The 72089-nt window shown below is 41.8% G+C and overlaps 1 protein-coding gene across 2 annotated transcripts; it reads right to left on the reverse strand.

Annotated features, from left to right (window-relative positions):
• Positions 1-6557: 6557 nt before the first annotated feature.
• On the reverse strand, positions 6558-33810 carry E2F6 (E2F transcription factor 6). Of its 2 annotated transcripts, none has more exons than XM_064295036.1 (7): positions 33407-33810; positions 23710-23764; positions 19915-20131; positions 17527-17683; positions 16112-16225; positions 13431-13578; positions 6558-12930 (listed from the first exon to the last, which is right to left on the reverse strand). In XM_064295036.1, the coding sequence occupies exons 1-7, from the start codon at positions 33533-33535 to the stop codon at positions 12908-12910; spliced, it is 843 nt and encodes a 280-aa protein (XP_064151106.1). In that variant the 5' UTR covers positions 33536-33810; the 3' UTR covers positions 6558-12907. The 2 variants fall into 2 exon arrangements, with proteins under 2 accessions (XP_064151106.1, XP_064151105.1); XM_064295035.1 differs by having other exon boundaries at positions 6559-12933; positions 33407-33809.
• Positions 33811-72089: the final 38279 nt, after the last annotated feature.

Raw genomic sequence — 72089 nt, forward strand, 5'->3', positions numbered from 1 at the left:
TTGGGGCATTTGATCCCACTATGTGGCAGATATTTGCTGGTTGGTCTCCTTTAATGTTATGGTTAAAGGCAGGGAATAGGTCACACTTATATTTGTCTTTCAAATGCCTGTAACAGAGCCTAGTTACAGAAAACTAAAAAAACCTGTCACTGACAAGTCAATTCTGACTCATAGAGACCCCATAGGACCGAGTAGAACTGCCCCATAGGGTTTCCAAGAAGCAGCCAGTAGATTCGAACTGCTGACCTTTTGGTTAGCAGCCAAGTTCTTAACCACTGCACCACCAGGGCTCCTTAGTTACAGAAGGGACTCTGAAATGTTCAGTATTTTACAGACTCTGCAGTTAATCTTTATCTAGCATAAATGTATTACTTAATACCTTTTTCTTACTACTTAATGTATATTAATCCATATGCTTTTCAATTTTTGTCATATTCAGCTTTTTAAAACCCACATAATGGGTTTTAAAATTTTCTATATTATTAAAACTTAAAAAAATAATAAAAAGTTTGAAGACAACTCACATCCATTGAATGTGATTCTTGGATCTGCTTTGAATGAGATGAACACCCTGCAACATGCTTATGATGTCATACACTCCCAACGGAAACTCTGGTGGTGTAGTGGTTAAGTGCTATGGGTGCTAACCAAAAGGTCAGCAGTTCAAATCCACCAGGCACTACTTGGAATCTCTATGAGGCAGTTCTCCTCTGTCCTATAGGATTGCTATGAGTCAGAATTGACTCGATGGCAACAGGTTTGGTGTTTTTTGATTATACTCCCAATATTGATGCAATATCATTTAAATTAAGAATGCCATCAGAAACAGATTTCAGAAGGTCCATAAACAAAAAGTTTTTGTTTTTTTTTTTTAAGTGATGCATCCAAACCAGGCTTTTTCTCTTCTGGGGGCTGGAGGTATAAAACAGAACAAAGTGGTTAGTAAAACTGAAAATTTTGGATTCAAATTAAATTTCTCTTTTTATAAAAAAATGGATTACAGGCAACAATGGGCACTTAAAGGTAATAAGCCCCTTACAGATCTAGTTAAATCTAAAAAATAACTTCCCCCCCATCAGCTTTGCTATGTTCTATAGTTTTCCATTATGCCAGCTATCTTTGCAACACCTATATGTATAACCCTAGAGGAAATGTGCTTTCAAAGTAACTCAGTTACTAATCGGATAGAGGCTGGATTTTTTTTTTTGGTTTGCCTTTCACCCACATAGCACCATAGGTACTTCATTGCTGAAATGCTACAAAAATGCTCCGGAATGCTTCCTAGCCTCAACCACGCAATCACTTCATTTATGAACATAGTGGCTCTATGTTGAAACATGCTCAGTTTAAAGACCAGTGGGCTTGCATTCTTGGCAATGGAACTGCAGTGCAGTATAAACAGTTGAAATTGCCTCATTTGTAGATACCACTCTTGTATCTATCAGAAAAGGAACATTAAAATATTTTCCACTAAAATGAGCAATAGAAAAGTTTTAAGACTGCACCCTGTCAAAGGCAGAAAAATTGCGAGACCGTTGAGTTTCAGGCCTCCGGCTCTCACAGGTTTCACTGTATACAGATCAAGTGATAGTTTAGTAGGCTGCCCATCTATTTCATTCCTAGGAACACCATGATGACTTTACCACCACCAAAGATCTTTGTAGGTCAAACCATTCCGATTTTCACATTGTCTCTGCTGCTGCTTATATCTGAAGTGAAGCAATGCCACTTGACATCTGCCACTCAGGAATTCCATCATTCCCAGTGAGACCAGGGAGCCCATTTCAAAGGCTGCTGCCGCTACCATTAGTCCTGACCTACAGAGGACAGCAAGGTAGGTTCCCATTTGAGAATTTCCACACAAATTGTTCAGTGACATTGGTTACATTTATCACAACGTGTCGACATTCCCTTTACTAATATATATATATTTAGTGGGTTAGAGAAGGGGTGTCATCTGGGCCCTCCTGGGGGAGATAGGAGTGTGTGTGTGCGTGTGTGTGCACGGGGTCATGGCACATGATAAATCTATTCCAACATCCCTATCTCTCTAAGCCTTTGGTTTATTTCGTTTATTACCCCAAGGCAGTGCTCTCATCTAACCCTCACTGAATATAGTTGTAGACCATCTGGTGAGCTGTTTCAGTCAACCAACGAAGCAAACTGTGAGAACCATTGTAAGATGCTTGTGATAGCTCATTAAATCTAGAATCTCTTCTAACTACAGCCTAATTCAAGGTTATTTTCCATCCTCCTTGGTCTAATATCTCTAGAATTACTTTTATACATATCCCCCGGGTTTCTGCTGATATAAATTAGCAAAATCTTGTTATTCCTTTGTGGGTAGAAACCTTCTCCTTCCAGGTCAGACTCTGTCTGTCCTTGGTGCCTGAGCCCTGCTGGGGTCTAACTCTAGGGGCAGATCTATCTAAAGGCCGTGAAGGGTGGGAGGGAGTGGGATAAGAGGAGAAAAGACAGAATTCTCACAAGGCAATGCCTCAAGTAAAGTTATTGCAGGGTCTTTAAGTGAACCAAAAATTATCAAACTGTTGCTGTCGAGTCGATTCCAACTCATCGCCACCCCATAGGACAGAGTAGAACTGCCCTATAGGGTTTCCAAGGAGCAGCTGGTACAGTCCAACTGCCGACCTATGTTAGCAGCCGAGCTCTTAACCACTGCACCACTGAGGGCAAAGGATGCCTAATCACAGACAGGAAAAGAGGAGGCGCTTCTATTAACAAGGTAGGACCAGGAAGGGGTTTAGAGCCAACATCTAAATCAACGCTTTATCCTGGAGGAAGGTATTTCCTAATAATGGGAACTCTACTCCACACATAATCATCCTTGACTCTTCCTCTCCTGCCCACCACTCACACTTAATATCTAATTCATCGGGAACTTCTGTCAGTTCTATCTTTAAAATATATCCAGACTTATCACTTCTCATCATCCGCATTGCTACTGACTGGCCCTGGTCATCACTTCTCTGGTTACTGAAGTGGCCTCCAACCTGGTCTGCCTGCTTCCCTACCCACCTCTGCAGTCTGTTCTGAATCCAGCAGCCACAGGAAACCTTTAAAGCATGCATTAGATGAGGCCGCTTCTCTGCTCCAAACCTTCCAATGGACTACTTTACTCAAGAGTAAAAGCCAAAATCCTCCCCATGGCCTATAAAGCCTCACATGGCCGGACCTCATCCCCTGCTGCTCTCACCCTTGTTCACACCGCTGGAGCCACACTGATCTCCTTGCTGTTTCCGGAACCTGTCAGGCACGTTCCCTCTCGGGCCTCTGCACTGGCTGCTCCTCTGTCAGGAATGCTCTCCCCCAGAAATCAGCGCGCAGTAAGTGTCAAAGTGTCAGGGAGCCCTAACTGGACTGCCCTTTTTAAAATTCCAACTTCCCTCAACTCAACCCCAGTACTCCTTTTTTAGATCTAACAGTAAATTTTTATTTATAGTAAGAAAAGAAATTATAACTTTTAGAAAACTAACAAAAATATTTTTATTAATTAACTGCAAGACATAACTCTATAATATTTTTTCTCTACAATCTTTGGCTGTATACTTTTTTTTTTAAATGATTTTTATTGTGCTTTAAGTGAAAGTTTACAAATCAAGTCAGTCTCTCGGACACAAACCTATATACACCTTGCTACACACTCCCAATTACTCTCCCCCAAATAAGACAGCCTGCTTTCTCCCTTCACTCTCTCTTTTCGTGTCCTTTTCACCAGCTTCTAACCCCCTCCACCCTCAACTCCCCTCCATGCAGGAGATGCCAACATAGTCTCAAGTGTCCACCTGATCCAAGAAGCTCACTCCTCACCAGCATCCCTCTCCAACCCATTGTCCAGTCCAATCCCCGTCTGAAAAGTTGGCTTCGGGAATGGTTCCTGTCCTGGGCCAACAGAAGATCCAGGGGCCATGACCACTGGGGTCCTTCCAGTCTCAGTCAGACCATTAAGTCTGGTCTTATGAGAATTTGGGGTCTGCATCCCACTGCTCTCCTGCTCCTTCAGGGGTTCTCTGCCAACCCCAGTACTCTTAGCCCCTGACTCTGCTGTTTTTCCCGGTAGCTATTATGACATTCTAAGAGGCTGTTTTGTTTACTTTTTTTTAATGTTTATTGTCTTTTTCCCTGCACTAGAATGTAAAATCCATGAGAGCCAGAATTTTTGTCTTTTTGCTTCACTAATGTATCCCAGGAACTCTGGTGGTGTAGTGGTTAAGAGCTCACCTGCTAACCAAAACGTCAGCAGTTCAAATCCACCAGCTGCTCCTTGGAAACTCTATGAGGCAGTCCTACTCTGTCCTATAGGGTCACTAAGAGTCAGAATCAACTCTATGGCAACGGGTTTACTTATTTATTTATTTTTAATGTTTCTCAAATACCTAGAACAGTACCTTACAAATTGTAGGTACTAAATAAGTATTTTTGAAACGAAGGAGTAAACACAGTTCTCAGAGACAAGATACGGAAAGCTGAGTAGAACTCTGGAGCCAGGTTAACTGCTTGCATTCACTTATTAGCTGCATGACCTCACAAATTACTTAATCTCTCTGTGCTTCAGTTTCTTCGTCTATAAGATAGGAATGATAAGCTATTATAGAGTCTTCATGAAGAATAAATAAAATGATGCGTATTAAACACGCAGAACAGTGGCCAGTACGAAGTTAGCACTAAAAAATGTAAGATATGTAATTATTCTCCTCCTCCTACTGTCAATACCACCACCTGCACTATAACAACAGAACCAATTCTTAGTTAACCTGAGCAATGGCAGTCAGCTGAGGACCCCAAAGCCTTATTTTAACCAAGCTATATTTTCCCCTCTCCTAACCTGTGACCCTGGTGGTGTAATGGTTAAGTGCAATGGCTGCTAACCAAAAAGTTGGCAGTTTGAATCCACCAGGCGCTCCTTGGAAACTATGGGGCAGTTCTACTCTGTCCTGTAGGGTCACTATGAGTCAGAATTGACTCAACGGCAATGGGTTTGATTTTTTGTTTTGTTTTGAACCTGCAACCTTTTCAGAGGTACCTAAACAAACAACAAAGCAAACTCATTTTATTCCTTTCCTTTTTCTGTTGTAGCAATCCAAGAACACAGAAGGTGCCGAAAGGTAGGGGGCTGGCCAAGCACGAGAAGAAAGGTAAGTTTCACAGTCTACAAACTGTCCAGCTAGTCCCTGAATAATGGAGGTTGTATCTGGGGCGAGAGAAATCTCTTGAGTTGTAGCCCTGTCGCAGCAGATTTATATAGCCTCATTAATCCCAGCCGCAAATCTGATGTTCAGTTTGGGAGGGTTGGGGGCTTCAGCTATACTGGTACCTGCCCGTGAGGCCACAGAACCCTTCATATCAGATTAGTCCTGGAAGAACCAGGCTATAGCTGAGGTTCTGAGCACTGAAGGTTGGAGTTGCCCATAGGGGCAGAAAATGTCAGACCTGTGGCTTTTGAGATTCCAATAGTTCATGTTCCAGAGGAGGATAGGGGGCCTAGAGAGGTGAACTGACTTGTTCAAGTTCAAATAGCCCCAACGGCAGCGCAAGGACTAGAACCCAGGTCTCCTGTTTTCCCTTTTAGTGATTTCTTTTTCTTAAGCCTAAATTTTATTTTGTTATTGTTGAGAATATACACAGGAAAACATATATCATGTACAATTTAGTGACATTGATTACATCCTTCCAGTTCCATTCTCACCCTCCTTTTCAGGGTTGTTCCTCCCTCATTAACATAAACTCACTCCCTCCCCAGGTTCCTATCTGATCTTTCCAGTTGTTGTCAATTTGATCCCACATAAATAGTTCTTAAAACAACATAATACTCTAGGCAGACATTCTTTACTAGTTCTAAACTATTGTTCAGTTTGAAGATGATTTCAGGAGATATTTTTGGTTTAAAGATTATTTCAGGGCAATAGTTTCAGGGGTTGATCCATCCTTCATGGCTCCAGCAAGTGTGGAGTCCATGAGAATTTGAAAGTCTGTTCTGCATTTTTCCCCTTTTGATCAGGGTTCTTCTACAGAATCTTTGATCAAAATGTTCAGTAATGGTAGCTGGGCACCATCTAGTTCTTCTGGAGTCATGGCAAAGGAGGCAGTTGTTCGTGAAGGCAAGTAGCCACACCTTCCATATCCTCCTCCTATTCCTGACTCTCCTTCCTCTATTGCTCCATGCAGAGACCAATTGTTGGGCCTTGGATGGCTGCTTGCAAGCTTTTAAGACCCCAGGCACCATGCAGCAAACTAGGAGGTAGAATAGAAGCACTAAACATGTTATTAGGCCAATTAACTGGGACGTCCTCATGACCCTAAACCTCCAAACCAAGGAACTAAATATCTTGAGATGTTTGTACATACACAGCCTCAGCAGCTTTTTTTTTTTATTTGTTGTAAGTATATTTATTACACTTTTGCCAATTCACCCTTTTACAGGTGTGCAATTTATTGACAGCAGTTATAATAATCAGCTGTGTGTCACTACTTTTAATTGATGAAACTTTTCCATCATCGTTAACCCCCCTTTTCCCCCTCCCTCCTGCCCCTGGTAACCACTAAAAAACTTCAGTCTCTACATTTCCTTTTTCTTCTCTTTTTATATAAGTGAGGTCTTACAGTATTTGTCGTGTTGTGATTGGCTCATTTCACTCAGCATAATGTCTTCAAGCTCCATCCATACTGTAGCATGTATCGAGATTTCATTTCTCTACTGAGGAATATTCCATTTTTGCTGAATTCTTATCGGCTATAACTTTTTAATTCCCAAGTTGTGCCATTTAGATCTTGTATGTTAAAGTTAGCATAAATTCACTTTATCAACAAGAATGAGATCTGGACACTGTTTTATAAAGTCAATGCCATTTGCCAGCAGTATCTTGCTTAATTAAAAGCAAGTAAATAAATCTGAATAATATCTGTAAATTCTCCACTAGATGGCAATCATTACATAAATTTGTATTAGACTCCCCTTACAATAAACCAGTTATCATTGAGTCCAGCTCATGGCGACTCCATGTGTATCAGCGTAGAACTGTACTCCACAGGGTTTTCAATTGCTGATTTACATAAGGACATCTCCAGGCCTTTCCTTCAAGGTGCCTCTGGGTGGACTTGAACCTTCAACCTTTTGTTTAGCAGGTGAGCATGTTAACTATTTGCACCACCCAGAGACTTCCTCATTCCACTAGTAGTCAACAAATGGATTCACAAGGAGTCAATTTTTATCAAGTGATCAATATTTCAACTTTCTGGTCATAGCAACTGACAGCAATTTAGAGTGTGCCAAAGCTATTTATGACACTGGTTTGGTGTGTGACTATTTTGATTGTATCATTCTTTCACCTATTGACCTATGGCTGAGATTGCTAGTTGTCCCCAAACGTATTGGTTATTCTGTAGTTTAACAAATCAACTCCACAATCTCAACGATTCGACACATATCATATATTGCATGCAAATTGGCAGAGCCTCTCTTCCATGGTCTCCAGGGATTCAGGTTGATGAGGGCTCCAGTATCTTGTAGCTTCACCATCTGAAACCTGTGGCTTTTTTGGTGGCTGAGGCAGGAAGGAGGGGATGGAGAAATGCCATGGTCTTTTCCCCATGCATCACTTCCCATTATAGCCGACTGGCTAGAACTAGTCACATGGTTTCACTAAGGTGCCCACAAGGGGAGAATCAGATATTGGTGAACACTAGGAATGTCTACCCCACCCTGTATCCTTTCCTTCTCCAATAGTAACAGAACTCCTGAATGTTATCTGGGCACATGGCTGCCCCTCCCACCCCAAATTACATTTCCAAGTCCAAGTGGGTAAGATGTGGCCAGTGGATGTCCCAGTGAAGTGTACACCTTGCAGGGCAGAGTGTACCCTTCTTCTCTTTCTTCTTCCTTCTGGCTGGCAAGTATGTAGGCATAATGGCTGGGGTTCTAGAAGCCCTCTTGTATTTTTTGTTGTTGGTGGTGGTGTTGTGGAGAATATACACAGCAAAATATCTCTTGGGGTCAAGACCTACAAACACTTCAGCTCTCAAGAAAATGAGGGATGCCCCAAAGTTCCCAGCCCTTGAGTAGAATAAGCTAGGGTAGCAGTTCTCAAACTCTTTTGTCTCTGGACTTCTTTATACTCTAAAAGTTACTGAGGACCCCAAAGAGCGTTTGTCCATCTACAGACTGTAGCAAGTGATAGTTATAGAACAGGAAATTCAAACAGAAAATTAAAAAATCATTTATTGATTCAGCAATAGTAAGTGCATTATGTATCAACATATTTTTATGAAAAATACTCTATTTTCTAAAACAAAAACAATTACATCAGGAGTGGCATTATTTTACGTTTTTGCAAATCTCTTTAATGTCTGGCCTCATAGAAGACAGATTCTTCTATCTGCTTCTGCATTCATTCTGTTGATACGTTGTTTTGGTTGAAGTACAGGAGAAAAATCTAACCCCACACAATTAAGTAGTTGGAAACAGAAAGTATTTTTAACAGCCTCTCCAGATACTTGAGGATATTCTTCCTTGATACTACACCAAGGCTTTAAAAGAAGTTTCTTAAAATTAATTGCAACCCTTCACCACTAGGCATCTCACAGCCAGCCTCCACACTGACGCTAGTGATGCTTTGGGGGCCTCTGGTCTGGGGGAGTGGACACACCGAGTTGGCCCTCTTCTCTGGCTGCAGGCTACCCCTCTTACTCCCATCCCCCAGCCCACATCATCACTCTCTTCCTCTCTTCTCTTTCCACCCCTCCTTCACATCCTTCCCTCTTTCTTCTTTCACCCTGGCTCCTTCTTCCCTTTCATTTTCTGCTCCTTTCTCTCCCTTCTCTGAGGGGATTTGTCTTCCTCCTCTTAGCCCCCACCTACTGTCCTTTAAAGGCCAGCCAGGCTAAAAGCCCTGAACATCGCTCCAGCCCCCCACCTGACCAGAGTGACAGTGAGGCCCAAGGCCAAGCAGGCTGCCAAATCTGCCTTTAGTGGTCAGAAAAGCTACAGGAGCCAAAGATAGAACCCAGGAGAAGGCACTGCCTTAATTCTCAGCAACACCTGGCATGGCTGAGCCTGGCCACTGTGAGCTGGATAACCCAATAGTTAATAGCAGAATTAAAGCACCAACTCGGAAATACTGTGGTAGAATGAATTGCTTTTAATCACTTAGGTGGTTTTCTTCTTATATTCATTTTTAATTATGATGGATAAGTGGCAGAGTCCTGAGGTTTTGAGACACAGCTTCTTTATCACTCCTGTACAAAAGAGAAACGCTGGCTCCGCCTTAAGGCCCTCCAAGGCTGCAGCAGTACTATTGATCACTTGTGCAATGCCGGGTATCCAACTTGATGCAAATCAATACATGCATCTGCTAAGCTGATACCTGCTACCTAAGAGGGGTCAAAAGAAAGAGACAAAAGGGGTCACCTTGCCTCAAGTTTAAAGCCCCCTTCTTTACAACGGCATACTCAGGGCGCGATGATGTTCATCTTCTGCTGAGATAAGGGACAATTAAGTCAGATGTGCTGTAACTTTTTAACAAAATGCAAAATTGGTACAGAGTAATAATTTTTTTCTTCCAGTGTAAATTCAGCTTAATTTTGTTGGTTGGTTTGTGTTTTGGAAAACCAGTTTTTTGAACACTATCTAAACGTAGGAGATAGAAACATGTTACTTATGATCTCTACTCTCTGACAGCATGGAATGGCAGCTGGGAAAAACAATGGCAAAATAAGAGGAAGATGAGCACCAATGCCCCGTATAGACCCTATTTGGAAATCCTGGTGACGTAGTGGTTAAGAGCTATAGCTGCTAACCAAAAGGTTGGCTGTTTGAATCCACTAGGCATTCCTTGGAAACTCTGTGGGGCAGTTCTACTGTGTCCTGTAGGGTCACTGTGAGTTGGAACTGACTTGATGGCAACAGGTTTTAGATTGTATACCTGATGGGGGTAAAGTGAAGGGAAGGGTATAGGCCAGGCCTGGTTAAGCCAGGTCCAGAATGGAGGTATGATTTCGAAAAACAGGGAAGAGGGCGACAATTCCAGGCAGAAGAATGGTAACAGCAGAGGCACAGAGAAGGCAAAGTACAACATGTGCCTCAGGCATGGGCGAATCTGCTCTGGGCTGACGGCTTGCAAAGCAAGTAGCAAGACAGTTTGGAAAGTTAGGTTGGGGCTAGCCTGGAGGCCTCATATCACAGTTTGGACTTCAGCCTAAAGGAAATATAGAAATATTCAAATTTTCTCAACAGGGCTTTGTGACATGGAAGAAAGTGGTAGTGTATATACAGACAGATAGCACAATGATGTTCAGGATAGGGTGGGGAGGATGAGCCTGGAAGATGGTTCAGGAGGTGCTTACTTTAGCAGTTCTAAAAAGCAGAGACCAAACACCTGAATGTGGAGTGACAAGGGCGGAGAAAGACTTAATTTGTCCAACACATCTACAGGCTACAAAGGACTTTTGCTTACATCATCCCATTTGACTCCCAGAACAATTGTCACATCTCACAAGTAAGAAACTGTGGCTCAGAAATGACACTTTCATCTTTGGAAATGCTTCTTTATTGGTTTCTGGGACACTACGTTCTCCTCTCATTACTCCTTCTTGGGGCTAAAGGTTTTTTTCCTCTGTGTTCCTTGTTAAATAGAGAAGTTCTCTCCTTTTGTCCTGCTCCACCCTCTTATTAGGTGGTCTCATCCACTCTCACGGTTTTAATCATAACATTTTAACTGACGGCCAAATCTACTGTGCAGAGCTCAGATCTCTGCATTGAACGGCTGACCTACTCATACATACCGCTTGCCTAAACTCTCACTCATCAAACATGTCCAAACAATTTTTACCCAAACCTTGCCGTTTCTCCTGTATCCGCTATTTTGTTAAACCATACCACCATGTAGTCAGTCCAACAGTGATCAAATAGTGGTCCCCGTAGCTTCTCTTTGGCTCAGTTCAAATAATTTTTTGCTTGTATAAAACCAAAAAAAAAAAAAAAAATTTTTTTTTTTTGGTATAAAACAAAGAATGGGGGGAAAAAGGCTTGAGGGCAACCACTGAGAGGGAGGAGCAAAATCCGCAGTCCTAGGATGGAGCAATGAGCCAGCAGAGACTGTTGGGAGAGAGGAGGTTGGTGCTGAGCTGTGGGATAAGGCTGGCAAAAGCCGCTGCAGCTCAGAGGTATGTGAGTCCTAAACTCTCGATATATACACATCTTAGCTAATTGAGGAAGCCGTGGTGGTGTAGTGGTTAAGTGCTACGCCTGCTAACCAAAAGGTCAACAGTCTGAATCCACCAGGTGCTCTGTGGAAACCCTATGGGGCAGTTCTACTCTGTCATATAGGGTCGCTATGAGTCGGAATTGACTCGATGGCAATGGGTTTAATGGATAGCTAACTTAATCACATCACAACTTAGAAAAAGCAAGCTTAAGGAAATTCCAAGAACCCAGATTTTATCAGCAGTGTTATTTTTCAGTACTTCGGTTTTTGATTCTTAAGTCTTATTATACAGTCTTGATCTCAAATTGAATCAAATCTTTCTTTGAAAGCATAAAAGGTTTAAAATGTGAATTTGATTGATGCTCACAAGAATCGTGTATGACAGACAAGCCAAGTATATTATCAGTCTAATTTTATAATTCACTCACTCACTCACTGATTTGTTCAAACATTTATTTGGCAGCATTAATGTGCCAGGCATGGTACAAGGTGCTGGAATATAACAAAGAATAAGACAAAGTCACTCAAGGAGCTCACAGTCTAATGGCAAACTACTGAGTTAATTGAGGCACAGAGAGAGGTAAATGATTACCCAGTGAGGTAGAAATGGCTAGGTACTTGGAAATGTGGGGCTGTAGTGGAGACAGGGCAGGGTACAACTTATTATAAGTAAAACCACTGACTGAAGAGCAAGGTTGCAGACTTACAGAAACATATTACAAAATCTGCTTACAAAGAGCTTTAAAATAGGTTCCAATTTTCACCACCGTTGAATTGATATCTCGCAATGAGTTAAGCCATCACCTAACAGCCTATACTTGGTCACTGAGCCTTAGAGTGTGCCATCAGTCTAATGGGATACAATAATCCTGTAGGTAGGTTGATATTAAGAAGTATCAGGCTCCAATTTTGGCACTGGAAACCATATTAAAATACTTTAATTAAATCCATGAATTTTAAATGTATAGCACATTTTTGATACTTCTACATATAGAAGTTTGAAAAAAAAAATCTTCTAACCCTCATTCAGAGGATTCTAATAAGTTATAAACACCACAGAAATTAGAGGCTTTGTCAGTTACTTTCCATATATACATTGTTTTGGCTGTACAATGGTGAAAAGCTTCACTTAGACATTTCTGATAAGTAATCTAACATTATACAGATATATACAAAGACATCACATTCAGATTCATTTGTCTATACTTATCCAATTTACAACATTTAAATGCAAATGTGAACCTGTGTAAGGCAATTTCTTTTGTGATTTATGACACACGATCTTTGAAGGAAAGGGGAGCATCCGCGACGAACCGTACATTTCAGTCCTGATCATCTGTCTCAGTGACACCCTTTGTGATGAAGTTATTTCAGTAGGCAAGGTGTCTGTCTCACGGGCAAAAAGCAGTGCATAATTATAATAAGAGTTATTTTCAAATGCTTAAACCATAATTATCCAGAAATTCAAGCAGTGAACTGCTTAAAGAGATTACTGGCCTTAATGCTACTGATGAGGAAGAAGATCCTACTGGCCGCAGTGCTGCTCCTAACTGGGCACGAGAAGTTCACAGATGATTATTGCTGAGAATCAAATCTGATGCGCCATTCTTCCACACCGGATCTTCCAAAAGAACTTAGTACACGAATTCTCAAATGCTATAGGTAGTCAGTTGCTTACTTCAAGCAGCTCTTCACTGCTGAGGAGGATTTTCTTCTGCTAAAGAGCATACAAGAGAGAAATCCTAAGTGAAAGTCTGAAAGGCAGACGAGTAACAGAACACACAAATCAACCGCTAAAAACAAAAACAAAAAAAGATCCGTGGTTACAAATCCATATTCTCATGGCTAATTAAAACAAAACATCACATGAATAAATGATCTGAAACATGTACTTGAGGGCATCTAACAGAGAATGTGGACAGCCTTCCCAAAACAGAGACCACCACCAGCTGGCACCACCACGGTACTAACTTTAATTCTAAGTTTTAACTGAGACCAAAACTAAATAAAATTTAACTATATTGTTAAATTTTTTAGAAATATTCTTACCTACAGTTAGGAATGACTTTGTAGTATTTAAAAAACATTTGTAATGTTTTTATAAACAGGAAGAGTAAAATCATTTATAAGGCTATAAACACACCCATAAAATCATATATATTTCAAAACCTATTAGCATCTCACATTGTCCAGTAACAACACTGTTATGTTTACCTTTCTCAGGGTGTTCTGGAGGCTTGCTTTTAGAGGAAGAGGTCCCTACGTCTTCAGACACTTTGTTACTTGTATTTTCCTGTTCTACTTCACATAAATAAACATCAATAGGCCCTTTGGTGCTCCTTATGTGTACTGTGATAGAGTCCTAGCAAAAGACACGCAAAACACAAAGATGAATAAGAGAATTTTCATTAGTCGTATTTTTTCACTTACTAGAACTAGAGAAGTTTTGAGAGAACTTTCTGACAATTTAAATTCAGGTATTTTCTTTCTACCATATATTTGAGAAAATCACGTATTTGGCTTTAGTCACATTGATCCACTGGTCAATTCACACAGTTAAAACAGATATTCATCAGATAGTAACATTTTCAGAGTCATAATGTGAAAAGCCTTTCTCTCTTCAAGGACTTAACTCCTTTAAGAGTCCATACTTGAGAGTCGGAAAGTCAGTGTTCTGATGACACTGAACTCCAGAGCATTCTACATTCTCAAATTGTAAGAGGGTGCTTAGACTTCAGACCACCGCAGAGGGCCTGAGCTAACTGAATGGACCATTCCTTGTCCACTTTAAATAACTCTAAGAGGAAGAGATCAAGTTAAAATACACCTCATGTCATTTAAAACACTGAGAAAAATTCAGAGTTAAGATAGTTACATAAAGGACTATTATTAACTAATTATGATTATTCACATCCTTTGCCTTCAGATTACTTCTATTTACTCAGGGTTAATTAAAATACTTTTCCCATGAGATCTCAGCAGGAAATTGGCCGTTCTGCTCTGAGAATTATGTTAAATTCTTAAGGAATGATCCCTGCTATAAATGATCCTCTGCCAGGCACTGCTATAAATGATCCTTTTCTTTTTTAATTGTGAGCTGGTTCAACTGTAGCCTAAAACCTGCTTTTCCTTTCATGCTGTGATGCCGGGGCTAGATACTGCAGACACCACTGCCCCTCACCTCCAGAGACACAGCTAGCAGAGGGTCTTGGAACCCCATTTGCTAGCCTTTCTATAGCTTCCTGGTACCAGAGAAGTAGACTAGAGAACACGTGTGCTCAGCTTCGAGGATGCCAGTTCAGGTCTGGTTGGAATAGCGTACTTTACAAAATAAATCGACGTGTCGCTCAGAACCGGCAGACTGAGGACTTGGCTGAGGACTTTACGTTCCACTAAATCTGGGGTTGACGAGCTTGAGTAAAAGGTTACAGAGTACATTATTTCTGGCTTTGTGGGCCACACTGTCTCTGTCTTAACTATTCAACTTTGCCACTGTAGCATGAAAGCAGCCACAGGCAATATCTAAACAGATGAGCATGCAACTCAGTTCCAGTAAAATTTTGTTTATAACAACAAGTTGGCCAGATTTGACCCAAGGGCCTTGGTTTGCCAAGCCCTGCACTAGATCCAGACTGCTGCCCAGCTCTCTCCCCACGTCTTCTGTAGTCAGACTCCACTGAACAGTGTACTCCCATCTACTCCTCTCGCTTACTTCTCCTAGTGCAGAGAACAGCTGGCCGAGAGGACGCATGTTCACCGACTTTTAAATGGGGCTCAAGCCATGGGGGCCATCGAAGGCTCAGAAAGATTTGGCCATTACAGTCTGAGGAAGCTCAAAGCAGGGGAAAAAATAAAAGCTCATCAATCACTATAAAATGAACTATCATGCCCTCAAATAAGGGTGTGTTGAAAGATTACTGGTTACTTATCTTAAAAATGGAGTTTAAATACCTGTGAAATGACTCATATTAAACATAAGTTTTGCTTAGGAAATGTGGAATATATATAAATCCAAATAAAAAACCAGGAAACATCACCAAGAAGTCACAACTAGGATATGACTGAAATAAAAGAAAGCTGGTATCTAATCAATTTATAATAAACTGTCAAGTAACAACATGGGGTTTCACTTGGACAATGGTCTGCTTGGAATAAAAGGAAAGGTGGACAAAGAAGTATCATTCAATATGAGGCAAGCATAACCCTATAGCAATGAAGGGGACATCACTACAAGCTCCGGTGGGTCTATCAGGCTGCCAGAAGTTGATGACTTGTCCCAAGACTGGCCACATCCCTTCGTTCTGATTCCATCCTTACCAAGCAACCTTCTGATGACAATTATCTTTCAATAGAAACTTTCCTGTAAGGGAAAGAATGTGCTAAGCAGCTGGCAGCTGATAAGAATATTTTCATTTACACAGCAATTTTATTTTAATTTTAAAACTTAGTTTTCTAGGTTATTCATTAGTCTTTTATGAGTTTGGTTAGTCGGTTAATTATCTAGGGCCTTGGCTGATACCAGATCTTACTTTTGGAACCTCAAGTCTTAGGTCAATTCTTGGTGATTCCTCTAAGAGACATTTTAACACAATGGTTAAGAACACAATCTACGAAACCAACCTATCCGAGTTTGAGTCCTGGTTCTACCACTTACTGTGTAATCCTGGCAAAATTAATCTTCTGTGTGTCAGTTTCATCTTTAAGAAGACATAATGACTACTTCATTTGTTATGTTAATCAAAACAGGCTAAAATGTGTGAAGTGCCTTCAACAGTACCAGGTACATAGCCAGTATGTAGATGTAACGGTTAAGTTACTGTGATCGCTTAAAGCACAGCCTAGGCAACTGGCTGGCTCCTGCTTTAAAACACTTGTTTAAATGCTTTGCTACCTACTTCTCTGGGAGCTGGAACATCCAGTCTGGTTTCTGCGGGAGCTTTAACTGCAATAACGATCTGTTCGTGGAAGGCTTGAATGCTATGAATATCTTGATACGTCACGTATGCTAGTGTAGAAATCAGTCAAGGATCTGCAAGCAGAGTGGTCCTTACTTGGGAGTCATTTATCTCTTACAACACATGAACGTAAGTATGATGTTAGAATACCTTTAGTTTCTTTGAGATAAAAACCTCAAAATTAAGGGAGGAAAGCAGTCAGTAAAAAACGATTTCATACACAATTCTTGTATTTCCTAAAAACAATTCTTGACGTTTTATAAATTGTTTTACAATAATTATGTCTCACAGAACTTCTTTAAACTGTATTGTTGTGATTACGATGAGAATTTCTGGAGAAAAGGATTAGGGGAATCTTAGTCCACTGGACTCAAATCCCTACCCTATTCCCTATTCATTGCTCCATCTTGCTATGAGCACCTTTGGGAAAAAAACATTCAGTTTTGATGAGAATCCCCAAAACTGGAAGAGGGGGAAAATCTGTAAAAAGCAGAAACATCTAGAAAACAAGTTTCTCAGGACTATACTGTATTCATGGGATTTCCCTCATGCCAAATTATTTTCCACCTCATTACCTGAATGCTTTTCATCTGATTTCACTGTGTTGCCTCAAATTCTCCTAATTAAGTGATTTACTGGATTTCTCTAGTATTCTCTTCTTTTTTTACTACAAAGACTTTTGAGAAGCTATGGGGATGTTAGCATTTATTTTCTTCTAATAATTATTGCGGGAACAGGAATTTTGACTGACGTACAGCGGTTCAGTAAATGTGAAGAATGGAATGGCTCAGAATTAATGGTACCCTCACAGAGGGTGCCACACGGGGACCAGAGCAGCATAGCCTAGAAGGTCAAGTACCAAAGAAAAGTCTTCCCCATCTTGTCCCACAAAGACACTGAGCTTAACAGCAGTATTGACACTCAGCGACATTAGGCTCCTGTGGACTACAATGGCAGTTTAAGTGCGTTTTGATGGCAATCCATTCTGTTTCAGAAACTTTAGTTCACAAATTAGGAAACACATGAACTTCACACAAGCCAACAAATTTCTTACTGTCTTTATATTAATCAGACTATAAAGACAGAAAAAGAAAGCTCCACTACTTTAATTTTAAACAGAAACATTAACCTTGTTACGTCACTGTACTGTGCAGGTCATCAATGCAGAATTTAACCCAAGTAATCTTCACACGAAGATGCTAAAGGCAATGGTATACTATTTGTGTACACCTGAGGCTATACTACTTTTACTTGGTCTAGTTTTGTATCTTAAATATATAAATTAAAACCCCAAGCTGACACTACTAAACTGTTTTGGAAACAGCAATAAAATATAGAAATAGAGTTAAAGGATATCTTTCATTTTCTTTGTCGTCTGTTAATTCAAACAACTGCTGAGCACAATCCTTGATTAATTCATCCAAAGCATCTTCCATTGCTGATAAGTCAGAAAGTTCCTCCTGCAGCTTCTTTTGCTGGGGTATTGCTCCAAAATCACTAAGATCAGATCCTCTTTAAAAGAAAAACGTTATTTTAAGAACCGCCATAAATAACATCTAAGACATTTAAAAAAAAAGGTAAGTTAAGGTTACTGGCACTTCTCCAAATGTTCATATTAGGTGTTTTCCACCATGACAGGAACCAGATACTTCAACCTAACTCCTGCTCTCTCTTTAGCCTAGACAGCCACTAACCTTCCTGGATATAAACTGGGTTTTGTCCCCATTTACAGTTTCTAGCCTTAGGCAGAGATTTCAATACTTTCAAAACTACATTATAACCCTGATGAAACTGTAACAGTAGAGGAAGCTAATGAAGTAGAAAGGGCATTGAGCTAAGTGTCAGTGATACCTGTCCAAGCTCCAGCCCTACCATTTACTGCATGACTTCTGACAAGCTCTCTTTTAGTGCCTTAGTTCTCACATATGAAAAACAGGCATGTGCTGGCTAAATGAGAGTTCCTCTGCTAAAAGTCCACGAGTCTATTTCTCCGTGCCGTGCATACACCACCTGGTTTTACTGGAATATAATGGCTATACATTAATCTTAAAAGATACACTCTCTTCAGTTCTTTCTTTCTACTCCAATATGAAACGACCAGAGCAACAACCGATAATCATTTTTTTCTTCAATATTTGTGGAAAATTAAAAGAGGAAAAGGTGTTAACATTTTACCTTTTGCTTGCTAGCTTTCAAATTTGATTTCGACTAGATTCAGAATACAATCTGATATAAACCTCTAACGTGCTTTGTAATGTCATTCAGTTGTTCCTGTGTGCCACAGAGTTGATTCCATCTCATAGTGACCCTACAGGACAGAGGAGAGCTGCCCCATATGGTTTCCTAGGCTGTAAATCTTTATGAGAGCAGATGGCCTGGTATTCTTCCCCGTGGAGCAGCTGGTGGGTTTGAACCACCAACCTTGCAGTGAGCGGGCCCAGCACTTAAACCACTGCGCCACAGAGTTCCTCTGTCATTCAGTAAACATGTTCTAATTAGAATTTAATCTGTATTTCTGTATACTGAAAAAAGAATTTTAAAATAACCTTCCTTAAGAATGTTATGAAGATTTCTCTAATAACTACATTAATTACTTAGAATCAATTTATGATCTTTGTTGATTTTTCATCTGCCTAAAAGGTTCTATTTGACTACTGTAAGTATAACAAGGGAAACCCTGGTGGCGTAGTGGTTAAGTGCTAAGGCTGCTAACCAAAGGGTCAGAAGTTGGAATCCACCAGGCGCTCCTTGCAAACCCTATGGGGCAGTTCTACTCTGTCCTATAGGGTCGCTGTGAGTAGCAATCGACTCGACAGCACTGGGTTTGGTTTTTTGGTTTTAAGTATAACAAGCTTTCTTGTTCTGTGTGTATATGAATCTATGTATGTACGTATATGTGTATGTGCCCACGTTTAAAAAAATCTTCTAAGGTCTTTTTTCCATGGAGTTCTTCCTAATCATGTCTAAGTCTACTGATTTTTTCTGCTCTCCAAATCATAAAATTCCCCATCTTCCTTAAAGTATACTTTACATTCATGGCAATGTGTCTCCAAGTGTGATTGACAGCCGGCCTGCACTATGAACCATCTGGGGTAGATGTCAGGAATGCAGATTCCTGCTATCTCCCAGAACTACTGAATTAGAACTCCTAGGGTGGGAGGTCTCGAGGTGCTTTTTACACTAAGATTTAAGAATCACTATTTTGGCTCCTGGAGTGATTTTCTCCTGATATCAATAATCACTGCAAGAGAGGAAATAGTCTTTTAAAATCTCCTATATAAACTCTTCAGACAGGGATTGGGCTGGACAAATGGGACAGACGATGATCCTGGTGAGGAGTGAGCTTCTTGGATCAAGTAGACACATGAGACTATGTTGGCATCTCCTGTGTGAAGGGGAGATGAGAGGGTAGAGGGGGTCAGAAGCTGGCCAAATGGACACTAAAAGAGAAAGTGGAAGGAAGGAGTGTGCTGTCTCATTATGGGGAGAGCAATTAGGAGTATGCAGCAAGGTGTTTATAAAGTTTTGTATGAGCCCAACTTAACTGTAAACTTTCACTAAAAGCACAATAAAAAATAAAAATCTATATAACCAGATGTCCCCTTCTTATGATTTTCTGCAAGAAAATTTTATAGAATCCTTTTCTAACAAGAAGTCATATGTTACTTTATACTATCAAAACATTGCCGTTATCTAGCTTGCTTTAAAGAAAAAAGGCAATGAAAAGCTAGAAACCAACTCACATCCACCGAATATGGTTCTTAGATTTCTTTTCAACTAGGTCAATTCCATCTAAGACGTTGGTGATGTCATACACTCTCCGTTTTCTTACTCCCAGCTTGGTCGCAACTTTGTTTAAGTCGAGAATACCCCCAGGAGCAGATCGGACCAGATCCATAAATTTTCGAGTTAAGTAAACCAGGGACACATCAAAACGAGGCCGCTTCACTTTTAGAGCTTCTGCAAAACAAACACATTTGTCAAATATTAAATAACACTCCTTTTTCAACTTAGTTTAAAAAATCATTTACTTCCTCTTGATCAGTACACATAAACACATAAAGAAATTCTTACACACCGACCCAGTGCTGTCGCTCCTATAAAACCGATTTCTCAAATAGGGTAAAAAAAATTTATTAGTCTATCTTAGATCTAAACAAAGGCTTTTGATTTGAATGAAGTATTTGAAATAGGCACCAGTCCCATTTCTCATTAAGTTAAATTTCTCATTTGGTCTTCCAGTTCAGGAATTCTTAAAGCAAAGGCAGAGACTTGGCTTAAAAAAAAAAAGTTTCTTTACACGTCACAGTACAACTCTGTCTGATAAAGTTTCTGAAAACACCTATTCTTCTGTAAGAACAATTATGACACAAACCTTGAGGAAAAGTGGCATATCTGTTTTTTAAATATGTGTTACCCTATGGTAAGCTGACAGATAAAAAAAAGGAAAAAAAAACCTTTAATGCCCCAACTCATCTACTATGAAGACTTTGTCTTTATAAACATACATTGGAGCCCTGGCGGTGCAGTGGTTAAGAGCTATGATTGCTAACCAAGAGGGTGACAGTTCGAATCCACCATCTGCTCCTTAGAAACCCTATGAGGCAGTTCTATTCTGCCCTACAGGGTCACATATGTAAACGTGTGTATAAATGTATATAGTCTTTTAAATAAAAACAGATCATGCCATTTTGTAACATGTTCTTTTCATTCCATACTGTGAACATCCTGACATGACAACAAATGTATTTCAACATTATTCTTAATGGCCACATAATATTCAACCAAATGGAATACTTGCTAAACTAACCCCAATGCTGGAAATTCATACTTTCTTTAACCTTTTACCATTTTGCACAATACTGTAACAAACGTCTGTGTAGCTCAATTTTTGTAAGCATGCTTGCTTCCTTTAGATGAACTATGAGACGTACAACTGCTGAGTCAAGGGTATTTTAAAGGAATTTTGATATATACGGCTAAACTGCCATCCATGTTGTGGGTTCTATCCACTTTGTGCGGTGTACGAGGGTCTCTTCAGCTCCTCGCCAAAAGTCAACATTATAATTTTTAAAAAATCTGTTCTAAGATTTTTAAACCACTATGTTTTTTTATGTTCTTAGTGTTTTGGTTTGCAGAGGAAATACTTTTTAAAAATAACTTAGTCGTCATTCCAGTGTAGGGTATACGATTTTTCTTTTTTTCTAGAAAAAAGTCAGTGTGCTTCAAAACAAAACCTCTTCCTATCTTCAGTTAGAAATGCCCTTACCCAGAACTTCTGCAATGTGACATTTAATTTAAAGACCTCTGGCAGTTACTCCAAGAACAAAAGCACATTTTTTTATAATACAAATGTCTTCCCTGTGGAGACCACTCCCATATTCAAGGTTCCCAAAACCCCAGTGCCCTTGAGCCCATTCCCGACTCACAGCGTTCCTATAGGACTGAGTAGAACTGCCCCATAGAGTTTCCAAGGAGCGCCTGGCGGATTTGAACTGCCCACCCTTTGGTTAGCATATTCAAGGTTAAACAAGAATAAATAAGGAAATTTAAAAAAAGTTTTAAATTGGAAGTAGAAGAAAGTCACAATTCTACAACAAACCTTGGAAGATTACAAAATGAGAAATTCTAACTTATAAAGTATATATTTAGTTATACTAAATTACTAACAAAACAAGGTCTTAGAAGCTCAAAATAAGTACATTCCTATTATGTTAGTCATTTTACAAAAAACATATTAATTAAACACCTGTAACATAACAACTGCTCAAGAGGATATAAAGACAATTAAAAAGGTCTTCAAATTAAAGGAGTTCCATGGTCTAGTAAGGAGCAATGAAATAAGTGCTAAGAGAGGCATCTGAAGTTACTTGAGAACATGAAATAAAACCTAACTGGAATGAGAAATCAGGAAGGCCTCCTAATGCGAGCATGCTGGGAACAGAGTATAGAAAGCTAAATAGGAAGGTGTTTTTTCTCTCACTGAGGGAAAGGAAGAGACTACAGTGAGACACAGGAAACATGTCAAAACACAAAGCAGCATTTGAGAACACGGTGTGTTCAGGGAATCCCCACGTAGCACAGCTTTAGCAACGGATGAGGAGAGGATTGCACGCAGATTGGGCTGCAAAGGTAAGCAGGAAACAACCTTGAAGGCCTTGTCCCACTGATCCATTCTCCACCGCCTTCTTCCCTCTGAAGTATGAAGTGGCTTATAAATTTTATACAAATAAGTAAAATCAAATATATGAAGAGTCGTGGCTTTCTCTACAGGTGACAGGGCTGAATGATACCATAATCCCATTTCTGTGTAAGAAAAATCACATTGGCAGCAGAAATGGAAGGGGGCAGGAAGAACCTGAAAGCCAATCTCCTACTTAGGAGGCTACCCCACTACTTCAGTCTGGGAGAGAGGGGGAACCTGAACTAAAAGAAGCAGTCTGACACAGTGGTTGGGACTCTGGGCTCGAGTCAGACAGGTCTAGGGATGAATCCTAACTCTGAGCAAGTTATATATAACCTCTCTGCCCTCAGTTGATTGGTCTAAAAAATATGAAGATTGTTGTTGGGTGCCGTCAAGTTGATTTTCGACTCACAGCAACCCCACATGACAGAGGAGAACTGCTGTAATCTTTACAGGAGCAGATCTCCAGGTCTTTCTCCCATGGAGCCTCTGGGTGGGTTTGAACTGCCAACCTTTTGGTCAGCAGCCGAGTGCTTAACCATTGTACCACCAGGGTTCTTTATAAAATATATTAATCCATACCAATATATTAAAGGGATGTTGAGATAATCCATGCAAAGTGCATAATACAGTGCCAGGCACTGCAGGAGCTCAATAAAAGTTACATATTATAAGTCAGGAGGATAGGAGAGATGAAGCAAACGCTTCAAAGGTAAAGATGACCAAACCTGGTGACCAGCTGTGGGTGAGGCTGTGGAAGTGACTGAGGAAAAATGAATCGTTAGCATTAGAATTTGTATTTGGGCATCTGTATAGATGGTATTGATGTCCACTGAGATTAGGATCACATAAGGAGGATATTAGGGGTGGAATAACTTACTGTAAAGATTCCCAGAGAGATAGGAAACTATAGCAACTGATACTCTATCTCCTTTAAGTGACACCCTCAACATTGATCCATGGCAGAGGCCAAGAAAGAAAGAGTAAAGGGAGTTAAAGGAAACCCGGGGCAGCGCATAAGACTGTTCTCACGCTTCTTGCCAAACTGCTTTCAGTTCTGCTGATAACATGTAATTTCTCTCAGAGGAATTTTGGGAAATATTCTTAAACCATAGACTGTTCTATTTTAAAATGACATACTTCCAAAGCAATGGGGGCATAAACTAGCATTTGTACGCATTATCCAGACCATAACCTCAGTAGTTTTAGCTAAAATGTCAAACTTTGCATTTCAGTGCAAGAATGATATACTTTATTTAAATTTCTCAGCAGCTCACATACATTTAGAACGAATCATTTTAATCACATAAAGTTCAAGCTACAAAACTTAAAATCTACTCAGAAGTAAACTTACTTCTCATGGACACATATTGTACGTTATCTTCTAAATTAATCCTTATTTTTGACGGCTGAAAAAAAAAAACAGACAAAAATTTAACTTAGCAATCTAAAAACAACAATCAAACGGATACCATTCTACTGGAGAGGATAAACGGGTTTTTGCTTTTGTTTTTCTCCCACTCTCTGGTAGTAACTTGGGTGTGAGAGAAGCAGTCATTCTTCCAAACTGTGTCTACTCTAACGGTAATCACATCTGACAATGCTCATAGATTTAAATTTCCCAAATGGCTAAAGAATAGACAATCGGAACATCTCCAAAATAAAGCACGGGCTTCCATAAATATAGAAGTAGTAGCTGAAGGAGAGAAAGAGAGTGAAGAGAAAATACGAACACGAGAATTTATTACTGTTTGTCCACCATCAGGCACTGAGGATAAAAAGGAATACAAAATGATTAAGACACTGACACTGGAAAGCTCGATGGAGGTGAAAGATACGTCTGAAATAACAAATGCTCATTTCTTGCTGTTTCAGCATAAATGGCTCCAAAATTTTCTTCTCATAAGCTTTTATATGCAGCCATACGTTCCCATTCTAATTAATGTAAAACACAACAGCATTTCTAATAATGGAAAATAATGCATATTTTGGATAACTAGAAACTTTGATATTAAACTAACAAAAAAGTTTCCCAAATTCTTAAAACAACCAGGACATTTGTAGTAGCTCCATTATCAAGGTTCACCATTTTCCTGGCTATTTAGAGGCTATGAAAGTTTGCATAAACTGGAGGTAACACTTGTAGTACACTTAGAAATCATTTTTTACAAAATAATACGTAATATAAAACCTTAAGATGAAACAGTGTAAACAGAAACCCATGTTAATGTCATGCTTAGAATGAAGAGTATATAATGGGAGAGCCTGATGTCACATGCCTCCAGACAGGCTATGATCAGGTTCAACTCTTGTCTAAGGGAAAAACATTAGCCCATACGGCAAAGCTGGGATAAGTGAATTCCACAGGTACGATCAGAGAAGAATAAGAACCAACAAGAGTACTAGAGGTGTGCTCAGAGAGGACAATCACAGAAGGATTCACAGGGAAGGTGACCCCTATTTGAGCCTTGAAGGAGAACCTAGACTGTGCCTGGATAATGTGTGGGGAGGGAAGAGAAAAATAGGTTTTCCTGGCACGGGAAATGAATGAACAAAAGGCATGGAGATATAAGTTGCCGGGCACATTTGGGAACACACCTGTGTGTCCCGTGTGACGTGACCTCTTCTGAAGCTGGAAGGGTATGCTAACACTGCACTCAACATGGAGGACCACAAAAGTCAGGTTAAGGAGTCTGGACTTTATTTCCTTAAAAACCAGTGGAGAATCACCAAAGATTTCTGAACAAGAACATGACAGACTCAAGTTCATGGTTTAGAACTCAGTATGGTAACAATGTAGCAAAAGGACTGGGGGCATGGGGAAGCCTGAAGGCAAACTGATAAACAAGCTCTTTGTTTATCAGTGTTGTAAATTCTTGGTACAATGATTTCCTTATCGAGTATGACAAGATGACAGCATCTACTGGCAAGTTAACTTGATCTGGAGTAACTCCACCGAAACAGAATTCTACTGTAAAACCAATTTAGCTTTTAGAATTTAAATTTAAAAGCAGACCCGCTAGGGTATGAAAACTAGAGCTGGGAATGCCTGTTTAGGCGGATGAGACTATGTCTGGCTAACTCTCGCCAGCAGTGCTTACAACAGTTGAGTTGCAACACGATATTCAACAGCAAAACATGTGAAGCATTCCTTCTAAGTCAAACGCAAAGTATGGCTGCTGTCCATGCCATTTTTACATTTAACTCTTCTGTGAGACAGAGTCTAACTAAAATCTTCCCACATAACGAATCTATTGTAGCTAGATTCTTAAATGAAAAAAAGTTCTATCCTCATAACATCTGAAACATCTCTTACTATACCCTAAGTTGCTAAATATATCAAAACAAAACAAAATTCGCTGCTGTTGAGTCGATTCTGACTTATAGCGACCCTATAGAACAGAGCAATACTGCCCCATAGGGTTTCCAGGATGCGGCTGATGGATTCCAACTGCCGATCTTTTGGCTAGCAGGCAAGCTCTTAACCACTGTGCCACCAGCACTCTGCAAATATATTAAGGCCTGTTTTAGAAGTATTCCGTTCAGCCCATTGATGTGTTGCTTATGCATACGTAGCATACTGCTTTAATTACTGTAGCATTAGAATAAATTTTATGACAGTTGTTAGCGCAGTCCTGAAATTGTAGGCAGAAGTGGTTAACACAGCACAGTTCACAGGTGCCTTGCTGCAGAGAAGCTTCTGTTCTTACAGTGGCAGGGCCAGGCCCTACATGTACAATACAACCAACCTGTTGCTGCTGAGTTCATTTCAACTCATAGTGACCCCATGTGTGTCAGAGTAGAACTGTGCTCCACAGGGTTTTCAATGGCTGATTTTTCAAAAGTAGATCGCCAGGCCTTTCTTCTGTGGTGCCTCTAGGTGGACTCAAACCCCCAGCCTTTCAGTTAGCAGCCAAGTGCGTTAACCATTTGCACCACTCAGGGACTCCGTACAATGTAACCGTTTCCAAATCCAACACCTCTATCTGCTACCCAAACATTCTAGAAGAGTACTTTTCTGCTCTACATACTACCCCTGACTCTTACCTCCTTATCTAAACTACTGTCATTCACAGGTTGGCACAGGGCTAATACCTGAATCACACACTGGGTATACTGATAACTGTGTGGAAACCAAACCCCAAAAACATTCATTCATTGTTTTTTCTTTGAATATGAAGCAGTATCACTTTATCTTGGAGGAATCACAACAGTATCGCCGTCACCTCTTAGGGCCAGGCATCCCAATATATATAAATAACACAGGTCCCCAATTCCGGAGTCTTCCAAAACTCCCATAGCACTGACACAGTCATCTCCGTTATTTTCAAAACGGTTCTTGGCTTAAGGCTGGGTCCAGGACTACCAACTACATGACATCTTAGTTGCTGGGACACCCCATCTTTATCTGTAACCTAACATAGCGATAGCACTTTCCTGCTCATTTCTAAGCTAACGTGAAGATTAAATGAAAAATTTTATAAATTCTGAAATACTATGCAAACACAAGAGGCTATCAGTATTGTTTTCCTTTTTGAAGCAGAACAGTGCCCAGCACACACGGGGCACCTGGTAAACGTATGTTAAAATAATGTATAGAGACTGAAATAGTGCCTTGTCATAGGTGGCTTCAACTGATAAACGACCTAGAAATTATGAAACAATGAGTATTTTACAGACATAAGAACAGAGAGCAAAGACTTCCTCTTGGGTACACAATTAGTAACAATCACTGAAAAGAATACGAGTCCTCATTTTCTGCTTCCTAATACAGTATTATCTGGATGGGTTCAACCTGACACTCAATTCTGGCAAGCCTTCACATCTACTCTAACTTTGATGAGCTGTGCATTAAACAGGTAGGCTAGGCACTTTTCTGGAAGTAGACAGAAGCGTCTATCTTATCCTTTTGCAGTGGCCTTAAAAATAGAATGTTTCCTCAGCCACAAGTTAGCTCTTAAAAAAAAAGGAAATGAAATGCCATCCTGCACTTGGCTTCAAGTCATTCAGGCGCTTCAGATCAGAGTAGTTATTCTGCCCATGGTGGGAGACTGCCTAGGCTCTGCACTCTTACATAGATGAGGAAACCGAGACATGAAATGGTATGGAAAGAGGGTCGCACTGAATGCTAAGGAACTGAGGTCCCTCCCAATGGGAGACTGACCATGTGAGCTCTTTTCAGGAACACCCATTTTCTTTATAACTTTTTATTTTGAAATAATTTTAGCCTTAAAAAAAAGTTGCTAAAATAGTTAAAAAAAACTCCCACACACCCTTCACCCAAATCCTCCAAATTTTATTAACATTTTACTATGTTTACTTTATTATTTCTTCTTCTACACATACTTTTTTTTCTCTTCCTGAACCATTTGAGAATAAGCTGCAGTGTGTATTTCTTAAATACTTTAGTGTGTATTTCAAGGTCATTCTCTCACACAGCCACAATACAATAATCAAACTCTGTTCAAGCCTGAATAACCTTCAACAGACTGGTAGTAAAAATCTAGACTTTGAGGGCACTGCCAGTGATGGTTCAAAAGGAAAGGAGGAATGTTTTATCAGAAACTAGAAGGGAGATCCTTGTTATATAGTGGCAGAGTGTTTAGCAAGACCTTAGATCAAGGATTGTGCCCCTGAGTTCTAGTCAGTCACACAAAAATCCCTTTAAACAGATTAAGAACGGGCATCTCAGATCATCTCAAACAACAGGGCCTCGAATAGACTTAAGGACATTGTCCTTAGCTGTCCCACCAGGAGCCCAAGGTAGAGAAGGATTTATCTTGATGAAATTTGCAGGTGGGAGTTTTGTCTAATGAGTGAACAACAATGAGAATAACCGGAGACCTACAGTGGTTTTTAGAGAACTGCATCAGCAAAAACACTGACAGCTTGGACTGGAAGAGACAGAGACAATTCAAATGGAAAAAGAAGCTGTTGAACAACCAAAATTCTGCTGGCAGAAAGCAGGCTGAAAAAACTACTCAGCTGCAAATAGGTACTACTTTTCATGAAAAAGAAAGGAAGACTCACAGTGTGGAACCAAGAGCCCAGAGGGTAGAACAAAGAGCCACGGAAAATTATTCCCAGACCTTGAGACTTAAGAAACTTCCAACATTTGTCTTGCTAGACTTAAGAACTATTATAGACTAGTTACTCCTTTGTGACTCCCATTTTCCTCCTTTGTAAACAGGAATGTCTACTGCAGTTACTCTGAGTCTATCCCACCATTGTATGCTGTATGTGAGGGTCAGATAACTTACCTTCTTAGTTTCACAGGTCTAAAGATTCAGAGGATCTATGCCTGGGAAGCTTTTCTTAAAAAACACCTAGGGGCCGCAACCACACCTAGACCTAACTGAGATGAGACTCTAGACTTTAAGCCAATGCTGCAATGGAATGAATGTTTTCTAGGACCTTCAGAGGGAGTGAGTATATTTTACATGTGGGAGTAACATGAATCATCGGGATCAGGGAATGGAATGTAGTAGGTAGCCTTTTAGATGGCCTCTGATCCCTGCCTCCTGGTATTTATGGTCTTGTGTAATCTCCCTTCCTTGGGTGTGGACTGGATTTAGGGATTCACTTTTAATGAACAGGACACGCCAAAAGTGATGGGATGTCACTTGAGATTAGGTTTGGCTCCCACGTTGCTTGTGCTCTCTTGCTTGCTCTGAAGGAAGCCAGCTGCCATATTGTGAGCTCCCCTATAGAAAGGCACTAGTGGCAAGAAACTGAGGAAGGCCTTGGCTAACAGTCAGCCCTTGTTCGACATCCCTCAAGGAACTGAATCCTGCCTTCAGATGAGATTGACAGCCTCAAGGCAACCTCCTGAGAGACCCTGAGCACCCACTTAAGATACAGCTAAATTCCTGACCCACAGAAGCTGTGAGGTGATAAATGCTTGTTGTTTTAAGCCAACAATTGCGGAGTAATTCGTTATATAGCAATAGATAACCAATACACCAATCTTCAGACTTTATTCAAACTTGCCAATTGTTTTGTTAATGTCCTTTCTGGCAAAAAAAAAAAAAAAAAAAGCCCAGTCCAGGATCAAACATTGCATTTGACTGTCATTTCTCTTGAGTTTCCTTTAATGTGGAGCAGTTACTTAATCTTTAGCTTTCATGACTGACATCTTTGAAGGGTACAGACTGCTTATTTTACAGACTATCCCTCATTAAAAAAAAACAAAACAAAAAAAAACCGTTGGGTTTGTCTAAAGTTTCTTCCTTATTAGATTCAAGTTATGTATTTTTGGCAGGAATACCACAAAAGTGATGTGTCCTTCTCAGTCCATCATCTCAGTAGAGACATTTTGCTTATTTCTCCCATTACTAGTGATGTCAGTTTTGATCACTTAGCTTAGGTGATCTGTCAGATTTCTCCACTGTAAAGTTAGTATTTTCCCCTTCATAATAGTATCTGTGGGGAGATACGCAAGTATCCTGTTTCTCATAGTTCTGCCCACTCATACTGGCTTCCACTGATAAACCCTGACTGAAACAATTACTATGGTGGTTGCCAAATGGTTATTTTCTATTTCACCATTCCTTTTACACTTACTAATTGGCATCCTACTGTAAGGAAGACTTTCCGCTTCTAATTTATTTATTCACTTCAGTGTGGACTCATGGATTCCTATTTTATCCTGTGGGCTAAATTCTGTTATTTTGATACTCCAATTGTCCCAGATTAGGCCAATGGAAACCCTTTCCAAGTAGCTCCCATGAAAGACACTTATCTACTTTCTCCAGCATCTCCCAAATGGTGATCCTCAGAGGAACATTCCCTCAAATTTCTATGAGTAAACCCACCCAGATGCCAGCATAGATGCTGCTGCTTCTAGTTCTGGCAACCCACCACTGTGGGGGCACTGTCAACGTTTCCAGTCTTTTTAAGGAAATCTTTTACTTAGAAGTTGTTTTTGTTGCTACTTGCTATCAAGTTATTACAACTCATGGTGATACCATGTGTGCAGAGTAGAACTGCCCCACAGTGTTTTCAAGGCTATGAACTTTTGGAAGCAGAACATCAGGCCTGTCTTTCCAGATGTCTGCTGGGTGGGTTCAAACTGTCAACCTTTTGGCTAGCAACTGAGCACTTAACTGTTTACGCCACCCAGAGACTCCTTACTGAGAGATCCCTCTCAAGTAACTTCCCTGAGGAGCTGCCATGGGAGAGTAGTTAAACCTTAAGACTGGATTGGCTAATAAACTTTCCGTTTTAATTCTCAAGTTATTTCTGTCCCTCATTTGTTCAGGTTTATTATCTAGCCTGTTTGTATGTTAGGTGGAAAATGAATGGAGAAGGCATAAGCCTCTAAGTTGAAAACCACTAAGTATGATCTCAGTGCTTCCCTAGGAACCAATGGCTCTTAATGGATGAATTGGTTTATTCTCTCAAGTTCCAAACTGGGATTTCACTACTGCTCCAAATCACACATCTAAAGGCCTTATTCTTCTATTCTGAGATCTCAGAGGCTAGCACCCTGTCCCTTGTCCCTATTACTTCTGGCCGAAGCCTGAAATGACCTCAGACGCTTCTTCCAAGGTAGAATAAGAGAATAAAAGATGAATCTCAGGGACTAAAATATGAAGTGATGCCTCCAAATTGGTTATACATTTCTCTTCACAAATGCCTCTTTCCCAATTCTCTGTTCTGGGTGGTAACATTCCTTCGAGAGCTTTTTGGAAACGCACCTTTCTCTGAGGTGACTGCGCTCTCCTCACTTACTCAGGCAACACCAAACACTAAAAAACCCTACAGGACAGAACAGAACTGCCCTATAGGGTTTCCAAGGAGCGGCTGGTGGAGTCGAACTGCTGACCTTTTGGTTAGCAGCCGAGCTCTTAACCACTGTGAAACCAGGGCTCCACCAAACACTCAGCAGTATACATAATCATCTCAGACAAAGAAAACAGCACATGTGATGACCTGGGGGTTAAGAAAGGATATGGAAAACTTTAGTGACTATAAGCAGTTCAGGATGGCTGAAAAGATAAACCCAGGAGCCACATTTCATTAAGGAGATTCTATTCTATTCTGAGAGCACTACGCAATCATGACAGATTCTTTAAACAAAATGACATGATCAGAAATATACTTTACAAAGATCATTATGGTTACTACGTGGAGAACATATGAGAAAGTGGGAGGCATGACTGGAAACAGGAAAACACTGCAATAATCTAAAAAAATAGGTAATGGTTAGAAGTGGTGAGTATTGCTGGTTAATTTTAATTGGATTGGGAGGATGAAGGGGGTCAGTTTGGAGATGGGAGACGGTAAGGATGATGCCTAAGATACTGGCTTGGGCAATACGGTGGGTGTGGTACTATTTACCAAGATAGAAGGTAAGCAAAAGCCCTGAAAAACACCAACATTTAATGAATGGGAAGGGGAAGATGAGTTTGCAAAGGAGCACAATGGAAGCCAGACAGGTAGATGGAGCACCAAGAATATGCGGTGTCAGAGAAGCTCAGTGGAGAGACTTTGGAACAAGAGAGAGTAGTTAATTGTGTGAAAGTTACAGGAGACGAGTGAAACATCTAATCAGAGTTAACAAGATGGATGATGAACTTGGTTCCAACCCTTCAGAGGTGTGGGCAGGGCAGAAGTCCCAGAGCAGTGGGTTGAAGAGTTAATGAGAGGTGGGGAAGCGGACAAAGTGAGTGCAAACAACTATTTTAAGAAGCTTGTCTGTGAAGGGGAAGACATACAGCAGATGGAAGGGGATATAAAATTAAGGGACAGTCTTTTAAGACAAGGATCAGTTAAGTAGTCAAGAATTTATCATCTGGAGTCAGATATTCTGAGGTTAAATCATGGCTCATTAGCTATCTTACCAGCTATCTAACCATGGGCAGATCACCTAACATCTCCAAATCTGTTTCGGCAACCATAAAACAAGAATAAGGAACCCTGGTGAAGCTGTGGTCAATAGCTGGCTGCTAACCAAAAGGTTAGCAGTCCGAATCCACCAGCTGATCCTTGGAAACCCTATGGGGCAGTTCTACTTTGTCCCATGAAAAAAAAAAATTTTTTTTTCAGTTCTACTTTGTCCCATAGAGCCGCTATAAGTCGGAATCAACTAGATATATCGCAGTAGGTCTGGTAACACACACGTTTAAGTGCTCGGCTGCTAAGCAAAAGGTTGGCTGTTAGAACCTACCCATCGGCTCCACGGGAGAAAAGACCTGGCGATCTGTTTCTGTAAAGATTACAGCTTGGGAAACCCTATGGGGCAGTTCTACTCTGCCCTATCGGGTCACTGTGAGTCTGAAAGAACTCCACAGCACACACCACTACAGAAAAAAAAGAATAATACTGTAACAGTGCCTATCTCTTAGGATTGCTGTGAGCAATTAAATGAGATAATATTCATAAACCATTTGACATGAAAACCGGGCATCTGACTGTTCAGTAATTGTTTAGCTATCACAAGTTACAGAAAGAAGCCAGCAGAGAAACTGAAAATATCGACCGAAATAGAAAATGACGGGTCCATCAATGTGCCCTGAGAACCCCAGAGAATAGAATTTCCAGTCTAGAACAAGAATAGACGAAATAAGGCTTCTGCAGAGAGGGAGCCAAATCTCCCTTCTGCTTTCTCTGTGAAACAGGACAGAAGCTAATTTACTGAATGGAGAGCTGTAGGGTGGGAAATGTGAGATGTGGACAAGGATTTAAACCTCTGCATTTAAGCGGGAGAATGCGAGAAGACGCTGAAGAGAAAAACAAATCTGCAGAGATGTACTGAACGGCCAGTTTAGGTAGACAAGCATGCATTTACCGTGCGAGGCTGAGCAGTTTTCTCTAAAAGTGCTCTGGAGCCCCGAGGGAAGAGCCAAAAAAGGTGACAACACATGTAGGAGCAAATAAGCCAGTCTGGTTCACAGTCCGTGATGGGCAGTGGGAGAGCCGGGAAGACGGAGGGGAAGCCGCGGTCCCAGCCCTGGGGGAGCTCATAATACAGACGACGGCCAGCCCGGCTCTCCTCCCAGAGAGGGCCCGGTGCCCGAGACCCTCCACCCCACGGTCCCGTGGCTTACCAAAAGGCCCTCCACGTTAATCGGGTCTCGGCAGCGGCGGCGAATGGTCTCCTCCGCCGGGTTCACGAGGAGGCTGGGCAATTTCCTCGGTGCCCGCTGCTGACTCATGCTGCCGAGCCGAGCAGCCATTCGCCCCTCGCACCCTGCGCACTCTCCCGCCTTCTCCCGCTCTGATCGAGCTACGCCTCCAACACACGGCTTTCCGGGGGCTCAGCGCGAACCAGATCCTGCGACTCCTCCGAGGCGCCGCCTGTCTAGGCCGCCCTACACACAGGAGCGTCACTACCCCCACGAACTTCAGCGTCGCTAACACAGAAGGGAGGAAAGGAAGGTGACCCACTACTGTTCAAGATGTCAGGCCCGCCATGTTCCCGCATGCGCGGTGCGCCGCCCCCTTTGCGCATGTCTGCCTCTGCCGCTGCCGCTGCCGCTGCCGCTGCCGCTGCCGCTGCCGCTGCCGCTGCCGCTGCCGCTGCGCTCCCACGCACTTATCTATTCCCAGCGGCGGGCTGGCCGGAGCGCGGGAAACCCCGGACGGCGGATCCTTCGGAGAGGGTGGCGAAGGAAAGGAAGAGGTGGGGCAGGAACTCCAGAGGTAGGGAACCGGGATGAGAGAAAAGAAAGCAAACCTGTTGCCCGTCCAGTCGATTCCTACTCACAGCGACCCCACAGGACAGAGTAGAACTGCCCCGTAGGGTTTCCAAGGCTGTAATTTTTTAGGGAAGCCGACTGCCATATCTTTCTCCCGTAGAGCAGCCCGTGGGTTTGAACTGCCGACCTTTCAATTAGCAGCCAGAGCTTAAACCACTGCACCAGCAGGACTCCTCCAGAGAAAAGAGACACCCGGGAAAACGCCACTGTGGTCTCAGAATTACTGACATTAATAAGTAAACCTGAGCACGCAGGGATGCTACTTTATTCTTGTAGTTCCCTCTGCACATCACAGGCTCTTGCCCATAGCTGATGCTTAGTAAATGTTGGCAACCAAACCACTGTGCAATTGTTTCCTTAGATGCTTCTGTCTCTCCTTCCTCTTTTCCTCTTATGAGTAATTGTTGATTACCTATTGTGTCAGGTGTTTGCTGGACACAGGAGATACACATTTGAGTTTGGCATAGACTTGATCCAAGATCAGAGAAACAAATACATTTTTATATTATGGTCACATGTCACTTCCCTTCTAACCCCCCAATGACAAATTCCTCAGCATAGCACACAAGGGCTTCACAATGTGGCTCCCAGGGACCCCTTAAGTAAGCCTCACCTGGAGTGTCTCTCTCCCTTACACACCGAGGTCCGGTCTGATTTTTCAGTTTCAGAATAGGGACGATACTCTCTTACTTTTGGATCTTTGTACATCTTACTTTCTCTGCCTGGAATCAATAATTTCCCATTTTTACTGGTCCTAGCTGACTCAACTTAGCCATCACTTTCTTCAGAAAACTACTTCTTTTTCCCCATTCCCCTAGTCTTTGTTTGATTTTCCATATTTGTTCCTCTCCCCCTCTCCTAGCCCTCAACTAGTATCCTGCGCATATTTCTTTTTTTAACCAGTTGCCAGTTTAGTCAATTCCCACTCATGACAATCCTAAGGTGTGTCAGAGTAGAACTGCGGTTTTCAATGGCTGATTTTTCAGAATTAGGTATTTCTTCCAAGGACGTCTGGGTGGACTCGAACCTCTCCAACCTTTCAATTAGCAGCAAGCACTTAACCATTTGCACCACCCAGGGACTCCATGCATGTTTCTAACCTGGCTCTTATCAAAGTATTTTGAAATTGTACGATGGGGCAGTAATTGTTGTCTTCTCTACTGTTCGGACTTCAAGTCTTGCGGCCTCATTGTTCCAATGGAGAACTGTCGGAATAAGGCCTGAGAACATGCCCACACACACACACACACACACAAACTTTTAAACTCGAAGGATAAGATTCAATGAGAGATTGAAGACCTTTCATGATTAGGCTGAATCAATTTCCTTTACTCCAGTCAGAATAAATGTTTTCTTATCTGGTGACAAGAAGAAAGTTGGAAAAGGAAACAATAGAGATGTGAGAATGAGGACCCTGAACCTGCTCCCTTGTACCCAGTCCCAAGATGGTGGGGGACATGAGCAGGTAAGTTTGAGGACCTCAGAGCAGACAGCGTGCTCAGGTGAGGCCCAGGGAGGTGGCAGGTCTCACTGGGAAGTCCTGTATGACCATGGCGCAGACACCACGGTAGATGAAGTAGCAATGGCAGTGTGGTACTCAGGGCATGAGATGCCCAGAGACCATCTCAGCATTTCCTGCAGTCCCTGATGGGTAGAGGAAGTGTTATGGGTTGAGTTATATCCCCTAACCCTAAATATGTTGCAGCCCCACCCATGTATCTATCAATGTGACTGCACGTGGAAATGAGGTAGTAATAGTACTAGGAGTATGAGGAGTAGGAGGAGTATGAGGAGTAGGAGTAGTAGGAGGAGTAGGAGTAGTAGGAGGAGTAGAAGTAGGAGCAGTAGGAGGAGTAGGGGTAGTAGGAGTAGTATTAGGAGGACGAGGAGGAGTAGGAGTAAGAGTAGTAGTAGTATGAGTAGTATTAGTATCAGTAGGAGGAGGAGGAGGAAGAGTAGTAGTGATAGGAGGAGTAGTGATAATGATAATAGACATTTATCCAGCATCTACTACGTGTTTGGCATTCTGATAAATGTTCTGCACACATTTTCTCATGAAACTCTCGTGTCACAACTAAAAGATATGTGTCTTTCTGCCCAATTTGTAGATCAGGAAAATGAGGATTAACAAGTCCTGGCTAGGTAGCGGTAGAGCCAGAATTTGAATTCCACGGCTGATTAATTAATTTGGTATGCTTATCCTTGAGAGGATTCTGACTAGTTGGGGGATTCTACAGTCAGAGATGGGGTCAGGTGAGTGAGGTGGGTGTGGGTCCGGATTGGGGTGGCAGGCACTCCAGGCTGAAGAAATGGCATGAGAACAGCTGTGGAGAGTCAGGGACTTGTTTGGGACACACCTCCAGGCACTGACAGCACCTATCGGCTTTACCCTGAGAATCACTCACACATGTCACACACTTGCATCTGTCTTAGCCTGGGTTCTCTAGAGAAGCAAAACCAGTAAAGCATATAAATATATAATATATATGTAGAGAGATTTATATTAAGGAAGTGGGGCTCATGCGGTTTTAAAGGCTGGAACATCCCAAGTCCGTGGGTCAGGCTGGAGGCTTCTCCTGAGTCACATAGCCACGGGGGCTGGCAAACCCAAGATTGGCAAGCTTGGCTCTGGCTCACAGGCTGCGAAGACTGATGAATTTCAAGATCAGTGGGCAAGACAGCAGATAAACTGCTAGCTCACGTCTCAAGAACTAGAGGTCAGATGAACAGGAGCAAGATCCAGAGCGAGCAAAAGCCTGTGGGCCTTGCCAGAAAATCCACCTATTTTGGATGCAGGCCACACCCCCAAGGAAACTCCCTTCCAACTGACTGGCTACTCACAGCAGATCCTATCATGGAGGTGATCCTATTATATCAAATCTCATCATGGAAGTGACTCCATCATCCTATGACTGCCAGACTGCATCATAACTGCCAAACCACTGAGAATCATGGCCCAGCCAAGCTGACACACGACCTTAACTGCCACAGCATCTGTCATGTGCCTGGCAGTAGGTTAGGTGTTGAGGGTACAACTAAATCTGACAGGGACCTTATGTTGTGTTCCAGGGGCACCCAGCCTGGTGGAGACACATAACCTGGAAGTGTAAGAACTAAATTACAACGCGCATAACATGCTGTGGGAGCACAGAGAAGAAATAAATGAAATTGAATTTTGTATAGCTTGCAAGTGCCTTCTCACACAACTGCCTGTGAAGAAGATATTCTTATAAAAGATCCGTGGGTGGTGCAGAAGATTTTTGCTTGACTACTAACCTATAGTACGTTGACAAAGAGCTGCCTGAAATTCAGGCTGGATTCAGAAGAAGACATGGAATGAGGGACATCATTGCTGATGTCAGATGGGCCCTGGCTGAAGCAGAGAATACCAGAAAGATGCTTTCCTGTGTTTTATTGACTATGCAAAGGTATTCAACTGTGTGGATCATAACAAGTTATGGATAACATTGCAAAGAATGGGAATTCCAGAATACTTAATTTTGCCCATAAGGAACCTGTACTTAGACCAACAAGCAGTTGTTCGAACAGAACAAGGGGATACTGCAGGGTTTAGAGTCAGGAAAGGTGTGTGTCAGGGCTGTATTCTTTCACCATACCTATTCAATCTGTATGCTGAGCAAATAATCTGAAAGATGGCCTATTTTGAAGAAGAACGTGGTGTCAGGATTGGAGGAAGGCTCATTAACAACCTGCGTTATGCAGATGACACAACCTTGCTTGCTGAAAGTGAAGAGGACTTGAAGCACTTAGTAATGAAGATCAAAGACCACAGCCTTCAGTATGGATTATACCTCAACGTAAAGAAAACAAATATCCTCACAACTGGACCAATAAGCAACATCATGATAAATGGAGAAAATATTGAAGTTGTCAAGGATTTCATTTTACTTGGATTCACAATCAATGCCCATGGATGCAGCAGTCAAGAAATCAAATGATGCGTTCCATTTGGGCAAATCTGCTACAAAAGACCTCTTTAAAGTGTTAAAAAGCAAAGATGTCACTTTAAGGACTAAAGCGTGCCTGACCCAAGCCATGGTGTTTTTAATCACTTCATATGAATGTGAAAGTTGGGCAATGAATAAGGAAGACAGAAGAAGAATTGATGTCTTTGAATTATGGTGTTGGAGAAGGATGTTGAATACACCATGGACTGCCAGAAGAACAAACAAATCTGTCTTGGAAAAAGTACTGTCAGAATGCACTTTAGAAGTGAGGATGGTGAAACTTTGTCTCACATACTTCAGACATGTTATCAGGAGGGACCAGTCCCTGGAGAAGAGCACCATGCTTGGTAGAGTAGAGGGTCAGTGAAAAAGAGGAAGACCTCAATGAGATGGATTGACACAGTGGCTGAACAATGGGCTCAAGCAGGGTGGCAGAGGACCGGGCAGTGTTTTGTTCTGTTGTGCAAAGCGTTGCTATGAGTCAGAAGCAACTCAACAGCACCTAATAACAACACAACAACTAACCTAAATGTTGGCAGTTTGAACCCACCCAGCGGCACCATGGAGGAAAGGCCTGGCGATTTGCTTGCCTAAAGATCACTGCTGCTGCTGCTTTTAGTTGACGTGGAGTCAAGGTTACAGCCAAGAAAATCCTATGGAGCACAGTTCTACTGTGTAATACACGGAGTCACTATGAGTTGGAATCAACTCAACAGCAATGGATTTGGTTCAGGTTTGCTCTTTTGAGGTACTCGTGAAACCCGTTGCCGTCAAGTCGATTCCAACTTATAGCGACCCTATAGGACAGAGTAAAACTGCCCCATAGAGTTTCCAAGGAGTGCTTGGTGGATTTGAACTGCTAACCCTTTGGTTAGCAGCCATAGCACTTAGCCATTATGCCACCAGGGTTTCACTCTTGAGGTAATGATGTTTAAAATCAGACTGAAGGAGGAAGAGTTTGCTAGAGGAAGCATCAATGGGATTGGTTTGGTTTTGGGTTTATAGATGGAGATACAGAGGTTCAGAGAGGTTGAATGGTTTGTTCAAGGCCACTGGGAATGCAAACACAGGACTTTAGTTACCACATCCTTTGCTTTGTCCACCGTGACCCTTCAGTGATACGTAGACACAGTTCTCAGCACAGAAGGGATGGTATTCCCATTTCTAGTTCTGTTTTCATGTATGCTTCCTGGGGCAAACTGGAGCTAGGGAAGAATGGGGTGTGGGCTTTGGGACTTTAAAATTAGGGCTAAAATACAGACTAAGAGCACAAGTGTGTTTGAGGAATGCTGAAAGGCCTTACCTGTCAAAGGACATTTTATCTCCCTTCCTACTTTAAAATTTCCTCCCCAGAGACCCGTGAGGAAATGGCTGTGTCCCATAGAACTTTCTGTGATAATGAAAATATTGTGTGCTGTGCTGTTCAATATGGAAGGCATTAGCTACCATGTTTGCCTGTAGAGCACTTGAAATGTGGTTAGTGTGACTGAGGGACTGATATTTAATTTAAATAGCCACATGTGGCTAGTGGCTACTGTCTGGACAGGACAGGTAACAAAACTAAGACTGAAAAGAGGGGAACATGGGTGTCATCTACCAGTACCAGTTGAGCTGATTCCAACTCATTGTGAACCCATGTGTGCAGAGTAGAACTGTGCTCCATAGCTTATTTATCCACTCATCCGTTGATGGGCACCTTGGTTACTTCCATCTTTTTGCTATTGTAAACAGTGCTGCAATGAACATGGGTGTGCATATATCTGTTCGTGTAAAGGCTCTTATTTCTCTAGGATATATTCCAAGGAGTGGGATTGCTGGATCATATGGTAGTTCTATTTCTAGCTTTTTAAGGAAGTGCCAAATCCATTTCCAAAGTGGTTATACCATTTTACATCCTCACCAGCAGTGTACAAGTGTTCCAGTCTCTCCAAAACCTCTCCAGGATTTATTATTTTGTGTTTTTGCATTAATGCCAGCCTTGTTGGGGTGAGATGGTATCTCATTATACTTTTGATTTGCATTTCTGTAATGGCTAATGATCATGAGCATTTCCTCATGTATCTGTTAGTTGCCTGAATGTCTTCTTTGGTGAAGTGCCTGTTCATATCCTTTGCCCATTTTTAAATTGGTTTATCTGTCTTTTTGTTGTTGAGTTTTTGCAGTATTATGTAGATTTTAGAGATCCGACACTGATTGGATTTGTCCTAGCCAAAGACTTATTCCCAGTCTGTAGGTAACCTTTTTCCTCCTTTGGTGAAGTCTTTGGATGAGCATAAGTGTTTGATTTTTAGGCGGTCCCAGCTATCTAGTTTCTTTTCTGGTGTTTGTGCATCGTTAGTAATGTTTCGTATACTGTTTATGCCATGTATTAGGAGTCCTAGCGTTGTCCCTATTTTTTCTTCCATGATCTTTATCATATTAGATTTTATATTTAGGTCTTTGATCCATTTTGAGTTAGTTTTTGTGCACAGCTCTGCTTCACAGGGTTTTCAATGGCTGGTTTTTCTGAAGTAGGTTGCCCGACTCTTCATGAGACATCTCTGGGTGGACTCATACTGCCAGCCTTTTGGTTAGCAGCCAAGCACCTTAACCATTTACACCACCCAGGGACTCCTGGGTATCATCGGGTCCAGTGTTATTCTACGTGTGGTCTGCGAACCTCGGCATGGCCATTGCCTGCGAGCTTGGTAGAAATACAGATTCTTCGACAGTACCCTGTTGTTGTGCCCTCGAGTCAATTCCAACTCATATTTTACCTCCCTTACTACTTTAAGGAAACCCTGGTGGGGTAATGGTTAGGTGCTATGGCTGCTAACCAAAAGGTTAGCAGTTTGAATCCACCAGACATACCTTGGAAACTCTATGGGGCAGTTCTACTCTGTCCTATAGGGTTGCTATGAGTCAGAATCGACTCAACGGAATTTTTTTTTTTTCCTACTTTAAAATTTCCTCCCCAGAGATCTGTAAGGAAATGCCTCACAGAAACTGCCCCACAGGGTTTCCTAGGCTAAAATTTTGACGGAAGCAGATCACCAGCTCTTTTCTCCTGCAGAGTGGCTGGTGGGTTTGAACTGTCAACTTTTCGGTTAGTAGCCGAGCACTTAATCATTGTGCCACCAGGGCTCCTTCGCCCTATTCTAAACCTACTGAATCAGAAATTCCGTGGGCTTGGGTGCACTGTTCGAGGCACTGGCCCAGTGTAACCCCTCATTTTCCATGTGAGTAACCAATCCCTGGCCCCTTCTATGTGCCTGATATCCTAGCTAGATTGAAGTCAAGGTTGACTTTTTAATGCAGTGTTTTGAGATTGAACGCTTAGAACAAACATCAATGGTCACTGCAATCAAGCTAAATATTTGCCAGCTGTTATAACTTCCTGCATATACGTCTCATCCCAGCACATGTATTCTTAGATCTTAAAAATTGTTCTAGTAGTTAAGGTAGGTGAGTGGTGGTGATATAGGGAATTATTAAAACCCACTGCTGTCGAGTTGATTTTGACTCATAACGATCCTATAGGAAGGAGTTGAACTGCCCCATAGGGTTTCCAAGGCTGTGATCTTTACGAAAGCAGGCTGCCTCATCTTTCTCCAGTGGAGGGGCTGGTGGGTTTGAACCTCTGAGCTTTAGGTTAGCAGCCAAGTGCTTAACCACTGCTCCACCAGGGCTCCTCAGAAATATATTAGGAGAGTGAAGCTGGAGACACAGAGAATGTTTAGGAGGCTGTTGTAGCAACTGAAAAGACAGCTTCCAATGGCCTGAACTGTGCAGGTATTAGGGAAAATGGAGAGAAATAGATTCCAGATGTAGAGGGTAGAGGTGGAAGAGGCAGACCTTGGGGGTTGACTGGACTTAAGGAAAGACTTAAAATGGCAATTTGGGTAGTTGAGGCTCAGGAATGGATGGGATCATTCAGGGAGCATGAACAGAGCAAGGTGGGGCAAGGCCAGAGATGGAGCCCAGAGGAACATCCACATTTAAAAAACTGGCTCAAGCTGTTACAATTGTTTGTAATAAGCATATTTTATGCTTTTGTTTTCAAACTAAACAACAACAACAATGACAAAGGTAACTAAGAGGGAGTAGCCAGGGAAAGAGAAGGCGAATCTGCTTTACGGGTATCAAGATTGGGGGTCACCCTAATGATATCTTCTCCATGTCCATGGCTATCTCATGGTGTCTCTAATGTACATTGTCCTGTGAGGGCTGGAGGAGTCATTGCTGTTGTTAGTTGCTGTAGACTCAGCTCTGACTCCCAGCAACCTTACGTGTAACAGAAGTGAACATTGCCTGCTCCTGCCACCATCTTCATGATTGTTGCTGTGCTTGAGCCCATTGTTGCAGCCACTGTGTCAGTCCACCTCCTGGAGGGTCTCCCTCTTTTTTTGCTGACCCTCTACTTTACCAAATGCGATGGGCCCTCCTGATGACATGTCTAAAATTAATCAAGTTAAACTCGCCATCCTTGCTTCTAAGGAGCATTCTGGCTGTGCTTTCTCCCACACTGATTTGTTCAATCTTCCAACAGTCCATGGTATATTCAGTATTCTCTGCCAACACCACAATTTGAATGTGTCAATTCTTCTTTGGTTTTCCTTTTTTGTTGTCTGGCTTTCACATGCATGTGAAGCAATTACAAAGACCCCTTAGTTGTCAGAGTGACTTCTTTGCTTTTTAATACTTTAAAGAGGTCTTTTGCAGCAGATTTGCCCAGTGCAGTACTTTGTTTGATTTCTTGACGGTTGCTTCCATGGACATTCGTTGTTGACCGAAGTAGAATGATATTGTTGATGACTTTAATTTCTTTCTCTAGTAATTACCTAACATTTATGGCAGTTTAGGAGCCCTGGTGACACAGTGACTAAAGCATTTGGCTGCTCACTGAAATGTGGGCCATTTGAACCCACCAGCCGCTCCATGGGAAAAAAATGTAGCAGTCTGCTTTCATAAAAATTTCAGCCTAGGAAACCTTTTGGGGCAGTTTTACTTGTCCTATAGGGTTACTATGAGTCAGAATTAACTCCACAGCAATAGGTTTGGTTTTTTTGTTTTAATGTAATGTAGTGGCCCTCCATAACACAATCTAATGTAATCAGTCAGTTGAGGTCATACCAGTGCAGGGTGGATCCTAAACCTAAATACTTCTGAGTCATAAAGAGACCAGAATAGACACAGAGACACACACACAAGGGAAGACAGATGACATGTAAGAACTGTCTATAAGCAAATAAATGCCAAGGGTTGCCAGCAGATGCCAGAAGCTAGGAGCCAGGCTCACGGAAAGAATCAATACAGCTGAGACCCTGATTGAACTTATGGTCTCCTGCACTGTGGGAAAATAAATTACTACTGTTCTTCAAAACAACCCACTTGTGGTATTTGTGTTATGGCAGCACTAGGTAACTAAGTAGGTAACTAGTAAAATCCTTTTAGGTTCCAGGTGAGAAAATTGAGAACAGAGAGGTTAAGTAGCTTGCCTAAGATCGTGAAGATGGTCTCTTACCAGAGCTGTGACTGGAATCTTGGTCTTTTACTTTCCAGATCAGCCCACTTTTTAGGAAGTTGAGATGAAAGTGACAGAGATCCAGAGCACACGCTTGGCTGGAGAGGAGGGGTGGCATGGTGGAAGCCAAAACAAAAACCAAACCCACTGCCGTCGAGTCAATTCTGACTCATAGTGACCCTACAGGACAGAGTAGGACTGCCCCATAGAGTTTCCAAGGAGCACCTGGTGGATTTGAACTGCTGACCTTTTGGTTAGCAGCCATAGCACTTAACCATTATGCCACAGGTGGAAGGGAACAGACAAGCCTGGGTTGGAGCCCTGCGTCGACACATTATCAGCCCTTGCTGGCAAGCGACTTAAACTTTAGGGACCTCAGTTTCTTTAACTGTAAACTGAGGGTAGGAGTCCCTGTGTAATACAAACCCTGTTGTATGAGATAGAATAAACATAAAGTCCTTGGCTCATAGTCTTCCGTGGTAGCACAGGCTGCACAGTTTAACAGGGGGTGTTTCTAATCATCTCAAAGCTCCCTTCACCTGTGACTAAGACGCGTTCTAAAATTACATTAAATGGAGCAAAGAGAGGCACAGTTAACTCTTTGTTCTGAGTTTTGTTCAGAACTTGACAGGATTTACGGAGAACCTCGAAGAAGATGCCCGCCCACCAGAGTTTTTATTGGTGCAGGCAAACTGATTCAGTCTCCCCACTCAGCAACAGTATCTGCCTCCTGCTTCTGAAAGGAAACTCAAAGGCAAGCCTACAGTCAAATACACCCACAAGGGCAAATCCCCATGAAAGCCTGTCAGAAGAGAAATGTGGGAAAGATGAACTATTGCCTTACGCCTTAGTGAGTATCAATAGGAAAGGGACAAAGGGAAGAGAAAGGGTAGGCGTGGGTTCTCATTAGTCCAATCTCCAAAAAGGGTTTTCACTCTCTTTCCTCCTCCTCCTCCTCCTCCTGATTCTCATTGCCCCCACGACTGTCCCCATGTCATTGTTCCTGGGCTATTACAACTGTGTCCTACTTCATCTCCCTGTCTTTGGTCTCCCCACCTACAACTGACCCACCCTCTCTATCACTGTTCAAAGGAAACAACTGAATTTTTCTTTCTCGCAACTAGAGAACTTACCTGGCCTGGGAAACTTTTCTAAAGCACAGATCTGATCACATCACTCCTCTGCTTAACATTTGTCAGTGTACTGCACCTTGTATCATATCCCGTTTTAGTATTTCCCTCTGTAAACTGGTAACTTGACTACAGGTCTATCCCGGTCAGACTGCCTCTGCCATCTGTCGTGGGCTGTCATGGGCCATTGATTGGCTGTGCTGATCTCTGTGGTCCAGCCATCTGAACTATCAATTCCTCAAAAGCTTATTCTCATCTCTGAGTCTTCTCACCTATTGTTTTCTTGGCCTAGAACATTATCCCATTGATATTTCCTCCAGCAAACTCCTCATCCTTAGACATCATTACCTCAAGAGAGCAAACCCAAACCAAACCCATTGCTGCTAAGTTGATTCCAACTCATGGCGACTCCATGTGTTACAGAGTAGAACTATGCCCCATAGGGTTTTCTTGGCTGTAATCTTTACAGAAGCAGATCTCCAGGACTTTCTTCTGCAGCACTGCTGGGTGGGTTTGGCCCATCAACCTTTAGGGGGCAAACCGCCTGTGCCACACAGAAACCATCCCTCAGAGAAGCCTTCCCTGAGGTGCGCAGCTGACCCACTCCCCATATGTAGTTTGATGACCTTGCACCTTGGACCAGTACCTTTAATAATGCTTCTATATTGACAAAGTACATTGCATTATAAATAACAAAATAGTATTTTGGAAAAAAAAAACTTTACTATGCTGATTTGAAATGTAAATTCTAAAGCAGAGCATGACAATAAAAATATAAAGACAATATTTTGTCTTAAATCTTTTAAGGAAATCTTAGAATGAAATTTATTTTGATTCAGTGTTATCCAACTATTGGTAAGTGGTACCTTCTATTTTTTACCTGCTTGATTTTAATGCTGAGTAACACTAACTTTCTTAGGATTTCTTAAATATTACAGGTTTAAATTGGTTTTAATTTGGAGAAAGAATGCTGTATAGTCAGCATTGGGAATCCTCAGAAGTTAAATTAATAAAGAACAGGAAAATTTGCCCTCCATGTTGTAATATCTCTGGCAATTCATCTGGCATAAATTTGCATAGTTCAAATTTAATTTTTTAAAAAATTTTACCAAAGCATAACTCCACTGGTAATCATTCAGATTAATCATTTGAATTTTTCCTCTATATTTTTCATATGGAAACCTTGGTGGTGTAGTAGTTAAGTGCTATGGCTGCTAACCAAAGGGTCAGCAGTTCGAATCCGCCAGCTGCTCCTTGGAAGCTCTATGGGGCAGTTCTACCCTGCCCTATAGGGTCGCTATGAGTCGGAATCGACTCGACGGCAGCAGGTTTGGTTTTTGGTTTTATTTTTCATTTGTGAGGATATGTATGATAAAAATCCATTTGAGTTAATTTTGTTGAAGGAAGAAATACAGTCAAAAAACTCAAAATCTTTTGTTCGGTAACTATTTACATAGGGAAAAAGATAAACTATAGTACCTCCTCCCAAAAGGGGGAAAAAATTGCCTTCCAAGGTACACCAATTGGTTTTTATTCACCTGGAGCAGGAGAGGAAGAAGGAGAGTCAAGAATTAGAGGAGGAACTGAAATGCCTGGCTAATTGCCTTCATGAACAATGGACACCTTTGCTGTGAAACCAGAACTGGATGGTGCCTAACTACCATTACTGAATGTTCGGATCAGAAATTCTATAGAAGAATCCTGATAAAAAGGGGGAGGGGCAATGTAGAACAGAATCTCAAATTCTCATAGAATCCAGACTGGAGTTATTGAGGCTGGATGACCCTCCTGAAACTATTGCCCTGCGGTAATCTTTCAGTCTTAAATTGAAACTACCTCCTGAAGTCATCATTACACTAAACAAAAGTTTAGCTTAATTAGTAAAGGATGTTTGTGTTTGTGCCTCATGATCTTTTAAAGAATTATCTATACCTGATCAAATTCACAACAGCAACTTGAAAGGTTAGATAAGAAGATTAGGTGGCAGTGAATTTGTGTTAATGATAGTGGAATTGACAACAGCAACTTGAAAGGTTAGATAAGAAGCTTAGTTGGCAGTGAGTTTATGTTAATGACAGTGGAATTGACAACAGCAACTTGAAAGGTTAAATAAGCAGCTTAGTTGGCAGTGAGTTTATGTTAATGGCAGTGGAATTGACAACAGCAACTTGAAAGGTTAGATAAGAAACTTAGTTGGCAGTAAGCTTATGTTAATGACAGTGGAATAATTTGGAAAAAGATAGCAAGGATGGTTGTACAACTTGAAGAATGTAAGCAATGACACTGAATTGCATCCATAGAAATGGTCTTATGTTTTGCCGTGTATATTTTCACCACATAAAAATGTGGCCGAATATTAGAGAATAATCATACTGATTTTCAGCACGTAAGTTTATGATACCAAAAAAAAAAAAAAAAATTAGTATCATTGGGCCACTGAGAGATTTTGGTTAAGGCAAATTAACCAAACAGAGAAAGTTTTAATTAATTTTTTTGAGGAGGTATTTACATGGCTCAAAATTTTTAAAAGGTATAAAAGAGTATAAAATAAAAAATCTCCCTCCTGCTCCTATCCCTCATCAGCCAAGTCCTCTCTTTGGAGGCTACCATTTGGAGGCTTCCTGTGTATTTTTGCAGAAATAGTCTATGCACAAATAATCATTTCTAATATTCTTCCATTTTTTACACGCTAAATCATTCTATTTCTTGCCTTTTTTTTTTTTTAACCCACCAAAATATTATCCAAACTTGAAGGTTGTTCCCTAATGGTGTAGTAAGGATCTTCTTCGCTCTTCTTTATGTCTACAGAGTATTGCACTTTGTGTATTTTATCATAAATCACCCAGGCAGTTCCCTAAGGATGAACACTTAAGTTATTTCTAACATTTTCCCACCACAAAAACACTGAACATAGAACAACCTCATGCAGACATTATTTCACTCATGTGTGAGCCTGTCTAAATCACTAGGAGTGAATCACTGGGTCAGAGGTTAGGGGCACTGGTGATTTCAGTAGATATTATCATATTGTCCCCCATAGGAGGTGTACCAATCTGTCTTCCCTCTAGAAAGGGCTAAGGTAGGATTTGGGTGTGAGAAATATGAGAAAGCAAATAAAATTTCACTTAGCCTTTAAGGAACAGCATCGTCTACCCTGTATTAATACATGCCTCCAGCAAAAATCCTAATGCTTTTGAAAAAAAGAAGCTGTACACGAAAAGGCTACCTGCCTGCTGGAACAGCAATTTCTCTTGGCTATGTTGTCAATGGTCTTCCAGTCATTTTGGCTAAAGGTCTGATATCGGTGAGCTAGACGGAAGTTTTTTTGTACATAATAATAATTCTGATATGCTATCCACTGTTGCATAGATCCCTGGGAGAATAAACTCCCAAGATGTATTTTTTAGAGAAAAAGAGAAAGAATGATGAGCTCAAGTATGATGAGTACAGACACCTAAAATGCTATCGTTTATGCCCTTGACATTGTCTCTAGTCCTATGTAATATTGTTCTGTAACTGTGATCGGAGAGTAGGAGGGTGGTGCTTAAGTGCTGCTGCACACCTGACACAATGACTGACTTCTGTATACACTATTGGAACAGAGCACCGTTTCACTTAATCTTTGTGTAATTTCACCTTTTCTTGTTATGGAAGTCCAGTGCTAAACTGTTAACATGTACCTAGGCTGCAGCCAGATTTTTTTTTGTTATTGCGTGTTAAGTGAAAGTTTACAATTCAAGCCAGTTTCTCAAAGAAAAACTTATACACACATTGTTATATGACCCTAGTTGCTCTCCCTAAAATGTGACAGCACACTCCTTCTCTCCACCGTGTATTCCCGTTTCCATTCACCCAGCTCCTGTGCCCCTCTGCCTTCTCATCTCGCCTTCAGACAGCAGCTGCTCATGTGTCTACTTGAGCTAAGAAGCACACTCCTCACCAGTATCATTTTACGTCTCACAGTCCAGTCTAATCTTTGTCTGAAAAGTTGGCTTTGCAAATGGTTTTAGTTTTGGGCTAACAGAGAGTCTAGGGGGCATGACCTCTGGGGTTCCTCCAGTCTCAGTCAGACCATTAAGTCTGGTCTTTTTACTAGAATTTGAGGTCTGCCTCCCACTTTTCTCTTGTACCATCAGAGAGATTCTCTGTGCAACCAGATTTTTAAAGAAAGTCCCATCAAAGTTCGATTCCTACATTCTATTTCATTTCAATTCTATGCAAGTACGATTTAATTTGTTTATAATGTCTTAAAGATATTATATGTGTTCTATTTAAATGCTAAGCAAAAGGTCAGCAGTTCAAATCCACCACCCAGTCCTTGGAAACCCTATGTCATTGTTGAGTGCCCTTGAGTCAATTCCAACTCATAGCAACCCTGTACGATACAGTAGAACTGCTCCTATAGGGTTTTTTAAAGGGTGGCTGATAAATTTGAACCACCAACCTTTTGATTAGCAGCCTGAGCTCTTAACCACTTCACCACCAGGGCTCCCTATGGGGCAGTTCTACTCTGTCCTATAGGGTTGCTATGAGTCGGAATTGTCTCGATGGCAACGTTATTTTTTTAATTCATATGATTACCTTCCACACACTACCTCATGAAATACCAAATTAATTTTGCCCTTCTGAGTCCTTCCCTTGTTTTATCTATCTAATATTTGATACCAACCAAGATGACTCAGGAAACCCTGGTGGCCTAGCGTTTAACCAAAACGTCGGCAGTTCGAATCCACCAGGCGTTCCTTGGAAACATTATGGGGCAGTTCTACTCTGTCCTACAGGGTCGCTATAGTTTGAATCGACTCGAGGGCAATGGGTTTGGGTTTTCTGGTTTTTTTAAGATGACTCAAGTAGTGTTTTTATAGACTAGCTGTAACTTGTTGAAATGTACTGAATTCAAAGTGCATTAAATTCCTCTATTTTCCACTAGATGGCAGCAGGTTCACCTTACAAAAAAAACAAAAAACCGAACCAGTCTCAGCAGAGTCAGATTCATGGAGGCCCATGTATTGTAGAGGGGATTCCTACTCATTGAGACCCCATGTGCTGTAGAGTAGAACTGTGCCTCACAGGTTTTTAAAGACTGTGACCTTTCAGAAGTAAATCACCAGGCCTTACTTCCAAGGTGCCTCTGGGTTTGAACCTCCAACCTTTTGGTTACTAGTCAAGCTCTTAACCATCTGTGCCACCCAGGGGCTCTTAGATTCACCTTTGTTGTTGTTGTTGGTTAGCTGCCCTCCAGTGGATTCCCACTCATTAGGGAGGCCCATTGAACAAGGCCTATGATTTTAGGGTGGTCAATTTCCCTGGTGAGGTCTAGGTGAAGTGGGGGTGCAGTTGGATTTGAGTTTAAGGTTACAAGTGAGGAATGGCTACACCCAGGCCTCAAATGTACTAGGATTAGTCACCAGGGTGGGATTTAGTATCTGTGGTTGAAACCAGGGGCAAAAAAAAAAGTCAGATCCTACCCATTCACATTTTGGGATAATTTAAGCAAGCTGGGCTTCAGTATTTTCCTACGCTGACAGAAACGCTTTCTCCACAAAAAATTATAGTTAACAACATAAGCCAGGTTTCACATGGTGACATTTATTTTAAGATAGATATCTCTAAGTGCCCTCAAGCTATGTAGAAGTGCCCTTTACATGAAACAAGTGGTGTGCCGTAAAAAATGACGCCAAACTATTTGAAGTACACAAACGGGGGCCTTCTAAAGGCTTTATTCGATTCCACTCTATGGCATTTTAATTTGGCGATTTTGACAAGCGTGAGGACAAGAGAAGCAGTATTGTGTGAAGACAAGAAACGAATAAGACCGAGTATATATTTGTGAAGAGATAGCCAGATATAGAAATGGCGAGAGAATGAATTTGTATCTGGGTGTGGTGGTGAGAAAATACGTGTATGGTAGAAAAATGTATAAGAAGAGTTGGGTCTGTAAGAAATAGAAATGTGGGTGCAAGAAGAATGTATATAGTCAGGGAAAAAATGTTTGTGTGAGACAGCACGTGTGTGTGTGTGTGTATGAAAGAGAGAAACATTTGGTGTCTGTGGAAAGAAATGCATGTATGAGACATGCATGTATGTGAAAAGAAGTGCTGTACACACTTGAAGCATGTGTGCTGTATGCATTTAAAAACCAAAAAACAAACCCGTTGCCTTGGAGTCGATTCTAACTCATAGCGACCCTATAGGGCAGACAAGAACTGCCCCATATAGTTTCCAAGGAATGGTTGGTGGATTTGAACTGCCGACCTTTTTGGTTAGCAGCTGTAGCTTTTAACCACAACGCCACCAGGGTTTCTGTACGTATTTAAGGAAGTAGATAAGAGTGTAAGACATAAATGTGTGGTTCATGTATAGATATGGAAGGGGAAAATGTGTGCAAGGAGATTGTGTGTGTGTGTGTGTGCGAAGGACAGAATGTGTGTGCGAAGGACAGAACGTGTGTGCAGGCGTGTAGATGTGTGAGAAGAAATGTGTGTGTGACTCTTTAGGATAATGCTTTGCAAAGAAACCAATGTGCCCAGAAGCCATGTCTAATTGCCTTGCTGACCTCATGGCCCCTTGGAGAATGCCTCTGCTTTGACTGAATGGGCTTGGAGACCAATGGTTCATTTTTTTTTTTTTGTGACTGGCCCTCTTTCTCTCAACATCTTTATTGAGATATAATTCACATACATCAATTATACAGTTCACCCTTTTAAAATACAGTATTTTGATATAGTATATTCACAAAGTTGTACAACTATCATCACAATCAATTTTTGAACATTTTATCACCTCAATTAGAAACTTAGCATTCATTAGTAGTCACTCCCCATTTTCCCCCAACAATCCCCTCTGCCGCCCCAGCCCTAGCAACCACTAGTCTACTTTCTGTCCCTATATATTTGCCTATTTTAGCCATTTCATATAAATGGAATCATCTAGTATGTGGTCTTTTGTGACTGGCTTCTTTCGCATTGTGTAGTATTTTCCAGGCTCATTCATGTTGTAACATGTATCAGTACTTCCTTGTTTTATATTGCTGAATAATATTCCATTATGTAGATATACCACACTTTCTTTACCCATTATCACTTGATGCACGTTTGGGTTGTTTCCACTCTTTGGTTATTATACACAATGCTGCTATGAACATCTGTGTATGTATTAGTGTTTGTGTGGACATATACTTTCATTTCTCTTGGGTATATTCCCTAGGAGTGGAATTGCTGGGTCATATGGTAACTCCATGTTTCACCTTTTGAGGAACTGCCAGACAGTTTTCCAGTGTGGTTGCACCATTTTACATTTCTATCACCAATGTATGAGGGTTCCCATTTCCTTGCATCCTCCTCTGTAATTTTTTTTTTTTTAATCAGCAAAGAAGCTTTTCCTAGAAGCTCCCCAGCAGACTCCCCTTCATGTTTTACTGGCGAGAACAAAATCACATGGCTCCCACTAAACCAATCACTGGTATTACCATAATTGACTTGGAGTTAAGTTCTAGCTAGGCTCTGGATATAGACCCCTTCCCTGAAAGGTGAATACCTGAACAAACTTGGGGTTCAATGAGCAAAGAAGAAAAGGGGAAGAGATTTGCGGTAGGTAACAATATTCTGCTACAACGTCTTTTGGACGTTTTACTTACAAACATACAAATACATTTTCAAACAAACAAACAAAAAAAAGCTCATACTGTATGTACAGCTTTATGACTTAACACTGAACCATATACTGGATATACCTTTCCAAGATCATACATATTTATTTATAACGTGACTTTAAATGCTGAATGACATTTGTATTTTAAACAGAGGCATTTTTAAACTTGTCTTGGCATACTTAAAATCAGAATTATATTCAATAGAGAAATGGATGGCAGAGCCTAGTTTCTTGTATCCTCTGTCTCTGCCTCGAGGCAAAAAATTAGCTGCCCTCTACCTCTGAGAAGAGGCATCTGGTAAGAGCTCCCTCTACTTCCCCTGCAATTCTTTCTACCCCTAGGGAGCTTTCTTCTGCAATCCGACAGCTCACTTTTAAGTTCCACGTTGGCTACCAACGTTTTTTAGTTTGGCCCTATTCTTGTCAACAACCTTTTAAACCAGTTTCATTCTGCTCCTTTAATTACTTTTTCAAGTTTTGGTTCAAGTTTCATAAAGACATGAAATAAGTGGCTCAGGCTCAGTTCCAGGAAAAATGAATCTAATCATTTGTATCTGTGTGTTGGTATTTAAACAGATTAACTAGGAGCTGGGAGGTAATTTAGAAAGCAAGAAAATCACATGTAACCGTTTCATTGAATCTTATTTCTTTTCTAATTAATTCTTAATCAGGAGTCCTTGGATTTCTGAAATTCATTATAGATCTTTGAAAGCAGGATTGAATGCCTCCCCCCAAAAGCCATTGTGTTAACTAGCTACGGTATGGGACATCTGCCTAAGAATTTTTTCTTAGCAGCAACGTAATGTTCATTTTTATGAGCCAAATCATATTTATCTGTCTTTATAGAAAGTAATTGCCTTTTTAAATGTTTGGTCAGTTGCCTGGGTGTTTTTTTTTTTTTGAGGTAAGAAGGCTTTTTTTCTATTTTTGCAATCATTTTTTAACTTTTTTTTTCTTACTGTACTTTAGATGAAGGTTTACAGAACTAGCTTCCATTAAACAATTAGTACACATATTGTTTTGTGACATTGGTTTACAACTCCACGACATGTCAACACTCTTCCTTCTCGACCTTGGGTTCCCTATTACCGGCTTTCCTGTCCCATCCCACCTTCTAGTGCTTGCCCCTGGGCTAGTGTGCCTCTTTAGTCTCGTTTTGTTTTATGAGCCTGTCTAATCTTTGGCTGAAGGGTGAACCTCAGGAGTGACTTCATTACTGAGCTAAAAGGGTATTCCGGTGCCATACTCTTGGGGTTTCTCCAGTCTCTGTCAGGCCAGCAAGTCTAGCTTTTTTTTTTTGTGAGTTAGAATTTTGTTCTACATTTTTCTCCAGCTCTGTTGGGGACCCTCTATTGTGATCCCTGTCAGAGCAGTCAGTGGTGGTAGCTGGGCACCATCTACTTATACTGGACTCAGTCTGGTGGAGGCTGTGGTAGATGTGGTCCATTAATCTTTTGGACTAATCTTTCCCTTGTGTCTTTAGTTTTCGTCATTCTTCCTTGCTCCTGACGGGGTGAGACCAGTGGAGTATCTTAGATGGCTGCTCACAAGCTTTTAAGACTCCAGACACTACTCACCAAAGTAGAATGTAGAACATTTTTTTTCAAACTATGTTATGCCAATTGAGCTAGATGTTCCCCGAGACCATGGCCCCCACATCCCTCAGCCCAGTAATTCTATCCCGCAGGGAGTTTGGATGTATCTATAAAAAAAACAAAAATTTAAAAAAATTTTTTTATTTTATGGAGCTTCCATGACCTTGCCTTGTACAAGCTGTGCTGGCTCCCCCAGTATTGTGTACGGTCTTACCCTTCACCAAAGGCTAAGCTTTTTACGTTTTTTAAAAAGGTGACATTTTAAATGATTATGTAAGCACTTATGTAATAGCCTCAGTTTTGCCTCTTGACCCACAAAGCCTAAAATATTTATGTCTTAGTTATACAGTGCTGCTGTTACAGAAATACCGCAAGTGGTGGCTTTAACGAACAGAAATTTAGGAGGCTGGAAGTTTAAATTCAGGGTGCCAGTTCTATGGGAAGGCTCTCTCTCTGTCCACTCTCTGGGAAGGTCCTTCTCTTTTTTAGCTTCCATTCTTTGGTTGCCTGGAAATCATGTAGCACGTATCTTCCCCTTCTGTCTGTGCTTGCTTGCTTAATCTGCTCCCTTATATCTCAAAAGAGATTGATTTAAGACACATCCTACACTAATATTGCCTCATTAAGAAAATCTATTCCTAAATGGAATTATAACCACAGGTAATGGGGTTAGGATTTACTGCACATATTTTTTTTGAGGGGGGAGGTGACATAATCCAAACCATAACAATTTACTTCTGGCCCTTTTAAGAAAAAGTTTGCTGACCCTATTCTACAGAATTTTATTTGCTTGATAAAATGCAAGGGCATTTCTTTTAGTGATTATTGGTTTAACAATTGTAGTAGCTAACCAAACCTTACCAAAAGCCAAAACCAAACCCACTGCTGTGGAGTCCATTCCAACTCATAGTGACCCTACAGGACAGAGCAGAACTGCCTCGTAGGGTTTCCAAGTCTGTAATCTTTAGGGAAACAGACTGCCACAGGCTTCTCCTGTGGAGCAGCTGGTGGGTTTGAACCACTGATCTTTCAGGACCTTTAGGTTAGCAGCTTAGCACTTTAACTACCACACCACCAGAGCTCTATAACTAAGCTGTAGAGCAAATGTATCCATTAATGTTAATTTGATATTGTTATTCAGTACATGTTTTTACTGGAGTCATTGAAATGAGATGTTGGCTATAGCCTTTGAGGGTAGGGATTTTTTTTTTCTACTTATACTCAAATATATACCAGCACATAATGGATGCTCAGTAAATATTTATTAAATGAATAGCACAGACAGCCTACATGTTTGGAAAGTATCCTCCTTAGTATCATTTCTGGGATATAAGTATTCTTGTGATAATCATGGATCATCTCACATCCCTTTTCAAATACTTTCTCAGTGAGTGAAGCTTCTGTTCTTCAGCCAGAACTCTGGGCTTGTCCTTGCACCTTCTGGCCCTGACTTTCTATTCCAGGCTGATCTTACACTGTTGATATCTTGCAGGTCTCTGAAATGCGCTCTTCTGCTTCTGAGCTGGGCTCACACTTCTCCCTTCATCTGGAAAGGCCCTTTCTCTCCACTCACCTTCCCTCTTTATGACAGTCTTATTCATCCTTGGAGAGAAAGCTTAAACATTGCTTCTTCTAAGAAGCCTTCTGCAGCCCCCTAATAGAGCTATGTTGACTGTATATATATATATATATACATGTATTTTTTTAAAAGGTGATACGTGGTCTGACAAAGAAGTTTTATTGATTTGTGAATTTATGGCTCTGAATTTTTTTTTACATAGATCTAAAAATCAAATCACATTTCACTATACATGTAATAAAAAGTATATGGAAATAAGTTTATCCTTAAAAAAATCTGAGACATATTCACTGTAGGGCCTTCACACGTTTTCATTCATATGTTTATTCATTTAAGAAATACTTATTGAGAACCTCCTTTTTTCCAGGTGTTAAGGACAGGAAGACGGATGAGACACAGACCCTGCCCTCAGGGAACTCATGGTCCAGTATGGGGCATTGACAAATAAATAGAAAATCACACAATTGTGTAAGAAGCTTTGTGATAGAGGTGAGTGCAGGCTGCTGTGGAGAACCAAGGCAGGGACTCTCAACCAGTTTGGAGGAGCCACGTCTACACATCCTGCTTGTATTATTTGTGCAATTTGTTTTCCCCACTAAACCATGTCTCACTTCTGTTCTTAAATAGTGGTGAAACTATACATAACGATACATTCACCAACTCAACAATTTCTACATACAATTCAGTGACATTCTGAAAGACGTACAACCTTTCTCGCCCTCCTTTTCCAAATTATTCTACCACCATTAACATAAACTCAGCGCCCCCTAAACAAAAACTGCCCCTTTTCCCTTCCTTCCCACCCCAGTAACCATTACTCTTTTCTGGTTTCTATATACTTATTTCATATAAGCGAGATCATACAGTATTTGCCCTTTGGTGGATGTCTTTTTTTGCTCAGCATGTTTTCAAGGTTCATCCATGTTGTGGTATGCCCCAGGACTTCATTTCTCTTTATGGCTGAGTAGATTTCCATTGTGTGTATATACTACATTGTTTATCCATTCCTCTATCGACAGACATTTTGGTTGCATCCACCTTTGGCTATTGTGAAAAGTGCCGCAATGAACATTGGTGTACAGGTTTCTGTTTGTGTTCCTACCCTCGCTTCTTTTGGTTATATACCTAGGACTGGGATTGCTGGCCATATGGTGGTTCTTTGTTCAATGTTTTGAGGAAGTGCCAAACTGTTCTCCAGAATGGTTGCACCATTTTACATTCCCACCAGCAATGGATGAAGGTTCCAGTTCCTCCACAACCTCACCAACACTTATTGTTTTCCTTTTTTTTTGGTGACTGCCATTCTCATAGGGATGAAGTGGTACCTCATTGAGGTTTTGATCTGCATCTCTAATGGTAAGGAAGTTGAGTCTCTTTTCTTGTGCTTGTTGGCCATTTGAGTATCCTCTTTGGTGAACTGTCTGTTCAAGTTCTTTGCCCATTTTTTGATTGGGTTGTCTTTTTGTTGTTAAGCTGGGTCTCAGTGATTGGTTTTTGTATCTCCTACAACGCTGCCCACATATGAGTAGGTGAGCAATAAATATTTATTGAGTGAATAAATCTCCATAAAGTTGGTGTATTAAACAACAAATATTGAACTATTTATTCAAATAGTCACTTAAGTATTCTATATCATGTTAAAAATCAGAATTTAAAATAATACTAAATATCACTAAGCCTGGCTGAGTCTGCATGTACGGTGTAGGTTAGATGTGTGGTTAAGAGCTTGGACTTTAGAGTCAGAAACATCTCGGGTTAAAACCTGGCCTTGCCACTTAGTAGCTGTGTGTTCTAGCCTGGATGATAATTTCTACCTCACAGGTGAGGCTTAAATAAAATGAGATAACGTGGGTATATCTGCCTAAGTCAGTGTCTTACACATAAGACATGTTCAATGAATGGAATCCTTTGCTGATGTAGGTGGTGCCAGTCAAAGGCTGCCTGACAGATCCCTACCCCAAAGCTCTTCCCCAGCTGTCCTGCACTGGCTGCCAAATTCCACTGTTCCCTTACGCCTCTTGAAGAATTTTTGGATTGCAGGAGGCAACTTAAAATGCAGGCGCAATGGGAACTCATACATAGTCACTGTGGAAAACAGCGTGAAGGTTCCTCAGAAAGGTAAACATAGAACTACCTTACGACTCAGCAATTCAACTCTTAGATATATAGTCAAAAGAATAGAAAGTGGGAACACATATACTAATGTTCATTGCAGCACTATCTGCAATACTCACAAGATGGAAACAACCTCAATGTCCAAGAGATGAAAGGATAAACAAGATATGCTATATACATACAATGGAATATTACTCAGCAGTAATGAGAAATGAAGTTCTGATACATGTTACAACATGAACCTTGAAAACGGTAAGTCAAGCACAAAAGGACAAATATTATATACCACTTACATGAAATATCTGGAATAAGGCAAGTGTATTCAAAACCAAACTAAACTCATTACCATGGAATTCATTTCCACGCAAAGCAACCCTTTAGGACAGAGTAGAACTGTCCCGTAGAGTTCCCAAGGCTGTAATCTTTATGGAAGCAGATTGCCACAGTGAAATGGCTGGTGGAAACACTGACCTTAGGGTTAGCAGCCAAGCACTTAACAACTGCACCACCAGGGCACCAAAACAAAACCAAACCAGACTCATCGCTCTTGAGTCAATTTTAACTCAAAGTGACCCTATAGGACAGAGTAGAACTGCCCCATAGGGTTTCCAAACAGCAGCTGGTGGATTTGAACTGCTGATCTTTTGGTTAGTAGCCATGCTCTCAACCACTATACTACGAGGCTCCACCAGGGCTCAGTGAGTGCACAGAGACTAGTTTATTAGTGGTTACCAGGGGTAGGAGGGAGGGGGAAAGAGAGAACCATTGCTTAGGGGGCACTGCGTTTCTGTTAATAGTGATGGAATACTGTGGAAACAGATAATGGTGATGGTTGCACATGATGAATGGAATTAACATCATTGAATTGTACGTGTAAAAAAATGTTGAAATGGCAAATACAGTGTGTATTTGAATTATTTCATAATAATAAAAAAGAAAATGATGGTGCTGTCAAAGTACAGGAGTTCTGTAGAGATTCATTCAGGCAGCACTTACACTAGGACCCACTGTGTGTGCTCACACTTGAAGGGGGGGAAACCCTCATTTTCTTATTTATAACTGCCCAGTTTGGTGAACTGTGACTTTCTCCCCTGTCTGCAAGGACATTGTCTGTTTAGACAGGCCCAAGGTCTCAATCAGGGTCACGGGGGTGAGTGGCAGATGGGTACACTGTTGTTTGGCACTGGGTCCAGAAAACACAGGGCCTATCTTTTGTTTAAAAAGAGAAAGAAATCTGGAGTTCTCTTTCTTGTCTCAAGCTTCCTTAAGTGTTACTCCTGCTCTGTGCTTAGGAGCCCTGGTAGCACAGTGGTTAAAGCACTCAGCTGCTAATCAAAAGGTAGGCTGTTGGAACCCACCAGCGCTCACCTGATGAAGAAAGATGGGGTAGTAGTCTGCTTCCGTAAAAATTTACAGCCTTGGAAACCCCGTGGGGGCAGTTCTACTCTGTCTTATAGGGTCTCTCGACTCCAAGGGCAACCAGTTTGGCCCTGTACTCGTTGCTCCGGGCCACCTCTGCATCAGTCCTCAGCGAGGCCCGCGAAGATTTATTAGGGGATTATTAGTTGGTTCCTTCTTCATTCACTCACTGCTGACCAACACTGGGGCCAGGGAAGTTGCCCCTACCGCCAGCAGGTGCCCTTCGTTCCAAAAATCTTCCTCTTGAGCTGGCCTCAGGCAGGTCCCCTGATGGGATGATCGCTGACCTCAGCTGTTGGGGGTCCGGCAACACCTCCCCCCCTTCCCCTGCCCCGCATGCTGCTTGAACCTGGCCATAGCGGGTTGAGAAGGGCGTGGATCCAACCCTCTGACCAGGTCAACGCTTTGGGTGCCCCGTGCAGGGTTCCACCAAGTGGCAAAGTGGGGAGTAGGGGGATGGGGGGAAGGAGGTGGCAGTGGGGAGTGGGAGAGTGACGCGCGAAGCCTGACCTACCATGCCCCCTCTGGGCGCCTGGGCCCCAAGCTGTAAAATGACCTTGATTCTCCAGAGCTCTTTCAACTTCTGTCCCGACCGCCTTCCCCGCCAAGTTGCCTGTGGCTGGAGAAGGTCTCAAACTGTGGTCCCGTAAGAATGTCGGGGTGTGTGTGCACCGGGGCGGGTGGACGGCTGCTGCTGGGAGGGATCCCTGGGAGAGAAAAGGGAAGAGCGCGACATTTACTCAGAGGACACTGGCGCGCCCAGCTCGGGCACCTCGTGGTGGTGGAGGGGGGTTCCTTTATTCCTTCTGACTTTTATCAAGGCGGGCGCAGGGACCCCACCAGTGCAGGACGAGAGGGCTGGCGGCTGAACCGCTGACCGACCTTCACTGGGGAGGCGGGGACCCGGGGTCTGGGGGCCGGCGGGGTCCTCGTCCTCGGCTAGGACGAAGGCGGGCAGAGTAAAACAGGGGTCTGGGACGCTGGCGGCGAACCTCGGTGGACAGGGCGCGAGGCCGGTGGCGGCCGTCGACGGCTCCCAGAGCAGGAGTTCGGGCTGAGGGCGGGCGGCTCCGCTCCTGCCTGCTCCTCTCCCCCCGCCCGAAGCCGCCCCAGGCCCAGGGTGGCCGCCCCCGCGGAGCCTCGCAGCCTCCAGGGCCCCGGCCCCGCGCTCCGCCCCAAAGCCTGCGCGCACCCGGACCCTTCCCCAGCTGCAGCACGCCGGCGGCTCAGCTTAGCGCCCGGCCCTCCTCCGCGGCCGCCCCGAAGACCCGGAGAAGTGGACTCTGGGGGCGGCCTGTGTCAGGGGTCGAGTCCTCCTCTGCTACCCAGACTCCGTAGAATCCGGGCTTTGCCGAGCGCCCCCGACTCCGGCCCTAACCTGGGGAGTTGTCGGTGTGACTCGCGGCTCGGACCGGGCTTCCGACGGCGGCGGCCGCACGGGTGAGGGGCAGCCTCCGCGAGAGGACAAAGAGCGCCCGAGGTAGGACTGGGTCCGAGGACTGGCCGCGCGGCGGGGGGCGCAGGGCCCCGGGCTGCGTCGCGGCGGGGCTCGCTGACCCGGGCGGCCGGGCGCGGGCTCCTGCTGCCGGTTCCAGCTCGGCGGGCAGCGGCGGGGCTGCGCCGGGAGGCCCCGGCCCGGGCCGCCCACGCCCACCTGGCTCCGAGAGGAGGGCCTGGGGACGTGAACTTTTCCCCGCGCCCCGAGAGCAGCGCCTGGGCCTGTGGACCCCGCGGGGAACAGAAGGGCGCGCAGCGGCCGGACGTGGCAACTTCCCGAGCCCTGGTCCTGGCGAGGAGATTCGGAAGTTTCCGTGTTCAGCCCTGAAAGGCGTGTGGGGGGCCTGGGTGCTGCCGCCTCGTGTGTTTGTGTGTGTGTGCGCTCGAGTGTGTGAGAGTGAGTGTGTGTGAGAGAGCGCGAGAGGATGCGCGTGAGAGCGCGCGCACGCAAAGGGCTCAGCGCAGTGCCTGGCACAAGGTAAGCGCTCAGGGAGTGAGACCTATTAAAAGTGACGATGACGGTAATGATACTTACTATTTCGAGGGTGTGTGTGTGTGTGTTCTTGTGTTTAGCCTGAGGTGGGAGCCACATATCTCGCAGCTCTTAGGGACGCGGGAGAAAACGGGGCTTCTTCTGGAACCGCCCTGGGACGGTTTTTGAGGGGCTCCTCCACTTGGAAAGGCTGGTTTAGGGGAGGATTAGGAACTGGGTTCCATATTTGGGTCCTGGGAATAAAGGCTGCTTCTTGGAGTCCAAGAAGGTAGGTAGGTGGGTGGGTGGGTGGGGGTGTGTGTGTGTGGCCACCAGGATGCCGGAGGGGAGTGGGAGGTGGGTGTGGAGGCTCGGGAGACCGCCATTCATGGAGGAGGATGCTGGGCCATTTTGCTGTCAACCCCCTTTTGATCCTTGGTCAAGAGGATCAGCAGAAAAGACGGACTGCTTAATTTGTATACTGAAGCATTTCTTTAATAAACTTTTATTACACAGTTAAGTGTTACTTCGGGGCTTGAGAGCTTTTTTTTTTATTATCCCTCTCAAACAATAAACTTGTGAATTTAACTTGAATAAAAACTTTTTCCCCCGGAGAATTTTAATTCCTGCATTTGACACTGATTGTTAGACATGAAGAGAGGTGGAGACTTGGAAGGAATCCAAATGTCATCATATGTAAATACTGTGTCACTGTCACCTAATTTGCGGCACTATGTAGGAAAATGCTGTTGGGAATTTTAAAGGCCAATTAGAATTCCACCTAAAGGGTTTCTTAAATCTCTGGACCGATTTGAAAAATTTCCTTATAACCAATCCCTTGCTTCCAGAGCATTGTTTTTGGGCTTGCTCAGGAAAGCTGAAATTACTAGGAAACACGTTGAACATAGGTGAGATGTTTCTGCAAGCCTTTCATTGCTGAAATCTGGTTCACTTAAAGTGTGCAGTGCAATCTGTGACATTTTTAATCCCCAACCATAGCGAGTGTTGTGCCCCACTGTTATTTCTGGAGTAAGAATTCTATATGGAGTGAGAAAGAAGACATTCCATTGTGCCTTTCTTTTTATTGCACACGATTTATTTGTGGTTTAAAATGTTTTTAATGAATGAAAATAGCCAGTATGAACAATATCTCTAATCTCTTACCGGTTTGGTAATTTGCAGTTACACTTTAAATGTCTGTATTTTTAATAGGGGAGTTTATAATCTCATAGAGCCTGTCTAAAAGTTTCTATGCTTAATACGAAGTTGATTGCTCTTTCATTTAGTAAGCAATTTACTGAACTCCTTTGTAATTGTAGATGTTCATTCTAGTACTGCTATTTTATTTGACATTAAAAACTTTGTTTTTGACAATACTGTGTTTAAGGATTCAATATTTGAATTATTTAGAAGTTCTAAGAGTGTTCAGAGTCAGTTTAAAAGTAAAGCTCGTAAAAAGTTAGAAAATCAGAATGATAAGGAAAAGATAGACCGTACCAAAAAGAGAGAGGGCAAGCCCCCTGCCCAGGCCTGAGGGAATGAGAACTTGGTGCCAGGGGGCACCAGGGCGTAATCATCACAAGAGTTGAGAGGGACCATGACATTTAAAGCAGACCGTGTTAAGGGCTTACCACACAGTAACTGGGTGAAGGGGGCTTGCTTTTAGTAAACTTACCATTCTCCGTCCATCCAGCATGCTTTAGTGGTTCTGTTCCGCACTTGGAAATGAAGTTTCTAGGGCTTATGTGGGAGAAGCTGACCATCAGGCCCGGCTAGGGGCAGCTCATGGATCTCTGGGCTGGCTGCTCTGGAAGTTCTGTGGACTCTTGTTTCTTCATGAAGGTCCCAGGCAGTTAATCTTTTCTCAGCTTATGGGCTGTGTAATGGGTGCTCTTGGTTTTTGGATTTGGTTTCTGGATACACGGATAAATTGTACTTTAAAGCTAACTGCACTCCAAACGAGGACTTGAAGTACTGATAAAGTAACAAAACAGGACGGGGAGAGCTTTGTAGAAGTGATATATATTTGTGACCTAAGATTTAAGAACATACATAAAGTTTTTTTTTTTTTTTTAAGTGCTCAGAAGTCCGTGATCCAGATGTAATTACTGTGAATAATTGGGTGTATTTTTTTCTGATAGAAAAACTAAATTTATATGCTTTTTAAAATTGATCAAAATTATATATAATATGACGTAGTATTTATGTCATCGTGTATCTTGTTTTTCCATATAGCAATTATATTATGAATATTGCCTATCGTTATTTCTTTGATAACGCTGTTTTAAATAGCTGTTTTGTGTCTCATGATACGCATACATTAGAATTTGTTTAACTATTTCTCTACCAGATATTTGGGCTTTTTCTATCATTTGTACTTTTGATAAAATATCACTGATTGCTTGTAAGGCACGTGTCTAAAATTTGACTGGTTTTAGGAAGTGGGAATAAAACTTTAACTTCAGGGACATGAAATGAAAAATGGTGAAGTCTTGCCCCAGTCCTCTTAATCTCAGTGGGATATAATCTGTCCTTGTTAGGTGCCATTGAGTTGATTTCGGCTCATAGCGACCCTATATGACAGAGTAGAACTGCCCCATAGGGTTTCCTAGGCTGAAACCTTTATGGGGGCAGATGACAAGTCTGTCTTCCATGGAGCCACTGGGTGGGTTCAAACAGCCGATTTTGGTTAGCAGTTGAGTGCTTAACCATTATGCCACCAGAGCTCCCAGGATATAATCTAGTTTACTCTTAATTATTTCTTATACCACTTATTCATCCCTATAATACAATAATTTGAATTTTATTTACCCCACCAAATTATAGACTTTTTGGGGTACAGAAATTTGTGTCTTAATTTTGTATGGATCCCTCAAGTGTCCACCTAGCACTTGGGATGTCACAGATGTTCAAAATGTACCTTTGCAGGGGAACGTATTTCAGGGAAAACTCAAGCCCTCTTAGAGATGTGCAGTAACAAATTTTGATGCAACTGATCCTTGTTAGGTTTTTTATAATAGAAAATTTCAAATACATTCAAAAGTAGGAAGACTGGTATAATGACTCCCTTTGTGCTCATCATCGAGCTTCAATAATTGTCAGTGTTTGGGGAATCTCGATTCTTCTGTCTCCCCTCTTCCCCCCACCCCACATTATTTTGAAGTAAATGGAAGACATATCATTTCGTACCCCTGGTGTTTTTAATGATGAGTTTACGTCAGAATCCAGTGAGAAGGGAATATTTTCAGTGTGCTCAGCAGGAGGATGTCGGTTGGCTGGGAGGCTGCAGAAAGGCCAGTGATCTGAGAGTTAGGAAATCTGTATAACTTGGTTAGTCTTGAACTTGAAAGAGTTGGTTCTCCTTTCTGAGCTCAGGTTTTCATCTACCACCTAGGCTCAATTAATCTGTAAGCTTCCTTCTAATTCTAATTTTGTTCAAACATGAGGCCTGCCTTTTAGTCTAGAATGGTGGTTCTCAGTTGTAGACCAGCATCAGTATCCCCTGGGAGCTCGTAAGAAATGCAGGTGCTCCAGGCCCGTATCTAGATCTCTTCAGAAATTCTGAGATAGGGGCCCAGCAGTCTGTGGTTTAACAAGCCCTCTCGGTGATTCTGATGAACGGGTCACGTTTGAGAACCACTAGTCCCTGATGATAGGATGGAAATCTGTAAGTTCTTGAAACACAGAAGTAAAAACTCCTGGAAATTGTACATTTACCAGCCACCCAGCTCTGTAAGTAAATCCAATGTTAGACTTCTTCCTCTTGTGCAGATTGATAGAAGCCGTGCAGTGACTATGGGATATTTTGTTGATCAGGGACTCTAATTGGTAGTTATATGGTCTTGATTCATAAAGATTTGGGGAAAAAGTTATTAGGTAAAATCTTTATGGACTGAGGTCTGTGTAAGCAATTTTTATTAAAAAAAAAAGGTTGGGAACCACTTCATGTGACATATCGCATTTATAATTGTGTATTTATTTGTTTGATGTCTTATTTCCAGCTGTTGCATGGTAGTGTTATAAAGAACTAAGTCTCTTAAGCTTACTGTTGTATGCCAGCACCCAGCACAGTGGCTTGCCCACAGTAGGTGTTTGATAAAGATTTGCTGAAAGAATGAGCTCTTGTTCTTCAGAGAATTTACTGAACTCCGGGTAGCCAGCCTCAAGTAGAAACAATTAGAGAACAATTAAGAGTTCTATTTTAGGTCTTGCCTCTAAATGTAGGAGTGTTTGACCCAGAAGGCCATTTTGCTTCTTATTTGTCAAATAAAAGTATCCGTTATGTGTCCAACAATGTCTTAGACTCTGGAGAGGAGTATGGCAGACAATACAAGAAAAGTATAAACAAGGAGGCCCTGTGGTTTGGAGTATTCACTGATTCATAACTGCCTTTCATTCTGCTGCCTTCTCACTCCAGAGCTAGCTGGATAATAATACTAATATAGCTACCATTCTTGGACATCTGCCTTATAAAAGTATTTTATGTGCATCACTACTCTCTTTTCAACCTGTGAAGTTAATATTATTGCTCCCATTTTATAGATGAGGAAAGAGGTTCAAGAAGTGACTTGTTAAAGTTGAATAGTGTGTAAATGTCAGAACCTTTCAAGGAGAATTACCTGCTCAAATGCCACTAGTATTAACATGTTACCACTTCAGGGTATATCCTTCTGGTCTTTGTTCCCTCCCAGTGCATTTAAAAAAAAAATTATGATACAGTTTACATACCATAAAATCTATCCTTTTAAAAATGTACAATTCAGTGGTTTTAGTTTATTCACAAAGTTGTGCAGCCATCACTACTAATTCCAGAACATTTTCCTTAGCACAGAAAGAAACTGCATACCCATTAGCAGTCACTCACCATTCCCCTTTCACTCAGCTCCTGGCAACCAGTAACCTGTCTTCTGTTTCTGTGGATTTACCTATTTTTATTTCATATACGTGGAATCATACAATATATGGCCTTTTGTGTCTGGCCTCGTTTACTTAGCATAATGTTTTCAAGGTTCATCCATGTTGTAACATGTACTTCATTCCTTTTTATGGCTGAATAATATTCCATTGTCTGAATATACCACATTTTGTTTACCCATTGTGATTGTTAAGGTTGTGTGTCAACTTGGCTGGGCCGTGATTCTCAGTGGTTTAAGATTTACATAATGATGTAGTTTGATAGTTATGTAATGATGTTATTTGGCAGTTACATAATGATGTAGTTATTCTTCATTTTGTGATATATGTAATCACATCCATGATGTGTTCTGATATGACAAGCCAGTCAGTTTTAAGGGGAGTTTGCTCAGGAGTGTGGACTGCATCTAGTATATATGGACGTTCTGACAAACCTCGCTGGCTTTTGCTTGCACTGGATCCTGCATCAGCTTGTCATCATCAGACCTCCAGTTCTTGGAACGTGAGCCAGCAGCCTGCCATACTGCCTGCTGATCTTGGGATGTGTTGGCCTCCACAGCATTTGAACCAGCAGGTTGCCGTCTTACCTGCCAATCTTGGGTTCAACAGCCTCTGCGGGTACAAGAGTCAGGAGAAGCCTACAGCCTGATGCCTGACCTACAGACTTGGAACTTGCCAGGCTCTACAACTGTGTGAGCCATTTCCTTGAGATACATCTCTCTTTTTCTTTATATATACGTACACACACATACACCTCACTGGTTTTGCCTCTCTAGAGAACCCAGTCTAAGACACCCATTCATCAGTTGGTGGACATTTAGGTTAGTTCTACTTTTTCGCTATCATGAATAACGGTGCTATGAACAACAATATACAAATTTGTATGTGGACGTGTGTGTTAGTTTCCTAGGTTGCAGTAACAAAATATCACAAGTTGGGTAGCTTGTTCTTTAGAACAGAAATTTATTGTCTCACATTTCTGGAGGCCAGGAGTTCGAATTTAGGGTATCAGCAGTGCCATGCTCCCTCTGTTCTAGGGGAAGATGCTTCCTTGTCTTTTCTAGCTTATGGTAAGCCCAGGTATTTCTTAGTGTTCCTTGGTCGTAGATGCATCCTCACTTGGCTGCCTCCCCCTTGTGTCCTTCTGTGTTTTCTTCTCTTTTATAAGTTCACCACTCAGGTGGGATTAGAATCTGCCTTACTTCTGTATGATCTCATGTTAACTGATTACATCTTCAAAGACCCTATTTCTTCACAGGAACAAAGGGTTAGGACTTCAGCATATTTTTTTTGAGAGACGTAATTCAACCCATAATAATATGTGTTTTCAAGTGTCTTGGGTATGTTTTTTTTGGGTATGTATTGAGGAGTAGAATTGGCTAGATCATATGGTGATACTAAATTTAACCTTTTGAGGAATTACCAGATTTCTGAAGTTGCTGTACAATTTTATATTCCCACTAGTAATGTATGAGTGTTCCAATGTCCCCACATTCACTTGTTACTGTCTTTTTGATTATAACTATCCTAGCTAGTATGGCATAGTGGGTGAGAGCTTGGCTGCTAACCAAAAGGTTGGCAGTTCGAATCCACCAGCAGCTCCTTGGAAACCTTATGGGGCAGTTCTGCTCTGTCCTATAGGGTTGCTATGAGTCAGAATTGATCTGATGGCAAGGGGTTTGGGTTTTTTTTTTTTTTTTTAAACAAGTGTGAAAAGAGCCCTGGTGGTACAGTGGTTAAGCTTTGGGCTGCTAACCGAAAGGTCAGCAGTTCAAACCCACCAGCCACTTTATGGGAGAAAGATGTGGCAGTCCGCTTCTGTAAAGATTCCAAAAAAAAAAAACGAAGCCCAGTGCCGTCGAGTCGATTCCAACTCGTAGCGACCCTATAGGACAGAGTAGAACTGCCCCATAGAGTTTCCAAGGAGCGCCTGGTGGATTTGAACTGCCGACCCTTTGGTTAGCAGCTGTAGTACTTAACCACTATGCCACCAGTGTTTCCAGCCTTGGAAACCCTATGGGGCAGTTCTACTCTCCTATAGGGTTGCTGTGAGTCAGAATTGACTCTGTGGCAATGAGTTTGGTTTGGGTCGTAATCAATAATAATAATAAAAAAAAATGAGTTTGGTTTGGGCAGCGAGTGTAAAGTTGTATGTATGTCTTTGTAGTTTTGATTTGCCCCAGTACATTTTTATATGATTTAGATACTACTGGCAGTTTTTCTTTTCCTTACATTATATTCTAAGCGTTTAGAAGAAATGGATCAGCATATGACTGTTTTAATAATTTCGATGGCATGATATAATTTTTTTCTCTTTTTTTCATAAAGAGCCCTGATGGTACAGTGATTAAAGTGCTTGCCTGATAACCAAAACGAAACCCTGGTGACGCAGTGGTTAAGTGCTACGGCTGCTAACCAAAGGGTCCACAGTTCGAATCCGCCAGATGCTCCTTGGAAACTCTATGGGGCAGTTTTACTCTTTCCTATAGGGTTGCTATGAGTCGGAATTGACTCGACAGCACTGGGTTTGGTTTTTTGTTTTTTTTTTTGATAACCAAAAGGTTGGCAGTTTGAACCCACAAGCTGCTCCACAGAAGAAAGATGTGGCAGTCTGTTTCCATAAAGATTACAGCCTTGGAAACCCTATGGGGCTGTTCTGCCCTGTCCTATAGGGTTGCTGTGAGTCAGAATCGACTTGATGGCTACGGGTTTTTTTGCCCCCATAAAGTACAAATCTTAAAATAATGCCTGCATATTAGTGTGCTCAATTTTTGTTCTTTCCTTTAAACCTGACAACTTCTTGAGTAAAAATTCCAAATCCTGTCAAATGTTATTTATAGGAAGAATGGCTTATTAGAAGTCTGAATAAAAATTACAGAAATGGCCTGGATCACTTAAAAATTACAGTAGATTTTTAGAAATAAGTCTGAGAGTAAGGCCATACTTGATCCCTGTTTGTGGTCTCAGCAAGGTAAAGAGTTAAGGAAGAAGAGATTTGAAAGCACATCTTGTCTATGAAGTATCTGTGAGACCTTGAAGAAGTTTTTCCCATTCCTGCATTTCTGCTTAGTCATCTGATAACGGCAATAATAACTTCTCAGAATTTTCATAAGGAGTAAGTGAGTCTTACATGAAAAGCACTGAATGTAGTTCTTTGGTTGCAGGATGTTTTGAATAAATGTTAGCACCTTCCCCTCAGTTCCTAGGAGTGAGGCTGGAAGATCTCAGCAGCTTCATCCTCTAGTTCTGGGACTCCACAGCCAGCTTCCTCCTCTTTCTATTCATCCACCAAGATCTCATTGACATATTTAGATGCATGGTTTCTGCATTGTTCCAAGGTTTAGTTACTCTGTCCCAGTTCTACTAATTCTCCTCTACCAACTAGTCTAGTCCAATCTGTTATGTATTAGAGGCTTGGGCATCTTCTAACAACCCCCCCTCCCCCTTCAGTGACTACATTCTAGCATCTGTACCCTGACTTGGCAGCTAGTTCCCACTATTTGGGACAGACCCCCTTGATTCGGACTTCCTGCCTGATCTCATGGTACCCCCTCTTTGGATGCACTGTTGCTCTGTCAGCCGTCTGGTTGTCGCCGTCTCTGGTCACCATGCATTGTTTCCTTCTCAGTGAGCGTTGAGCTTTGCTCAGGGATTTTTATCCTAGCCCTGGTGCATCATAATGGGCATGTCCAGGTTCAGAGTTGGTAAATCCATGGTACCCACCTTACTTGATGGAAGCAACTGTGCTACATTTCGCCAGATCTTAAGTTAGGACTAAAACATCTCTCATTCTTTCTTCTTTAAAGGTCCAGTAAGCCCATACGAGAAATGTTCGTTGGTTGATTTGCTTTGGGATCATCTATTGAAAACCCCATCAGCTGTATTTCACGGCCGATGGAATCAGTTCCAACTCATAGCAACCCTCTGTACAACAGAATGAAACACTGCCCGGTCCTGCGCCCTCCTCACAATCATTGCTATGTATGAGCCCATTGTTGCAGCCACTGTGTCAATCCATCTGTTGAGGGGTCTTCCTCTTTTTCGCTGACCCACTGCTTTACCAAGCATGATGTCCTTCTCCAGGGACTGGTCCCTCCTGATTATACATCCAAGTTAGGTAAGATGAAATCTTGTCATCTTCCCTTCTAAAGAGCCTTCAGGCTGTACGTCTTCCAAGACATATTTGTTTGTTCTTCTGGCAGTCCATGATACATTCAGGATTCTTTGCCAGTACTGTAACTCAAATGCATCAGCTTTTCTTTGGTCTTCCATATTCATTATCCAGCTTTTGCATGCATATGAGGTGATTGAGAATACTGTGGCCTGGGTCGGGTGCACCTTAGTCCTCAAAGTGACATTTTTGCTTTTCAGCACTTTAAAGAGGTCTTTTGCAGTAGATTTGCCTAATGCAATAGGTCATTTGATTTCTTGACTGCTGCATCCATGGGCGTTGATTGTGAATGCAAGTAAAATGAAGTCCTTGATAACTTCAGTATTTTCTCCGTTTATCATGATGTTGCTTATTGGTGCAGTTTTGAGGATCTTTATTTTCTTTATGTTGAGGTGTAAATCCATAGTGAAGGCTGTGGTCTTTGATTTTCATCAGTAAGTGCTTCAAGTCCTCTTCACTTTGAGCAAGCAAGGTTGTGTCATCTGCATATCACAGGCTGTTAATGAGTCCTCCTCCTCCAGTTCTGAAGCCACATTCTTCATATAGTCCAGCTTCTCGAATTATTTGCTCAGCATACAGATTGAATAAAAAAAAAAAAATTTTTTTTTTTTTAAATATGGTAAAAGAATAGAACCCTGATGCATACATACCTTTCCTGACTTTTAACCACACAGTATCCTCTTGTTCTGTTGGAACGACTGCCTCTGGGTTTATGTATAGGTTCCCTGTGAAGCACAATTAAGTACATTCCAAAACAGGATTAAGATAAAGTGTGAGCCGTGATATGTTATCACGACCTGTGATCTGAGACAGACTTCAGACTGGAGAAGTTCATTTTCTGCTGCGAGTGGTTGGGGGAGTGGGTAGGTTTCTGTGAGACTCTGAGTAGAGTGTGCCCTCTCTGATATACATGAGAGCGTTGTGGGGTTGGGGCAGTGGGTTGGCTCTACAGGATATATTTTGCAAGAATCGATCTAAGGGAAGAGAAAAGATAAAAGTTTGGCTTGAGACAAATGGCTGTTGGGGAGTAGTTCTGAATGAATTAGGAAGTCTATGGTCTAGATTGTTCCCAGGCTAGCCCCCAAGGGACTCACATCTGGTACCTGGGAAGAGGGAATTGGAGTGAGAGGCCGACTCCAAGGAAAAAAACCTAGCAGGGATCTCTCCCAGGCAGTCCTGCTGGGCAGCCTCTCTCAGATGATGCACCCTGGGGGAAAATGGTTCTTTGCCCACAGGGGTAGCTTAGCTGGAGCAGAGAATGGATAGGAGTGAGACACATCAGCAAACATCTGTCTTGGAAAATGAGAGTTTAGGCTTGGAGCAGTGGAGACATCACCTCCAAAAACAGCCAAAATCACCAGAAAGACTGATGCCTGGTGGTAGCCTAGTTGTCCCTGAAAATCATTCATGTCAGTAAAGTCATCTTGAGTAGGTATTGCAAATATATCATCTACTTATTTATGAATTATAAACGTTTGCTGTTGTTGTTGTTAGGTGCTGTTGAGTTGGTTCTGACTCATAGTGACCCTAAGTAGCACAGAATGAAACATGCTACTATGCTAAAATTATATTCGAAATAAAATAGAAATTCAAAAGAGGATAAAGTAAAGATGAAGTAAATGATATTTTAGAAATAATTGTCATTTATTAACTGTACAAAAATCTTTTCTCTCCTGGTAAAATATTTATATTGAATATCTTTATTATTTTTGAAAATCTTGGGTAGTGTTTTATGGTACAGAAATAAAAAAATCTGATTCTAAGCTCTGTGTATTTTGATACTGGTTTTAGTGCTGTCATTGTTGAGAGGATACCTCATAATGATACCTCGGTCACGATAAAAAAAAATACATTATTGGCTAAACTTACTAAATTATGATTACTTTCATTCCTATCCAGTAGTTTTAAAAAAATTTTGCTGAAAGTGAGCTAGTAAATATCTATTCCCTGATAACAATTTTTGTTGCATATTAATTAGAAAATTTTGTATCTGCATTTTTAACAAAATAGATTTAAAAC

This window comes from Loxodonta africana, chromosome 12 (genome assembly GCF_030014295.1).
Source record: "Loxodonta africana isolate mLoxAfr1 chromosome 12, mLoxAfr1.hap2, whole genome shotgun sequence".
Taxonomy (NCBI): domain Eukaryota; kingdom Metazoa; phylum Chordata; class Mammalia; order Proboscidea; family Elephantidae; genus Loxodonta; species Loxodonta africana.

Coding starts and splice junctions, on each gene's coding strand:
- E2F6 (XM_064295035.1), bottom strand. CDS start 33,535: ATGGCTGCTCGGCTCGGCAGCATGAGTCAGCAGCGGGCACCGAGGAAA. Junction 16,226..17,526: donor ACGACAAAGAAAATGAAAGA/TATCCTTTAACT, acceptor CTGATTTCTACA/CTAGCATACGTGACGTATCA. Junction 12,934..13,430: donor TCCAGAACACCCTGAGAAAG/GTAAACATAACA, acceptor TATGCTCTTTAG/CAGAAGAAAATCCTCCTCAG.